General features: G+C 36.6%; 1 long non-coding RNA gene across 1 annotated transcript; it reads right to left on the reverse strand.

The window, feature by feature from the left end:
• Positions 1-39,500: 39,500 nt before the first annotated feature.
• Positions 39,501-42,526, reverse strand: LOC135406914 (uncharacterized). The gene is made up of 3 exons (XR_010426576.1): positions 42,407-42,526; positions 40,869-40,950; positions 39,501-40,104 (listed from the first exon to the last, which is right to left on the reverse strand). It is a non-coding gene; the product is annotated as an uncharacterized LOC135406914 (long non-coding RNA).
• Between the last annotated feature and the right edge of the window lie 29,563 nt (positions 42,527-72,089).

The raw sequence follows: 72,089 nt of genomic DNA on the forward strand, positions 1-72,089 counted from the left end.
CTCCCGCCGGTCCGGGGACCTCAAGCCCGCTCATTCCCCTCCCCCAAATTGGACTGGCAAACCTCTGTGTGCTCCAAAGATCCTCCTTTCCAGTCCCACGAGGATGCGACCCCCGCTGCCGCTGGCAGTGCAGCGCACCTGCCCTAATAATTTATGAAGTGTACAATAAATTTACATGGGTTATCTGTGTTTACATTTTTAATTTAAAGAAATCCCTACTTTATTGCCAGAGTAGTTCTCCTTGCCCTTCCCCTTTTGTTTCCCCTTCCCCTCCCTTTTTGCCTTCTCTCTTTTATTTCAATGATAGAGTGGTCTAGAGCATGGCCATGGGTGAGGTCTCAGTGTGCACTCTCTCTGGCTCCTGCAGGGACAGTCAAAGCTCTGCACTCTTGGGTGACAGGCAGCTCCACTGCCCATTGCATGATTCATTCTGTCAGCATTGCTCATATGGTCACATAACATGGACAATATAACGAAGAGTCTCTGTGTATGATGGTGTCTTTTGGATCAGATGAGCTGATCCCTGACAGAAGGCTGGTTGGACAGTAATGTTCCAGGCAGCCATTTGGTTTTCTGCTGATATTTTTCCCTTCCCTTCAGTATGGCTGTACTTCAGTCACTCGTGATTCAATTTATTAGCACTCTGGAAAATTGCTGGTGTGAGTTAATATTGTTGAACTAAATTATTCTACAGACATGGATGAAATTTACTGCAAAGTTTGTCTGCTCTGTTTCAAATGAGGGATACATATTGTGATTCATGTTAAAATCTCTTTTGCTTACATAAAGTTTTCAAAACCAAAATCTTCATTACTGTTTTATTGCACTTGATAAGTTATATGAAAACAGAAAGCAGAGATAAGTAAAAAATCCTCTAAGACAAAAGGAGTGAAGCATAGACTTTTAAAGCTGAAAGAATTAAAATAAAAAGATATAAAGCAGCTCTGATCACAACCTGATACTACAGGTTCTGTATTGCTAGACGTAAAACAAATGCTTCAACCAGCAGAGAAATTGTAAGCTCCTTGAGAAGAGAATCTCACCTTCCAGAATCTCACCTTCATTTTTCAGTGTCTCTTGCTATAGTTTTGCTGTATGTTGTAGCGGTTGCAAGAGATGAACTCAGTATAGAAGACAATGTTACTTTTGAGGGCAGTGCAGTAGATCACTGACGTATTTAAAGCTCTGTTGCTTGCCATCCACAATAAAGTGACTGTTTAAAAATTAGATGCTCATGGTTAGTCTACACTTGGATTTTTCACATCTGCTTCATGTCACAAAGGCATTCTACCCCTGGTTACACCTGAGTATCCTCATTGAAATCACTGTGACAATTACATGTGTGTAATTGAGAGTAGAATTTGGCCCCTTGTGTTGAAGTTGCTCCTTTGAAAGGTGTTCCACCCCCTTTGGCTTAATCCTGCCCCATTAGGGAAATGTAATCCCACTCTTGTGTAAGTGTAATGTGACTCAAGTTTCAGCCTGCTAACTGGAGGGGGGAACCCAGAAGCACTGTAGCTTAAATTCAAAGCCTCATTATATGTTTCTCCTGTGGAAATTACATGAACAGTTGAGTCAGATAAAGAGCACATTCTCATTTTCCTTTCACATATCCCTTTCATGCTCTTGCAAATCCAGCAGAGGGACTGAGTATCAATACACCATATACATTTTCTTTTTCATGTTCTTTAAATGTTTTATTTTTTTATTTTAGAAAGGAAGAGTAATTTTAGGGGAAAAAAAGATTTTCAAAAATAGAGCAAGAATACCAAAAAGGAGAAAAACTGTATCATTCAAAAGTCATTAATTGAAAGATTGGGAGGGACCCTAGGGGTCACCTGGTCCAACATTCTGTTGAAAGCAGAGCTTTAGACTAGGTTTTCCATGGCTCTGTTAAGCCATGTATTCAATACTTTGTGCATGGGAGTTTCCACCATGTTTTGGGCAATGTTTAGCTGTTCTCACAGTAAGGAATATTTTTCTTATATCCAAAGAGAATTTCTTATGAAGCAAGTCTCCTTGTCTTGTTGGCATGTTCCCTTGTAAAGAGACTACCTCCATCTTCTCCATAAATATACCTAAGGTATTGGTGGAATGTGATTAAGTTCCTCCTTCTAGGTTGAACAAATTTAACTCTGTCAATATTTCTTCATATGTCAAGTTCTCGTTTTGTAACCTCCTTGGTGGCCCTGCACTGGACTTTCTCAATTTTTTTTGATATCTCTACTGAATTTGAGAATGAAAGCTGAACATTTTTTCCAGATGTGGCCTAACAAGTGCTGAGGAGAGTAAAACAATCATATCCCTTGGTCTGGTGTTTCTCTTGCTGATGCAACACAGGATGCTGCATGCCTTCCCTGCTGCCAAGCCCACAGTGGCTCCAGGGCAACTTGCTGTCTCCCAGTTATTAGGTGGGAGACTAATTTTCCAGACCTATTTTCTATATTTTTGAAAAAATACGAATTGTATAAGCTGTGTTTGCCATAGCAGCCATGACATCAGATTTTATTTCGTTGAGATTTTCACCTAATTAGGTGTTTGAATCTGGTGGAGAAAATTAATTCCTTTTTAACCTTGCTTAACCTAAGATTATTGAAACAGATAAATAAAATTATGTTGAAATGAAAAATCACCCTTATAAGGGATTTAACTTTCATGTGATTGAAATGCCTAACTCGTTTCAGTACTGAAGGGTAACCAGAATTAAAACAGGATGAGTGTTCAAACTGGCTGCTTCAGGCCATGCAAGTGAAACTTGCATCCCGATGGGTAGGTTTTCTTATGCACCTGCTTTTTTGCAACTGAAAATTAAATCTCTGTATTTATTTTTGTATACATATTGTTTACAAGCAAATAATTTGATAGAATATTTAAGGCAAAATACACCTGGGTTGATGCCTGGAAAATCTTCCTGAAGTGGCAATGAATCCATAATTAGGGTAGAATACACTATGAATAGGTACAGCATAAAACTGTGAATATGCATAAGACAGCAAAAAATTTTGAATATTCCTTTGTGATGAGAGTGCATGATGGAGAACAGAATGGTTCAGAGGCAGGAACCTAGATCTCACCCCATCTTCCTTCCACTTGCTTTTCCCAGTTGACCCCCTTATAAAGAAACGTTTTGATGGTGAATCAGAGGTGTTTAGGCATGATGCCAATTATTTAATCTGTTTCTTATCCAGTTACTACAGAAATTGCCCTTATTTGCTGTGGGCCACCAAAGTGTTAAGGCTCATGGGAGAACACTTTTGGCCCCTTTTCCTTCTTCTTTTTTTTTTTTTTTTAATTTAGTAAATCCTCTTGAATTAACATCTAAATAAGGTGAGAGTGGAGAATTAGGAAATCTTGGTTATACTTTTGTCATGCCTTTTTCTTCCTGAGTCTGAGACAAATTAAAGAAAGACAGACATATTTGTGAGAAAAGTTAACCAAATAACCATAGATTTTAGAAAAAGTGTGCCCAAGTTATTTGCTGGCTTCAATTTTGCACAGTAGGTGGTTTTGGGGCTTTTTTTTAGATTTTAATTTTATTGGATTAGTGGTTTATTTTCTTCCCCTCCTTTTTTTTTTTTAATTTGAAACAAGCATTTACTTCATACCACAAACCATGAAGACCTTACTGAAAGATGGGATTATAATAGGTTTTCTTAGCAAAGAGTCACAATGTGGAAGATAAGGAACATCTATATTTGCATAAATTTGGAGATATTTCGTCCTTTGATTTCTTTGGTTCCTCTTTTTTTTGGCCTTGCTTTTGTTTTGTTTGGGGGTTTTGTTGTCATTTTTGGTTTTTAAAGGACTTTTTCTTATCCAGTTAAGCTTTTTTTTTTGAAGGAATTTATATCTCTGGGAGATTTGTTCCAGGCGTTACATTTAAACCTTGCACAATGCCAAAGCCAGCTAGGTCTTGCAATTTTCCTTTGCTCGAAATGGAATTTCACCCAAGACTTCAGAAACTGTATATGAAGGATAGTACCCAGAGGTGGCATAAGCAGAGTCTGCAAAATGACCTGAGCTGTGGACTGGAGAATCCACTTTTTCTGTTAGATTTACCCTGACCCAGTTATACCACTGGAGCTCTTTTCAGTCTCTCTGCAGAAGAGAATGTGCTAACTTTCTAAAGTCTGGCATATTTATCATTACTTGATTATCAAAGGACTATTAGCCCAATTTTAATATTTTGTCAGTTTAAAATATTGTCAGTTAGGATCATAAAGTGCAGCACTTAAGTGAATAGAAGTTTTAGGAACTTCAGGGGTGGAGTTTTGTTATCTTACAGTGATATAATGTCTTCCAAGATTCAAGGTTTTTTTCTTAAACCTTCAATTTCTTTATACAATTTCCCTGGAGTATTTATCTGTCAGCTGGTCAATCAGTCAATCAGTTGAGCGCTTTCTTGTAGCTGTAGAAAAAAACCCAACAAAACAAAACATATGATACGGACATTGTTTAATTTAGAAACCAGAAGGTGAACAGAAAGAAACCAACTGTAAAAGTGATTTTTAATGGTAAGCCATGACTTGAGATGCTTAGACTCATGTTTTCTGAAAGTTTGGAATTCAATTAGATTAAACATTAATTGTATCCTGGATTAAATTTAAGATAAATGCACTCCAGAGATTAATATTTTGTGTATCTGAGTTCCTGAGTAATGGCAATATATGCAGAACACACTTCTTGTTTTCTGTGCAGGTGTAACAGTGTTCTCTCCCATGTACCTCTGTCCCTTCCTCTTTGCTTTGTTCATCACAAAGCTCCTGTTAGAAAATGTGTGTAGTTACAAAAGCAAATCTAAAAAAATAAAACAAAAACCAGTTAATTTTTTTTCCCCAAATGTAGCAGAACTGACAGAATTCCTCACAAAATTTCATCTTTGGGAATCTTATATGTTCCTGGTAAAACCTCAAGACCAGAAAGCACAGACAAAAATGTAAGTTTAAAAGTCCAATGAGGTTGTGAAACATCACAGGAGAGATGAAAATAAAGAACTCTGACACTAACTCTCAAGAAGGACTGATTTTTTTTTTTTTTTATTTCCAAAAACAGCCTTCTGATTGCTCTACTGTGTCACCAGGCAGGAGACAATTCTTAGAGCATTCATTGTCTCCTACTGTTCAAATGTTGTTCTGAACAGTGGGACACTCACTCGTTTCCAATGCACACTTTATGGTAAAAAGAAGATTTTGCTTCATTTTTGTATTCGCACTCCCATAATTTTCTTTCATTTGAAAAATGTCTAAGTAAATGTTGGCAAAGGGGTGTTAGTTTTTATAGTGCAGACAAAAAGAGACTAGCTTAGATGGAAATCATTGCAGCTCCTCAGCTTTCTTCCTTCCTGTTATGAAACATGGAGTTGGAAAAAAATCTTCAGTGATGATGGAACACAAAGGAATTAAAGGAGATACAGAGGTGTGTGCACAATATCAGCACATCTGATGCTTTCGCTCGCCAAATTAACAGCTATATTATATGTGAATTATCAGCCCAGGAAGTGAAATGAACTGCTTATTACTGTCTCATGATGTCTGAATTTTAAAACAAAGGAAGGTTAGACTAATTTAGAAGAAACTGTCAGATTCTCCATTTAATGGTTATTCCTTGATTATGGCAGAAATCCAGATCTCTGCAGCTGCTGTGCTTCTTAAGTCAATACCACATGGGGAAATAACTAGCCACTTTTTATAATTCAAGGGCAATAATTTGATTGGGCTCTGCCTTTTTTAATGGATGTATTGCCCCTAGCCTGTGACTAGAGACATATCTGTTTTGTGTTAGTAGTGAGGGCTACCTCACTATCCCTCGCTAGTGACAAATTTGATTATGTGGTGGACATAACACTACACATTTGACAGAAGAAGGATATGTAAACCATTGGAAGCAAAACCAACAGAGGGTGAACACCCAGGACGTGCTGTGAAAGGAGACATCAAGGGGCGAACCTCAGTCTGGATAAACTGGCTGGATTCAGTACAGAATTTAGTAGTTCACCGCTCTGCTATTGGTTTTTGAGATGCAGTTTTGAAAACAGTAAATTCAACTACAATTTATCGCTCCTTTTTTTTTTTTTTAATTTAAAAACCCTTTTGTTTATCTGACGTATATTAAAAAAAAAAAAAGAAAGAAAGGGAAAACTTCTTTTGGGATATTTTCATCTTTTTCTTTCCTGTCCTCTCCTTTTTTTTTCTTTCTGTAATTTTTAGTCTCCTGTTTAAAAAATAAAAATCCCTCAATGTAAAAATTTTTATTTTTTTCAACTCAGAATTTACTCTCACACGACTTTAGGTACAAAAGTAATAGTCATCCAACAATTAGGATGACATTAAAGTGTAATGGTTGTGCCTCAAGGATAGTAAAAACACACTGAAGGCTGGGAAAGTCACATCTCTGTGTCACTGTTTCAGGCTGTCTTCAGACTCAAGTGGCCTTCAATTCCAACAAAGAAGGAATTGCCTCTGCAGTCAAAAGGGCTAGAGATTGTTAGATTTTAGTATGTCAGAAAGTTGGAAAATCCACTGAAACACATGATATGGGTTAGCTGCAGCATATACCTAAACTGCAGTACTCTGGGGTATCAATACTGTTATGAAAGGTAATGAATTCAGCTGGCTCAGTTTTCCATCCATACCAAAGCCTCTGGAGCCTAGAGTAACACTTCTCTTATTGTTGTGACACTTACAAAATTTGCAGTAGAAGTGGGAAGCAATTAGGTCGACTTTAAAAAAATGCAAACCCACAATTAATGATGTGCATACAACTACAACAGAAACAACTTCTGTGATTAACAAAAATGTTTCTAAGCCTGAAGCAATTTTCTTCAAGCTGATCTCATTCAAACTAAATTAAGCAATCCTCAAAACAGGGCTCACAGCTGGATATGGTCATGGTTTGAGAACAAAACTAGAAGATTGAAGGGAGATAGAAATGTGCAACACATGCTGGATGAAAATAATTACTCTAATTATTAGAAGACTGTGTGCTGTTGTCTTTTTAGGAGATAACTGTAGACACAGAGACTCAGGGGAAAGATCCGCATATCTATCGGTCTTGTGGCAGTATGAAGACATCTTGGTTCATGTTTTATTAAGCACTGTGCCACCTTGCTTGTATGTAATAGACATATGAAGTTATAACATTCGGAGTAATTCTCGGAGAACTGGTCTGTATTATTGTTTGAGCAGAAAATAAAAAGAAAACTATAAAAAGCCATTGATACTGAAAACCTCAGGAGCACTCCCTAAATAAAGATACTTGTACTCATAGGAAGGAACACATAAAAGAAAGACTGGAAGAGCCCAGTGATCAGATCTATTTGACCACAGAAAAAAAAACTGAAGAAAAAAAAATCTAAATCTGACCCATATCCCTAGGAGTTGCCTGAATAAGAAGGACACGCAGTGGCATAGAACTGTCATGATTCTGGACTCACACTCTCCTGTACTCTGTTGTAGATGGTCATACAGAAAGAATCAAACTATTCTGTTGCCCCAAACACTTCTACCTGTAAAGCTGCAATTTTCCAACTGGTCACTCCTTTGAAATGAGACAAAGATTATTTAGAGGGGCTGATACGTAAAATTTTGGAGAATTAAAAATCTAGTCCTGCAATACCCTGTTGTAACGCTGTATAGATGAGCCTAAACTGGCTCCCAAATGGAGTGCAAATGCAGATTTTCAGACACAATGTCTCTGTGTTGTGTGTTAAGCTTCGTTCTAGAGAGACCTGTATGCTGGAGCTCAACACAGAAATGAAGAGGCTTATCAAGTACAAAGAATCAGGGAATCATTGGCAGTGATCCACAGGTAAATTAAGAAACATCCAGGAAACAGCACAAAGGAATTGTAAAATATGAATATATAGTATACAAACATGTTCTGAGCCTAAATATTCTTCCCGTATGTTCTACTTCTTAAAACTAATTTCCTTCCTCCCATGAAATATGTGTGTTTGCAGACATTTATTTTTATTGAAGATTTATTTTTACACAGTCAGAATTTGCAGCTTATAGGCTGCTGTGAAAGGCTGTGTACATACTGCAGCCACTGGTTCTGTCAGACATGTTTCTCTCCAGGAACCTTAGAGGATTCCATGTTTGACACTCATGAAATTGATGAGTACCTCCTGATGAAATATTGGTTCATCAAATCCTTTCTCAGGCACTGCTTGAGATCCAGCCATTACTATTTGAAAGCAGTAGTGTTTCATGCTCTGCTGCTGCACAATACTGTGAAATACAATGTTTCTCACAGTTTTGTGTCAAGTCTGCCCAGGCCCTGAGGGAAGATGGTGAGAAAGCCATTGCCAGCATTCCCTTGGTGAGCTTGGGAAAGGTGGGTCGGTCATGCTTTAGAACACCTTCTTTAGGTGGGTCTCAGCTTTACTGTCCTCAACTCGATGCTAAGTAAAGCAGAATTTTTACAAGTCTGAATTTGGAAAAAGAAGAATCATTAATATTCTGGCTGTCACAATATACAATCCTTCATAGTAGAGGTATTTTACTTAATTCCACAGAAGATAATTATGTTTCTGTATACAGAGAACTAAGAAAACCTAAAGAGTTTTAGAACACCCAAGATGAAACAATTAATTTGATGGAGGGATCTGGATAGATTTTTTCTTGAATTGTTAAGCTTCAAGGAAGGATGATCCTATACTTTGCTGAAGACACATTAGCCCTCAAATCTTCAGTACTGTTGGTTTATGGTAGCTCCTTATCCTGCACTGCTCTGGCTGCTAGCACTGATGATCGTTTATATAGATTTTTCAAAAGAAACGGTCTGTGTGCAAGCAAACAGACCCCTGTAGATTTTGTGTCCAGTGGAATACAGAATCACTTTAAGAATCTCTACTTTACATATACAGTAAAGTGGAAATGTTTGTATTTTATTTGGAATAAACATATTTTATTTTATTTTACTTTAAAACAAAGTAAATTTAACATTCTCTAAGTTTAAAAAATGCTATTTTGCCTTCCCAAAGATTCTGGTGTTTACATTTGTGGCAAATAGGATTTAATTGGCTGAACAGAGACATTACAGTATGACGCACCAGAGCTGGCATAGCAGTCTTCTCAGAGAGGTTTCATGTTTTTCCTTGAAATCTGCCATCTTCGTTCCTGCTCCTGGGAACATTTGATGCTCGATGACTTTGGCTTAATTTGTAGCTACCCAAAGACAAAGGGGCCTGTGAAGATTGGTCATGAAGAGTCTGCTATCCCAATATGTTTTACGAGAAAAACTTTCGCTAATTGAAGACATGGGTGTGGAGTAAACCATGTTGTCTTAAAATTGATCCCTCTGGATGGCAGTTTAGAGAGAGGTTTCACTCATTTTCCAGACAATGGGCTTTAGAGGAAAGAGAGAGTGGCCATAACCAGTTGTACTGATGGGGACCACCGAAACCCACTGACTCCTGGTGAACTCCATGTACAGGCAGATAAAGGGCACATGGCAGTGGAGGCTACAGGAGAATCTGGAGGGTGTGTGTCCAGAGGAGTCACCACGGGCTCCAAGGCCTCTCCTGACTGGAAAGAGAGGCACACCCTTGGCAGGTGTGTCCATCAGCCACCAGGTGTCTCTGCCTTATGTTGGACAGCACGGGTGCATCTCCAGCTGGTGAGCAAAGGAGACCGGGTCCGAACACAAGTCTGTGTCCACAAGTTTTGGTCCAAGTTGCTTTAATTTTATATAAAATACTTACTCTTCAGTAATTTCCACTGTACAAATCTCTTTGTAGTAAAGGTGGGTTACAGTTTAGGAAGCAAGGCCAGAAGACTTTCCAAAGCCCAAATAGTCTTGACATTGTTAAAATTGGTTTCTATGCCTTTTTCACTGTAAGTCTTTGTTCAGGATTTTTATTGTGCCAGTCACAGTTTAAAGTGCAAATATTATGTTAAGAGAATTTTTATCTGACTATGCACTGAACATTGAAAATGTATTATTATAAAAGATGAAATATGGTAAATGTCAAAAATTGCTTGCAGGTACTTAAAGTCCTTAAATTTCAAGACTCACAAGTTACTACGAATTTTCTTTCAATTACTTTTGCATAAAATGCTGGCTATAATTTACAGTTCTGGTTTTGAAACATCAATTTTTTTCTTTTTTGTTGGTGTGAAGCCAGCATTGTAGAAGGGATGCAAATTGGCAACAAGCCTAAATACCGGTGGGAATACATTGTCTGTGTTATATTCACATTCTTAAACACTACGTTAAAAGCTCTGTGTAGTGATTATTAAAATAATCTTGAAAATATCAATCAGAAAAGGAGGTAATGATTACTATGCCTCTAAAAGAACATGAACTAATTAGACCAAACTGCAGATTTTGTGTCTGTTTGTGTAATTGATGAAAACACTTTTCAGGGACTTGCCTGGCATGAAAAAGCTGCTTGTTTCTCTTAATAAGCTCCTTGATGGAATACAGAGAGAAAGAGAAAAGCAAAAGCTGAACAAGAGTATTAGTTGTTTACATTTGGAAAGCTATACCTAGCATTGATTTCTTTTATAGGCAGAACACTTTCAGATGCATGCAGCTGTTCTGGAATTTAAGATTGTTCCTTTTACGTCAGTCAGGTTTAAGAGGAAGTCATTCTTGAACGCGTGATTATGAATTATTTCCCCCAAATTTATATTTTCTGCACAGTGTATTCCACTGTTACATAGAACAGTATGTGTAGTTCTCAAGCTAGGTTATATTTTTATCTTACACTTCATCAGAAATAATCTTCCAGTTTTAGTGCCTCAGTCACATCAATACTTTACCTTAGTCTTGGATTGTATATTTGGTGATGTGTATGCAGATACATAAACTTGCCTATAGTTAGAAATGTGGAAAGGAAGGATGATTCAGCTTCTTCTCTGCAGTGCATGCTCTGCAAGGCTAACAGAAGGAAAACACAGTAAGGCTTACATTTTGTTTCTGCCAGCGGCAGGTGTGACTCCAACTAATTATGAACAAAGAACAGATGTGCAGAATGAGGAGGTGTCATTTTTACATCACCACCTTTCAGAAATGAACAGCACTTTCAGAATATTTAAAGACCTGTTGGTAGGAGACTATCCTGGATCTTCCATGTCCTCTGGTTGTTTTGGAAAGAATATTAAAAATAACACCTGGTAAATGTCCTGTGACATCAAAACAGTGAAATTAATTCCTTTTGGCTCATTTTCTGCTGTCAGGCTAGGAGACAGGGCCACACGTGCAGGTGATGTGTAAGTCCATGTAAGTTAAGTTCCTTTGAGGTTACTCAGACTCTCCTTCATTTTTCTGGGCCCAATGGGCCAAAGGCTTGGGTGAATTTTAAATGGGGGGATATAAATAACAAGCTGGCAGTGAGTTCTTGTGCAGGTTGGTTGGAAAGAGTATGCAGAAAATACGCAGATATGTCGTAGAGGAGGCCACAAATCGGATAAGTGCAGATATCTGGACATGCCTGCTCAGCACCTGGATAAATGATACACAGTTTTGAGTTCACGGTTATCTGAACACAGTTTATATACAGTGTTCTAACTTCTGTCCTAAATAGAGTTGCAGCCTCAGATTTTAAGCTATGTAAGTTACTTAAAAGTAATTATTAGTAAAAAGATTGAATAAACAACATGACAAATTAACATGGTGTGTAAAAATTATTCCCTGTTATTGTTTTGTGCAGGTAAATTAAACACAAGGTAACCAATCCAGTTTTGATGTGAAGAAATTTTAGTTATCGGATCGGGTGCAGGTAACATTGTCTCTTTGTGTTTATTGTAAAAAAATATAGGCCAGAAGTAACAAACAGAACAAATCTGTCACTGTTTTACATCTGGGTACTTTTGTACATGCCAGATATTACCAGTCACAGAGCAGTACAGTTAACAGAGTAAACTCACAATTCCTCAAACATAGGATCAGCTGATAGTGTGAAGGCTCAAACAGGTAAGAAACCTGTACTAACATTTCAAACTAGGAACCACATAGTCTTGTATCTGTTTCCCAAAATATTATTTTATGGGAGTATGGAAAAATCATACCCATGAAGAACTGGAGGTAGACTCTTATGAACCCATTTTTGTCAAGTAGTGGTTGACTTATAATACAAAAGCAAAGTACTTATATGTGTTATAATCTTCCTTTTCTTGTGTGGTATAGCAACAGAAATTCTCATTATCCATATAAATGTCTAATCCTGTATGGCTCCTACTTTGATATTTATGTTTTGCAAAAATAGTTTCTTTGAATTCATTCTAATTTATTTACCACACTTTTATATACCTATTGATCATTGTCTACATAATTCACTGTTGAATTATTCGTGAGAAAAAATATGTAGTAATTTCTTCCTATGATGATGTCTGTGTCATCATGCACAAATTATCTATTTCCTCTTCTAGTTCAACAGTCCTAACCTCTGAACATTTCTTCTTATAACAGAATGTTTCTTCATTCCATTTTTGTCAATAAAACTTGAAATCATTCCACTGAATTTTAGGCTCCTAGCTGAAGCCCTTGGTTTAAAACCCCCTAACTGTAGACTCCTATAATATTAGGAGATCTTTGGAGGTACAGTTGTGTATACTCTGACTGTAGAGAAATCATGGAATGAAAAGATTCCTAATCGAGTGTCTCAAATAAGCATCTTAAATTTATGGATATGGTCTTGAAGAGTGAGAAAACATCCACTTTTTTACTAACAGATCAATTTTCAACGATGTTTAATAACCTGTTGCACTAATTTAAGTGTTGCTGTCCCAATAACCAGTGCTGCACTCTGAACAGAATTGCTGCGGAGCAATTTACAGACACCTAACTATGCCAATCAGGAACTCTAGTGCTTACTTTGATCTCTAAGGAAATATATCACTAAATTTTGATGAATAATACATGTTAAAATTTTGAGAAAAACTGCTCAACATACAGGACCCTTAAATTCTGTTAGCTCATTTAGATTTTGGCTCTCCCTAGGCTGCTTTAAAATGCGTGATAACTTTGGTTGGGATGAGTTACACATCTGAGAACAAGTTACCTTTTGCATCTTAATTATAAATAGACATGAATTGAGTTTCCATTAAAACTTAATACCAATTATTTCAGTCTGATTTAACTTAGAATCTTTATTGACACTAGTAGTCTGTTCTTGATATTATTTCTTTTGGTGTTGGTATTACAATGTCAATAATTTGCTCTGTACTGATCAGGGCAAGTTTTTAAAATGAAGGCATAAATACTACTTGTGAGACCTACTTTCTTATAAGCCCGCAGCAGTTCCAACTAAGGAAAATAAATGATGCCAGCTAAGGAACTAGTCCTTAAAAATTAAATATCTGATGAATACAAAGAGAGATCAGGGAGCTGCATCAAGCACTGGAAAAGCAGTGCAAGAAATGGGCATTATATCTGCGTACTTTTTTGTTTTGTTTGTATTTGCACATAAATCCCTTAGGAGGCCAGCAAGTATTTTTTTTGGTTTTAGTGATGCCAGAATATTCAAGCTGAATACAGAAATTTAAGTATTAAAATCTACATGCAAGCACTTGAACAAATATTTTACACCTCAGGAGCATGGAGGTGAAGCCACATGGAGTTCTGAAGAGTTTGGGGAAAATACTCATTATGCATTTAAGCACCTCTCTAGATATTCTGCTTTGAAATTCAAATGTTTCAAAGACAATTTTAAATTAAAACTTTCCTATTTGAGCAATAGGTTTTAATTTTTGATGAATAGTGAAAACTTTTTAGTATCTCTTTGCTGTTTTGATTTTGTTCTTTATTTCATACTCTTTCATGCTTTCACTTGCTTTAGACATATCTGGCATCTAAATTTTAATTATATTTATCCATTTTACCTCTCTCTTTAAACACTTTTCAATCAACATATACTTCCTGTGGAAGAATATTGTGTTCAGATTCTTTTCAATCAATTTTACTGCCAAATCCTGTTTGTCTTAGTCATGCAAGTATTCCTGCAGAAATCAATTGAACTACTTGTATGAGAAAAGCAAGCAGTTCTTGCCTTTATTTGGTAAAGCAACAGACATGAACAAAAGAAGTACTGTACCTGCTATGGGCAGCCAGAAACAATGACGAGCTCCTTGATAAGATTAGATGTAATTTTAAATGCAACTGGGACAAAGAATCCTTTGCACCAACCCCAACTCACAACTCTCTACAGTAATTCCACCACAGCAAAACAGTTGAAGAATTACTGACAAGAGCCAGACTGCCCAGTAAACACCACCTAACAGACACAGAAACATGATCCACATTATTTTTAAGCTTGGCAGTCATTTTATGCTTCTTAAAAAAAAAAAAAAAAAAAAAACACGAAACCAAAAAACAACAAACAAAAAACCAAGAAAACAAAAAAAATTCAAGAAAACAAAAAAACCCAACAAAACAAAAAAAAAAGGCAAAAAAAGAAGGAAAAAAATGCACCAATATTTTAAACCAGGCACAAATAAACCTTATACATTCCTGGTTTTAATGTTACAGGAAGACCTTACATTTTAAGCATCCTTATAAATACACACTGAAAATACTTCTGTGAACCAGCTACTTGTGGCTAATTGTTTCAGAATAAACATATATTCTACATTGTCATCATGTATAAGCAAATAGGTTTAACTTTAAAACAGAAAGGCTCTACCCCGTCCCAAACTAATTATCAAAATTTAACTCACAAAATTTATGCCAGCAAAGCTGACAACTGAGTTTGCAACTATGAAATGGGTGCTGGACTACATGCAATACAGATATTCTGTCTGAATTCCTATTTATCCTTTGAAATAATGTATTTGATTAATTCTGTCATTAACAACCAAGAGAAACCTCCAACGTAATATCTACTTAAGTCTCTATTCACAGCCCTGAGGTAAGCAGTGTGCAAATCCACACACAGTGAGATTCAGACATGATTTTCTTTCCTGCATAAAGTATTTATTAATTCTGGGGGTTTTTTAGCTTTTGTCTATTTAAATATGCTGGTTTATATATGGGTCAAATGTATTCAGTTTGTAACCTTAAGGCTAATAATATATGTTTAGATGACAGTTCAGCAGCTTGATACACAGGCCATTGAAGCCAGTGGAATAATACCCACAGGCTTTGGATCAAACCCAGATGGAGGACAAGAGAGCTAGATTAGGGAATTCAAACAGCATGGGTAGGGTTTCTGAATATCTGACAAAGGAGACAAAGCAGAGCAGGATGGACTGTTATCCAAAGTGTCATCCAACATTTTGCTCAAGAACATAAAGTTATTGTTACTGGAAAAATAAAACATTTTTTCCCTATTCCCTAAGGAATATGAAGAAGTGTCCGCTTCAGGTAGCCTGGGACAATGACTATGTCAGCCTACACAGTACTTTCAGGGGAGCAAGTGGTGAAACATTGAAATTGAACTATCTTGGCTGTTAACTACCTCGCTTCTGGTGAGCTGTTGGCCCCAAGGAGTGGAAGGCAATCCATCCTCCATCACCTTCTGAGAGCACATGTGCTCCAAGGCCACAGCACATGACAGCTTGTTTTACTGACTGAAAGCCAGGAGCTGCTGCATCATTATGTTAGTGGAAATGCCTTTCTATTGCAGTTTTCCAGCATTTCCTAAAAATTTTCAGCCCTTGGATTTATCTGGAAATATGTTATCCTTGACCAAGAAGGCTTTGTCCTTGACTGTCACATACTTTTTTCCTAGACTTTGTGAACTGTGCTGTTCTGAGAAGCAGAAGGGCCTTTACTAGATAGATGGTCTTGGCACACGTCTGTGACACCTTTAACTCAGGTACAGATATGTGAAGGAACTCTGTTCTCAGTTTACCTGGACCTCACTTCTCCGTCTGAATAATGGACATAACACCAATCCTGCCCTACCTCAAAGAGGTAGTGGGAGGATAAAAACCATTTTTGGTTGCTAAGTGGTAAGATATAGTTATGATGAGGGCCATGTAAGTGCCTCTACAGATAACAGGTCTTGAAGATGTTGAAGGAAAATATGACTCCATTTCAGTTGTAACTAATTTTGTTACAATTAATATTTTTTGTCCATTTTATGAAATTTAAGAAATTCACATCATTCTAGATCAATAGAGAGTAAATGTATTAGAACTGAGAATAATAAAAAACTAATAAATAATATTAAGTTAATACAATTTGTAAAGCACTTCATAAGCTCAGTATCCTTACCCTCTTCAAAAGAAAAGTGGAAGCTGAGCAAAGATATTAAGTGGAATGAGCAAGGTCAGAGAATTAGCTGCTAATGCCACTGAAACACATGGGTGAGACTGAAATACAGACCAGAACTGATCTTCTCCCTTTTTGTTTTAAGAAAGCATGTTGATACCAGCTGGGCCATGACAAGAGAATTTTTGTACAGCATGAATGAAAAAGGAGCATCCCAGTTCCCAGATTTTAAACACAGAGCAATTATTTTCTAAGATTTGTTTTTCATAATGTGAATAAGTTTTTGTTGCATAAAAAGCATAATCTAAAATCTGAAAGCAGTATGAAAATTTGATTGTATTGGTTTATGTTTCTTGTCCTGGAAAACTTACTATTAGTATGCAAAGGGCAATTAAGATATATAAATATGCAGTACTGGGTTTTTCTACCTTTATTAGGGTTCTGACAGGAGTAAGTCAGCCTTCCAGTTTTTGAATCATTCATTCTGCTGGCATCTGCCTTTTATCATTGACTGTCCATCAGACAGACTCTTGTCTTCAAAAGAAATAACTGTCCACTAATACAAAACTTGTAAGAACTTTGTATATTAAGGGAGGGCCATTGTGGCCACGTCCAGACACTCAGCTCCTGTGGAATGAGCTGCTTCATTTCAGACTGGAGGAAAAGCAAGAAATTACCTGTAAATAACACAGATGAATCTACCTTCAGTGCCTTCTATAAGGTAAAATGACAGTACACACTGAATGACCGAACAACTCAAATGATGGTATGGATGTAGCCTGACTATCTCAGTGGCATTAATTTATGTGAGGTTTAACTGAATTTATAGAAATATTGAAGGCATTTCAGCATGGCTTTGATTGCCCAATGTCTGATCTTAAGTAGCAAGCTGTTTTGAGAAGTAGGTTGCTCAGCACATGCTGATAGCTAGCACATGCCTTTTTGTGGTAACAAAGCCCAAAGGCACCTAAGAACATGAGTCACTCAGAAAGCATGAACTTGGATCCCTCTTCCCCTGGAGACAGGCAAACCCTTATTTGTGATAAATCTATATTTTACACACAGGCAATCTAGACTGCAGCAGTGACCAAGAGTTAAAACAGGGAGCAAAACCTAGAGTGCCGATGGCTTAAAAGTCTCACATTTCGGAGACATGCCTCGTCCTCCTGTATCATTCTCCGACAGGGTTATCAGAGGAACTTTCTGTGTTCAAAAGAGCTGTGGTTCACAGCTCAGCTAAAGTGACCACAGCACAGTGTGAGGTGACATGTTGCTCCATTGCTTGTTTTTTTCTTTTCCCTTTAAGCCTCCCTGGACCGATTTGAGTTGCCTGTCATCAGCCAAGATCATGGCCCTGCCAGGCACAGCTTCCCAGGATGTGTCAGTGAAGGGGATGCTCCAGGCAAGCCCCTGGACCCATCGGCCACCCGGGTGTGAAGACAAATGCTGAGAGCCCCTAGCACCAGTGTCGCCACAGGCGTCAGTGGGGACCAGACTGCTGGGAATGAATCTTGGTGCTGAAAGGGTGCACTTCAACCTTTCAGTTTGTACACAAGTCTCCCTGTAACAGCATTATCTGGCAATTGGCCTTCTTAGGCCTAATTTTCAATCCACAAGTAGGAGGCAGGTCATTGAGGATATCCTCACTATTAGAGTTATTCAGTTTGCATAAAGGCTCTACTTAGCACTTGAGGAAGGAGTGCTGATTTCCAGAGTGTTGATTTGATCCTCAGTCACTGCTGTGTGCACAGCAAGGCAGTGTGGCACTGGCAGCTGAGGGTTTGCTGATGATCAGCAAAGGCAAGGTCCCTACAGAAATGTCCAGGACGATGGGTAAAATCCCAAAACTTGCATGAACAGCAATATGAAACCTGCCTTGCAACTGAAGATTGTGTTAAGTGCCAAAAACATATTGTCATGATCACAGAAGTCACCAGTTGTAAATGGAGGGGACAAAAGTGCAAATATAGATATTAATTAAAAAAAAATTAAAGAATTAAATTTATCAGATAAAGTTTGGAGTGTGTATATTTACAAGGTACAGTTATGTTTGAAATAAGTGCTCCTTGCACTTTAAAGGTCCTAATATAGTTGTTTTTGAGAGAGCAGTAGTTGATAAAGGGGATCAAGGAAATTATTAGAGCTCTAAAAAGATAGTAATGATGCTGACACTGGAAGCATACAAGCATGTCACTTATTTCATCTGGCTCCCCTTTCATCCTAAGTTACACATCAGTTATCTTAGCCTAAATATGCAAACCTATGAAAAAAATATGTTTAATTTTTGCCACAAAAACATTTTAATTTTTAAAGATATGAGAGCAAGACAAACACTTGAATTTTGTTTGTAGTTGGACTTATGATTTTCAAACTTTCTCAAAGAAAGAAGGAGATGCAGTTCCACTTGGAAAATTCACTGTTACAGAATATGACAGAAGTTTTACTCAGGGAGATCCTGTCTTGAACACAGAAAGGGAACTGCTTCACAGGATTAATGTTAGCAAAAAAAGGGACCAAAAAAACCCTCAATAGTAGAGAATATTTTTTATCCCATATTCAGATCTATATGTTGACCTGATATCTTTCACAGTAACTGAATAAGCTGGACTCCACGCTAAACCTCAGTACTTATCAGCTGTGAAGAAGTTCAGGTCTGTTCCATGTTCAGCTCAGACTTATTGCTAATGGCTAATAGGCAGTCTACTGTTAGCATTGGATTTTTACCTGCCAGAGAATATCTAACTCTGGAATGAGAACAAGCACTGCTACCCTTAAAAGGACACCTTTTGCTTACCTAAAAATAGATGTGGTATAGCTCCTCCACATTTGTGAATTCCTGCTGTTGACTGAAAAAGCTGACATTCAAGAAATAACATGCCCACTTTTCTGCACATTAATAGGCTATTATAAACAAAGATGAGTTTAAATTCTTGAATTACCAGTCTACACAGAGGTCCCTATGTGCAGAAAGAAATCAGTGCTGAAAGTCCTGTAGAATCTTTTTTTTTATTTCATGTTTGCTTCTTTACTCAGAAGATGAACAACTTCAGCATAGGCAAAAAAAGACAAACCCCATCATGTTCTAACACAGAAGGATTTTCAAAACAAAACAGCTGTTATTTATCCTTATTTTTTAAAATAAAAACGATTATGTTTCATTTCTTCAATACGGGTATGGAAGTCTTAATCCAGATCATTCATTTGAGAACAAGAATTCCACCTTAAATAATTTTTTCAAGAACTTTCTGAACAACCAACCATATGAAAGCAAAGGAGGGACTTTTTTATCGTTATTGAATTCTGTAACCTGAAGCAGAGAAATTACAGATTGGTACTAATAACAGGCAACAGTGTTGAGTCTTTCTGAGATGTTTTTGCATTTTCCAGCTATCTAGGAAGTCCACAGTGAGTATCTATGTATAGCAGGTGTATGCCAGGAATACTGCAATGCACTATTTCCAATTGTAGCGTTTCTAATACAGTAAAAAAAATCAGGAAAACTTCTTGATTTTGAACTTTTCCATTTTGGATAAACTAAATTCTTCCATTAAAATACTTAAAATCAATCTCTGCTTTTGATTCTTCAGAATTACTTCATTGGTCACCAGAGATCCTCTAACCATGTAACCAGGAACAGTATATAACCCAGACAAACTGTAAACCTGCTGCCTCACAAACATGGTTAGCCCTGAAATTCCTTTTTCTTTTCTCTATTGTTAGCTGAATCTGTTTTAAGAAGTACATATCTACAGTCTGTAGCAAATTTCAGGCTGTTGATGTATTTTAAACTTTCATTAACAGTAAGGAAAACAATGATGTTTTGACCTTGCCCACACATTTCGTACTTAAGAAAGAAAAACTGCAAAGACTGCATATCTGTTTTGTTGCTCTTTGTTAATCCACCTGTGTGGTTAGCTAAATAACTACATTTGAGTCTAAGCATTGGCCAGATTCAGTCCAATAGCACAACCGATTTGTTACAAGGATAGTTTAAAAGTAATTCTTGGGCTTTTAGTAAAGTCATAAAGCATTAATGTAGCACAAAGTCTTGTTTAGAGATATGTTCTCTTTTGTCAGATAACATTTCTGTTTCCAGCTGATGTTGGAAATTCTGCACTGACTTGTCACCTCCACCCACCAGCAAAGTGTGCCTATCTTTTAGAAATAAGAGGGATGAAGGAGATGAAGTCCCGTTCTGAGACTTTTGACCACAACCACAACAACAGTAGCAATAATGTTTGGCAGAGTGAAAGGCAGGAATGAATTCAGTATTTGAGGACTGCTATTTCAACAGCACTTAGAGAAAATCAAAAGGTTTGCGAAGAATTCTGAACATGTTATGTTTAGTTTTCACTATGAAGTTTGTTCTGAAATTGTTCAGATGAAGTCATTAAAATGTTGCTTCTTGGGTTTTTGGAGAGGATGGGCATTTCTTTTTCTAATATCCTCAAGGAGACTAAAAATTATCCGTAGCTGACCTTGAAATACAGAAAATTTGACTGCCAGGAGCTTCTGAGGAAGCCTGTTGAAGGCTCTACATTTAGTTAAAAAGCCACGGTGGTTGTTGATGAAGCACTACAAAATGCAAACATTTCAGTTTATTTTTATTCTGTAAGGACCTAGTGAAATCTTTTTTTGAATGAATGGAAAGTCCTCAGGTTATTTAATAGATTTTACTACACAGAAATTTTCTATTCTGTGTTTAAAGTCATCATCTGCAGAGTTTGGCAATTGCACAGGCAATTTATCTGTACTGAATCATAGACCAGAGGTTTATAACTGCCACAGTAGGCAAAGGTGCTTTTTTCTCTGAAGTCAATTCAAAATCATAGTTGAATCAACAGTTTTGATAAATGCTCTGCTTTTTGTTAGATTTGTGCCTTAAATTCCATTTGACCTGTTGATATACCATAATAAAAAATACTTTGATCAGTACTTACTTTACTATTATAAATTAATGGAAAGATATAGTTGTGGAAATGGATGTAATATCTGAAGTGTTTTTCACAATAGTGGAAGACTCTAAGGGGATCTAGGATTAAAATCTTCCTGGCACACAGGCCTGTGCATAGTCACAAGAACAGCGACTGTAAAAATAATTTAGTTTCTGACTGCAGTCTTGTTGTTGATGTGTTTCTAATGCTTGGGAATAATATACAGAATTCAACAGAAACTCTTTTCTTGGAAAGCAATTCTTGTTTCTCCAGGCTGTCATCATTTGTAAAGCCTTTAATAGTAGTTGACATCATGTGCCATTATGTGTCAGACTGGTTAGCAAAACCTTTTGATACGTAGACTTATTTGTCAGGTAGCAGATTCCCCATACTCCTTTTCACCTTTAAACTGTTATATCCTTCTTTGGTCAAAAAGATCTGAAAACACTGCTTCAGCATGAATCTTGTCACATGAATTTGGTGTTTTCTTCTTCTTCGTTTTTTTTTATCAAGCAATTTATTTTTAAATACTTGTCATGCTTGGCTTGTTACTGCTGCTCTACTTCACTAGGAAAAAAAAATCACTAGGTGCTTGTAATTCATAGAGTGATGTAGTAACTGGCTCTGGGTTTTTAGGAGGAAATCAACTGCAATGATTGGTTTGTGTTGAAAAATAAATATATGATTTTTTTTTTTCAGTGAAAATGATTGTCAGCTATGGCATATAATTAATTCTTTGCTTTTTCATTTTTATAGAGCTAATAAAGCCTTTGTAAATAAGAACTTGTGAATAAGAACTAATTAATATGGCTAAGCATGATGCAGCACACAAAGTTTAGCCCTATATGCTCATGTTAGAAACTCAAATAATATGTAAAAGATTAATTTCTAAATGCAAATGGTTCAGATTTTTCAATCACAATAGATCAAATAAGCACTTCAGTCCTATGGCCTTATGGTGAATATCCAGAATGTGGACTTGATTTTCCATATGTGGATAATCCCTGTGATTCTCTTGCTGTAATGATGTGGCATGTGTATCAGGCAGAGTTAGCAGGGAGGAAAAGCAGCTCGAGTCTGACAAATTGACTTTTTGTTGCATTGTGCCGTAACTTTGTAAGGTACAACTGTACAGATGTCCTGTCCAAAGAGAAACTAAGTAGTGAGACAGTTTTATTTCTAGTACTAACATCACTCTGTATTTTCCTCAGTGTCTATATTTGGACACAAAAATACTATGTATAATTCTAAAAGTCTAGGCTACTGCCTACAGGTATTTTGTCAACTCTACATGTTTTTAATGTTTATCTCCTGACTGGAACAACATGAGTAGTTTTGTCTTGTTCTATACAAATTTTTATGGCTGCTAGAAATTTTTTTTATTTCAAGAGTACATTATAGCAGCCATTTGCATCCTGGATTTTCTTCAACTTTGACTGTCTTGGGATTTTTTATTTGGAACATACTACTAGCAGCAAAACTAAGAGTAATGAAAATTTTTGAATTCAGGGTTAAATGGTTGATAACAAATCATGAGATACTAAAATAGCAATTTAGTGACACAGAAGTAGGTATCTTCCTGTATTTTAAGATGAAAAAAATCCAAGATTTATTTATTCATTGAGACATAATGTATATAGGAAAGAGAAATGCTTTGTCAACAAAAGCACAAATAAATACGTATCTATGAAAACTCCACTGATCTGAAAGAACTTCATCTGCTAAGCAAGAAACAGATGACTAAAATTAATGTCTTCACTTTTTTCCATGCAGTTTCTATTGTTCACAACAAGAGCCATTTCAGTGACTTAAGAGACTGGCTGGTAAAGGGTTACTAAATCAGAGAAGTTCAGAGACAGATTAGGGTTTCCCAGCGGCACATATCTCTAGCAGCAAGTGTGGAAGCCAACTCAGAAGAAACACGTTTGAAGTGGCAGAACTAATCATGCAGAAGCAATTTGCGATTTTCTCTCTCTCAGCCTAGATAAAGCAGAGCATTATGACATTGGCTGCATGGAACAAGGTCAATTTACTGTGAAAAGGCAGCTATAGTCTCCAACTTCAAATAAACTTTCATCCTGAATGATGAAAAAGAGGATTTTACCCTTTTGCTTATACCATAAAACAGGCAAAACCAAATGAACAATTCAATTAGGACAGCCTAGTTTGCATATTTTTTCCCACCACTGACTCCCTGATTGTTTTAGCCATTCATAATGTAATTATATCTCAAGGTATTTCTCTTGACATAACAGAAAGGGAGCTGCTCAGTTGCTGATAGACTTGACCTCAACTGAAGCTGTGGGCTTTACTGAAAGTAAAAGGATTAAAGTGCAAAATTTCACATGATTACTTCAAAAGAGCTTGGGTTTCTTTTTCATGTTTCAGATTTTTAAAATGTCACCAGAAGTAAACTAGCCAAGACACCATGCAAAACAGTTATTGTATATATTACTTTAATTTTCATTACTTCTCCATTGTGACCTGAAATTTTCATATGCTAAGATCAGCTCTCTGCTTGAGTGATATTGCTGCACACTCAAGTCTCAAAGCTACATCACTTGAACAAGTTGTGATTCTTTCTCTGGGCACTCCCTGCTTTGAGCCAGTGACTGATATCCTTCAGTAGGAATAAGGTTCAGCATACTTTCTGTAATGCATCAACTCAAATCTGCTTCCTAGGACATGGAGAAGCAAAGCCAAAAATTTTAGCCATTTCCCATTTTCTTTACCAATGACTAATCCATAGATGTAGTTTGTTCCTCTCAGCTCCTTCTTAACCCACAAATATATATTTTAAGCAGTACACTTCTTCTAATTCCTCTGCATTGCAGACTTAATATCAGTCATAGCTTATTTCCCAGCACACAGAGAATAGATGCTCACCCCAAAAAGAATATAACCTTACCTATATTGCCTATTTCGTTAGTGAGACTGTCCAGTTATGATGAATAATTTTGGGAGAGAATGGTCAAAAAAGTACTTTTGGTCATGAACTCTGTGACTAAGCACAAAGTATCCTCTATGCAATGGAAAAAACACAAGCAAACCCTCTCTTACCTATTGCTGGCAGGTAGCCAAGGCTGATCATTCTTGGGGAAAAATTAAACAAGGCTTCATTTTATTTAGTTGTCCAGGGATTCAGCCAGCTGTGATGTACTTGTTTTGGTGCATATATGTTTATTAGTTGAATCCAAAAGCCTTCCTCTTTCCTCCCTTGCCCTTCTGCAGTAGTTTGTAGTTATATTGATGGCAATAATTTGGATATAGAGAATTTTGTATGCATTCTGAAATCATAGTTGGAAGGTAAATGAAGATGTGATTGAATGCTGCTACTGCTATAGTTCATGTTAAAAAATGCACAACCAGTCTGAGGGCAGAGAGGCTCAGTGAATTAATGCATTAGTCTATTAGTCTTCCTGTGCCAGACTAGGACTCCAGATTGAGTTCTGGTGAGCGATGAACCTCTATAGGGCTGACATTTGCTCCTGGAAAAGAGTAGAAAACAGTTCATTAACCTTCGCATTGGTATAAAATCAGCTACTGAATGCAGGAGCTGCTGGACAGCTGGGTTCAGTAGAACAGTGAAAGGACAAGTCTGTCCTTTCACTACTAATATAGTTTCAATGAGCGTACCATCAATATGGTTAGTACTTCACAGAAGAAAAAAAAAATAAAACATTCCCTCTAGTTCAAATAACTTTTAATCAAAGGACAAATACCTTCCCCTCCACTCCCATCCTCTGCCCTGCTTATAGTATTTCTGCATAAACTAAACAGAAATTGCAGTTTTCAGTGTTCAGATTTCTGCCTGGTGTTAGACTTTTGCAGAACAATCTTTCCTCATTTTGTGGTCTTGGACAGAAGGGATGTGAGACATAAAGAGATTTATCAGAGAGAAAAGATAAAACTGCCTTTGTCTCCAGTTGTTGTAGTTCCTATGGAATAAGCCTCCAATCTTGATCCCAACAATGAAGTGGAGGAACCTTACCATAGATTCCTTTGGATTCTGCACAAGGAAGAACCTGAGAATGATTGGCCACTGCTGCTCCATCTGAAAACCTGACAAATTCACAGCCCTTGCCAAGAGACTCTTGGCAAGGACTCGGAAGTGAAGTGGGAATGTGCTATAAAGGGCTTCCACCCACATTTTGTGCTCACTGTGCACAGACTCATGGGGACAGGAGCTTCCACATACAAAGAACAGAAGAATATTGAGTCCTGGCTGAAAGCTTGCCCAGGCTATTAGGGTTTCTGAGGATGCTGAGTAAATTTTGACTCACCCCTTAAAAGGTGATATGAAAAATCAAATCTGCATGAAACATACATAACATTACTGAAGTAACAAAAGAATTGCAGTTGTTAAAAAAAGTAAAAGGCAACATCACAGACATGCCCTGGCTTAAGGGGGATTTAAGACTGGGATTTCTTCAGGACTAAGCCTCTCTTTTGACTGCTTTCAAGCATTTTAAATTAACATGAAACACATAAATGTTCTCTTTCAGGGGCTTACTGCAGAGCTTTTACAGCTGTATAGAAATGAGAGGCTACTTTAGATGTGTTGCAGGTTTCTTCAGTTGTTATACCAAGTGCTCTCTTTATGACATGCTCAGAGAGTGCTTTGCCCAGAGCACACTGAAGGATTCAGTAGAGGTGAGCATGCCTCTTCATTACTAGGAATTACGTATTTTTTCATTTGTTCATTGTTTGGAGCTGGAAAACTCTTGCTTGAAAACTGAGGAACTGCTAGGCAGATCTGACTTTTCACCCTAGGGTGCTGACTGCTGGCTCACACCCATTTCTTAACCATGAAGTATTGCTTTGTTCTGTTTCTGGAAATGCAACAAGATATGTCTAGGCTTCCCTTTGAAATGGAAAATTTGTGACAGATTTCTCATACATCCAAACTGTCAAGAATAACTTGTTTGCCCCAGAAACTCCTGTACTATATGGAAGCCATATTAAATTTCTGATAAGTATGTTTCGTACATTCCAGGTGTCACTATTCTTGTCGTAAAACAGATACCACATGATAAATGGGCAGATATGCAGGCAGACATAGATGGATTCATGTATTTTAGGTACAAAAGGAGACTAATGGAGTGTTCTAAAATGAAGTTGCATCAGAGTCTTTACCTTATAATTTTAACTGATTGCTGAGGTCAGTGAGGAGTACCAACTTTCAAAGAATACAGCTTTACAGATAAAACAGAGTTATTGCCAAGTCACTCTTTTTATACATCTGAGAGAGAAAATTGCAAATTTTGAAAAATGCAAGAAAGCTAAAACTCCAGACTTTTACTTTCTGTTATATTCTCAAAGATTTAGGAACTACTGTTGAAACAGCAGACTGGAATGTGAACATGAATCATATGAATGATGCAAATTCATCTTTTTGTTCACAGCAGTTTTGTGCAGTTCCCATTGGCTTAATGGGAGATTATTTTACTCTAATATAATTTCTTACACTGACATACTGGCTTAAACCTGATGTCTCCTGATTTTGACTGTGTCCTTACATTTCGGTTTCTGACTTTGTCAGCAGATCAGTATTAGAGGGCTGAAATTGTTCCTGTCCCAGCTGTTGATGTTCACCCTTTAATGATCCTGTAACACAGTCATCAGAATATGGATCTGCACCCCATTACCACAGCTCGTCTATATGGCATATTTCTGCAAACCCAATGTTGTTACTGCTCTCAACTCCTACCAAGCAAATACAAACAGAGAAGGAAGTGGGAGGCTGTGAGATAGTAGCGTCTTCCGACTGCTCCATTTGGGTTCAGCAAGGCTTCTTTATTAAAACCTGAAGGCCTTCATTCCATTTTCACTTACAGGTGCACTCATCAAACAGTAAATCAGTTTAATAAATACTACTTTGGGTTGTCACTGACAGGTGGTACTGATTGGTGAACTTGTTGTCTATCTCCCCCAGTTTGTGGATACAGAGGGAGCTGTTTGGCTCCCACATGGCTATCGCCGATTACAACACAGTACTTTAAGGTAAAGTTTTGATGATCTATATGTCAGAAATTTTAAGAAAGAAATTGGCTCACCTGCCATGGTGTAGAGTGGGGGCAGACATCTGGGGAAGCCGCCCTAAGGTAAGCCATCTATATGGTCCTCACTTGGTGTAAGTTAAATATCTAGATTGTTTTCATACCAGCTTGCACATGGATACTTGTCCATCAGAAGAAAACAACTCATTTAAAGTTAAGTGTGCAGTTTGATGGAATGAAGCCTTATATTTTTCATCTTAATGAATATTCACGTATGTTTAAAATAACACCACTGCTTTCAGTTCACATTTTTTATTTGCAGTTTGTATGCAGACTTGATCACGTGAGTTTGAATGTTTGCATTGTTTATTTACTTTTTCTTATGTTTTATTTGGTTTCAATATCAAAACCTTACACGTGAACACATTTTTACCTCCAGGAAAAAAATCTCTTCAGGGTCAAGCAGACTCCAAAGCTTTTCCTTGGCTACTTTGGATATTAGACTGGGAAATGGGTGCTGAAGTGCTGATAACAATCTTGCTTTAGTGTCTTTAGCAGTATTCCCAGTCAACTATATTATGGCCTGTGAATAGTCCCAGTAACTGGAGGGGAGTGAGGGTGCATTACTGGTAATAAAGCAGTATAGGCATACTTCAATTTAAACAACTTAGTATCCTTTATTGTTTTGTTGTCCTGAACTGTGTAAATCTAATCTCAATACTCAAGGTTTAGGTTTTACCACCAAAGAAATCTGAAATACAGCATCAGTTGACACCGGAATCAAAACTCTTCAGGACTCACAAAGAAGAGTTTGTAATTGCTGCCTGCTGCTAATCCTATCAGCTCATATTAGTGAAACATGCTATAGTGCTGTAGGGAAGTTGTCAGGATCTGGTTGCAAGACTCAGCCTTTAGGAGAGGATTCAGGCTAAGCTTAGGCTGTACATCGCCACCCATGAGTCAAAGTACTTCTATTCTATTGAGTGACAGACCTCTGAGGGAGAACAATGTGCATGAAAAAGAAAATGCCTCTTTCACTTCAGTGCTATTGTTACTTTGGTTTAACTTTTTAACCTCCTTCCTATTAAATCTTCTTTCAGTCATAAAAAGATACCCGTAGCTGTTTTTTAAATGTGTTCTCAAAAAATGCATGAAATAATGCTTTATTCCAGGTGATATGATGAAGAATGAATTCTTTATCTTTGCTTTTAGACTTTTAGACTTATTTATACTAGGTCCTTTTTTTAAAGTTTTATTTAGGCTTGTTCTGAAAGTAAGTGAATGATGAAAATGAATTAGTCTTCTAACTTAATCACACTAAAAAATATGTTAATTAGATTTTGGTAACACCTCTAGCAGTTACAAATGATCATTTTGCATATGTAATAAAGAAGAGTGCTTAATCTTTCAGTTACTTTGTGATTTACAAATTTTCTTTATTACTTTTTCCGTTTGGACCTAATAATGAAAATGTTTGTTCATCTGGGTGCTGAAGTAGACTTAGTCTTAACTTGGAGCATGACAGTATTGTCTTAAGTAGAATTAAGCCTTTTTTATGAAGTTCAGATATTTGCTATAAGGGAAAAATTTCACGCATTTGCTAATCAGCAGAGTTCTCTGATTGTGGGCATGGTCACGAGTTTAATAAATTCCCATCTGAGCTAGGCTCTGTGTATAAAGCCACAATTTTATTTTTATGGTTGATGTCTTAAGAAATATTCTTATATATATTAATAATGTAATTTTTTCCTTTATTTCCTTTATTATTTCCTTTATAATTACAGCATGTATCGTATGGGATTCCTTTCTATCTTCCAATCCTTGCTGCCTTTCAAATTGTCATGAGAAGCTACTAAATGTCACTGAGTCCAAGACTAAATACTTGAGGCAATGCAAATATGTGAGATTAACATAACATCCTTATATTAATTTATCTCTCAGACTATGCTCTATAAAGTCCATTTGTTCTGTGTTCCATCAAAGAAATGGCCAGTCCTACAATAAGCTGCTGTTCAATTGCTGTCTGAATTTGGGTGGAGGGATCTGGTGATTCTAGCATACATATGGCCTGCATAGGAAGGGTCCTCAGAGGGCTTCAGGGATTTTGGAAGGAGATTATAAACCACATCCTGAACTTGTTGATTTGTTTTTCAATGTAAATATCTTTTTAATATCCTTTTTTCTTGTAAATTGTGTAATCTCACTTTGAATGGTATGAAACCAGTTTGCAGGGCTTCAAAAGAATAAGTAACTCATTGGAAAAATAAACAACTGTGCATTTTGGAAGTCTTTTTAAAAATGAAACCACTCCACTAGAGAAGTTTTATTTTAAGTTTTCCTAATTTATGTCCATGTTTCCCTTCAGTAAAGGAACAGAGTTTTTGTTATATGTTTCCATTAACGTTGAGACCGAGGCTTGGCATTTTTAATTTAGTTTCATGAACATGAAAATGATATTTTGAAGCACTAGCTAGAGCCAGCGTGAGTGCTGGCAAAGATTAACCAAGCTTCTTAAAACACTTCTACAGCACCTTGGCCATGACCTCCGATACCCAAGTGAATCCAGACCTGCATCTATTTAGAGTTGAAAGTGGAGATAGAGACAAATTATAAGATGCATTTTGCAACAAGCCTTATTTATGGGCTACTTAAAAACTGGAATTTAGATTTTAAAGCTTGGACTATGGTTTTTTCCTGGTCTTCCTTTTCAGATTGATACAGCATACCTCTTGCAGTTTAGATTTGAATTAATGTACTCGTACTGCTACAGAAAGATATCTGACTGTAATATCAAAGGCAACTAGAAAATACTACTTTTCTCCAAAATATTTTTCAAGCTATAGATAATAAAAAATCACGATTGCAGAAGATTATGTGTGTGCTTAAATTTAGGTATGCAAACTGCACCACTGCAAACAATGGACCTAATCACATGCTTGAAAGTAAGCATGTGCACAAATCTTTACAGGGTCGTGACCCAGTTCTCTATTGCTCCAGTTCACAGGAGGCCAACCTCCTTGACCTTGCAAGCCAAAATCCTCTTGTCATTGAGAGTTGTGTGATGCATAGCTCACCCCTCTGAGAGCTGATGTGTACATGCCCCCACCCAGCTCCTTTGATGGCAGTTAGTGTGGGCTGGACAAACTGCTGGTGTCTGTGAGTGAAAATGGTCTTCTACTAATCTGCACATCAGTGCAGCGTGAACATTGTCATGTTCAAGGGAGTAAGTCTTTGCCAGCTCAAATGTACCCACAGTCATCTAATATTCCCAGTAATACCTACCTGCTAGTCAGTCTTGAAAGCAGTCAGGAGTTTAGTAATTCCACACGTCTAGATGAAGTTAAGCAGCTGCTTAACCTGAGACTCCACAAAGTACCTCTGGCCCATATTTGGGATGGACCCTACTTTTTACGACATCACCAGAATAAATCTCTCTGTGTTCCTTTGTTAGATGGGAACAAGGGATTTTTAGTGAAAAAACGAATCAGACCATCATAACTTAAATATTTCTACTAAAGCAAGTAAATGCCTTATATATATATTTTATTTATCCATTTTCCTAAAATAACCACCATGTATTTACTTTCTACATTATATGCTTAAATATTTTGTTTGATGGAAGCTTACATACTTCTAAAATGAGGGTTTCATTTTACTTAGATCACATAGCTGTTTTGACAATTATAAGTTATTTCTTACTGTTGTACTGAAAGGACTCAGTGACAACGAAAAGACCAGATACTAAAAGGGCAATCCCCCCCACCTTTTCTTTTTAATAACATGAGTTCTGTGCTGGAAAATAAAGCAAGTTTTGCTTATATTGGGCATATTGGTATGTCCTCAAGTAACAGTCCTTTAGATTGTAAGTATTTTTGCTGATCAATAAGCTAAATCCAAATGCTTAACAAGAGCACACATATGTGTGCAAAGCTTCGAAGTGTGATGATGTTAAAAGTATACATCAAGGACATCATATAATGCAGCTGGGTATTTTAGTTGTTTTTCCTAATTAGTATAACACTGACAAAGAAATAGATTAATAAACAAAATTGCACTCACAAATAAAAAAATAAGTTATAATCATATTCATATAAACATGCACACTTCCATAAGTATTGGAAATAAAATACTTACAATATTTGAGCATAAATGTTGTACAAATGTGTTTTCAACCAGAAATATGGTAGTCAGCTTTATTGTACATATTTCTAAAAATAACAACAAATGATATCAGCAGAGTCCAGTACTGAGGCAGATGCACCAGCTTCCATTTCATGTCTCCCATGTACAGTTTGTATTTCTGCAGTGTAGTTTTTATTTGAATGGAGTAAACACAGTATAAAAAAATGAATGAAAAACCAGACTGATTTTTTAGGTACCAGGGAAAAAATCTCCAGAAATATGTAATTGAAACATGCAGACCCAGATTCTCCTGCTTTATATGGGTGTAGATCCAGAGAAAGGAAAAACAGTGATATTAGTTTGGCTTTGCTCATGCAGCTTAGAACTGAATCTGGCCCATAAAATTTAACAAGCTGCATTTTGCATCAGATGGCATTATATACAGGCAAGTACTTCATGGTTTGTAAATAGCATACATATTGTAAAAGGTGATGCAAATATGGCATTTCATGTTTTTACTACTCACATTATTACCATATCCATAGTAATATTAAAGCCACTTAAACAGCTATCTTTAAGTATACACCTTTTTTAGATGCCTTTTTTATTTACTTTCATTGAAGAGCTCATTCAAGATACAATGAAATAGCTGATAAAGGCTGTGCTGGAGGAGAGACCAGTAGGGAAGGATAACGAACTCACTTTTATGGGTAAAGTCTGCAATCTTTCAGTCCAGAGAGTATGCAGTTTTTCAGAATCAAGAGAGAAAAGCAAAAGATCTCTGAAAGCCAGGCTGCACTGACTCTCTGTGCCTCAGCCATCAGTTATACACTGAAAAGTACAGAGCTCCTTTCAGACCACAATGCTCTGCAGCCTCATCTGGTCCAGCTGCTGAGAGCAGGGACCTTTGGTTTTCCTTCTGCTACTCACTCACTAGCTTGTATTCAAGGATCTATGTTTAATCCATAAATCCCTCCATGGAGCTGGTCAGAGATCCTCCCTGCAACTCTCTGGGCAGTTTTCCACAGCCCAGGTTGTTGCCTCCCTCATCTCCTCCCCATGGCTACTGATGCCAAGAGCAAAGCAAAGAGGAGGTAGAGAAAACAAGCCCAAGAAGAAAGGAAGAAACTGAGAAGAGGAATTCAAAGGAATAGTGAAGAGGGGAAGAGGATGGAACTCTTATTATAATTTGCAATAATATATTAATAAATATAATATAATTTATATATTAGTATAATGAATAATAGTGACAGTGACAACAGGATGAACCTCCAACAAATGGCTCCTGTCCTTTTACCATTGCATCAGAAGCTATGCTGAAGGGTGTCTGAAATGAAAGCAATAGACAAAGACAGTGTATGCTTACACCTGCATTATTTTGCACTTGAAATATTTAAAACTATTAAAAAAGATAATATTAATTAGCCACAGTAGACTTGCTAATTGACAGTCCCTGGTATGAAAATCATCATTTTCATAATTGGCTGTTCTCTTGCTATTTTTTTCATATTCCAATTGAAACCCATAATGCTCCTTTTGTGCTGCCCCAGACTCTAGTGACTGTGGAAATATCTGCATTTATAAATTTTCATACAAAATTCACATCTGAAGTCCATGGATCTTTTCCCCAAAGTCTGTGTAAAAAAAACCCATATAATTTGACCCTACAAGACAGGTCAAAGTTAGCTAACCATGTCTTAAATGAAGTTCCTTTTTGAAACAACCACGCTGGTGATTGCAGGCAGTTAAACATTTATATAGTTTCAGTGTCTCACCTCTTCTTTCTCAATTTTACACTGCATTCATTAGATTATTGATACTTTAATACTGAAATATAGCTCCACATAGAGTGCATATATTGATCCAGTGTAGTCTGTCCCAAATACAACCCTACAATGGATGTATACCATTGTATGGATATGCCATGATCACCTCAGACTCTCAGTGTTCAGATAAAAATAGTAAAGTCGCAGTACAAATCACTGTGGTTTCAGGTATTTTTGTATGTGCTTAGATAGTTAATGTGACTTTCTATTTCAGAATCACCTGGATTAACATTCTGTCCATTTATTTGGGTTTGGTTTTTAAGCATAAATCATGCAAACAGCAAAAAAATCAAACACAAGGTGTATAACAAGCTCTTCCATTTTTGGTCATCGATCTCCTTAAATTAGGAAGCAACCAGTTGTGTTGAAATTGGAGATTGGAATATTTCTTAGTCTCAACAGTTTTAGGCAAAAACTTGTGCAAAGGATGTGGAACTCAGAATAAAGAAAACAAAAAACCAAAATAGTACTAAATAGACAATGGCATAGATTTCTCTTTTTTTTTTTTTTTTCCCCATTAGTCTGGTCTTTGGGGCTGGAACAGAAGCTTGACATTTTTCAGGATGGCAACAGTGGCAAATGTAGGAAAACGGACTAGACCCAATGTCTACAGCTTCATTTACCTGAGCTGCTGGGTCATTGCTGTAATGTTAAAGCTGCAATTGACACAGATGAAAAGTCATTCCTCAGACCTCAGTGTTTTTGTGGTGAAAATATGCCCATACAAAAAGTGTATCAGTGCAGACAAAGGGTTGCATTTCCAGTGTTTCCAACTCATAATTTTGTTTCTAGTCATAAAGTAATCAGTATTCTATAAAAACCTCCCACAATTAGTACAGAGCATTAGGATCTGCTCTGTCATCTCTGTCATTTACTGCTGGGAAGAAAAGGAAGGGAATGAAAAATAGTGCCCTTCAAAGGCTCAGAAATTACAAGGCAAACACACAAAAAAACTTCAAAAAAGACAAAGAAAGGAATAAGAAAACAAAATCAAACCAAACAAGTAGTGATTTTAAAGAGTTTTTTATGATCAGGAGAGGAAACTCACAATTTTTCTCAGAAGTTCTACACACTTTTTTCAGTAAACATGAACTAGAGTCCCTAATGGGACTGATACTATAATAATAAAGCTCTCATATGGTCATATCAGTAAAAAATACATACATGGTGATTTACTAATGGGAAAAACTGCAATAAAAGAATACTTAATGAAAAAGAAATATCTGCTTAAATTGTAGTATTACGTATTTAAACTTAAAGGTACCTTATTTAGAACTTCTAGGATGATTTTCTTTCTATAATTTTCAGTAGCTCCTCTTTTTAATAGTGCACATTTCACAGGACAGCCAAGTGACAGAAACTATTCTGAAATTTGGATCATACTTATAAACAGTTTGAGTTAAAGAGAGGAAGTAAAGGAAAAGGATTTAGGAAATACCAAATATGAAATGCTTTAAAAATTAATTTTCTTTTTTGAAAGGAAAAGGATTCAGAAAATACTGACTGTGAAATGCCTTAAAAAACAATTTGCTTTTTCAAACAGCCATTTTTAATGCAAAACTGCCAACACTAGTGAATACAGATAATGTAGAAAATTAAAAAATTAATCAAATAAAAGATTTCTTTTTGAAACAACAAAGCAGTTTGTTTAACCTGGGGCTATGTATTATTTTTTTTTCCTCTTCCATTTTACACCCATTTTGCCTGGAAACATTTTGCTTTCCTGATTAGGCAGGCAGCCTGAGAAAACAGTTATTCCTTTAATGACTGTTTTCTTCGAGCTACAATCTTTTTGATGAAAATACAGTACACTATGTGCCTGTCTTTGCTGTGGATTGAGCATGGATTGATACCTCCGAAGGCAGTACATTGGGTTGGATTCAGGAGAGGGACTGCTGCAGCAGGAACAACTGACTGAGTTACCATACCCTGCTGACTGGGAGAAAACATAGCCTTGGAGGTGGCATCAAGCTTGCAGGGAATGCTGCTTCCTGACCTATTTGTTTGTTACAGTAACACCACATTTTTATGCCTCCAGCTCCTGGCTTGGGTAAGAGTGAGCTTGTACTTTTACATACATGTGCTGTCTTCTTGGATCTACCTTTTGTCTCTTCACTGCATATTATAGATACATTTTTGTGGCACACCTTGGAATATTAGCCTCTAGATATATACCTTTTGTCTTCTTTGGAGGAAGTTATTTAATTGGATTTGATGTTCTGAACTCAATTCCAATTTAATACAACTCATAGCAGATCACTCTTTGAGAAAGCAGAACAGTTTATATTGCATGAATGAGCAGATTGTTCCAAGACTCTGCCAGGGTCTGTGCACACCTCAGCCTTTTATGTGAAAGCTAGAAAATCTTCTGCAAATGCTTACATCCCTGGTTGGGTTTTAACTGAGAATAGTTAGTCAGAGAATTCTTCTCTCTTCTTCTCTTAAACAAGCCCAGAAGAAGGTATTAATATCTGTTGGTGTCATTCTGTTGCTACTACAGTCTAGTCTAATATTTCAAACTATATCTGCCTTGCATACAGCTGTGTTAAACAGCTCCAAATGCACATGACATGCAAAAGAGATGATTCAGGAGCATGGAGGAATCAACGTGTTGCTCTGTTGGACTAAAGAAGCTGATTCCTTCAGAAAGCCAGAACAGTAGCATTGCTGCAGATAATAATAATGCCACTGCAGAGAGCAGCATTAATCCAACAAATGCAATTTTTAGTAGCAGAGCATATGGCATGTGCACGGCTTGCAGTTTTGCCATCCTGTGTACTGTGCTACTTTACATATCCATTACCTGCTGGTTGCCACACCTGAATGGGATGACAGGAGGTGTGGGCTTATCCCTGTGCCTGGGGCTGCATCATCACAAGCACATCTTCTCTTAAGAAAAGACATTAAGTGTAAATGAGTATTATCTCATTACCTCTATGTTTATTGGTCTCTGCCTTTCCTCAGAAAAGAAAAACAAGAAGCCTCTTTCTGACAAATGTCCTGTAATTAGAATGCTTATTATTAATACCAAAACACATTTAGGTTGAAGAACATTTATCACGTATACATTTATATATACAGAATTTCTAAACAGAAAAGTAGCTCTATGGTCACTTTGCCAAAACTTTTCCAATTGAGTTGGAATCAAATGTTTAGTTTCAGGCGAGGCTGCTGAAAGGTTGTAATTTGGTTTCAGTTTGATGCCTGGTGCTGTATCTTCTTGGGCTGGGAACCCTGTTTCTTGCTGGAGTACCAGGGTCAGACCCATGCTGCTGCACAGCCTCAGTGCTTTGCAGAACGGAAAGCAGCTGCCTCCTGGGAACTCCAACAACACACACAGCCACTTGTACTGTGTGTAGCCAGAACTAAGGAATAAAGACCAGTTTATGCCTCCTATTCCCCTTTATAGATATGTGAGGTCAGGTCTGTAAAGAATTACTTTAAAAAATTCATTTAGCAAAATAGGAACTTAAAGTCTGAATATACCAATAATGAAGCTGAGTGTACATGTCAATACAGACTGTGTATCTGTGGAGAGACAGATAAAGACATGAAAGAAAATGGGAAAACTCACATACAGTTTACAGCTACCCCAGGTGCTCAGCACTCAGCTATGGTGTTGAAAAGAAAGGCAAAATTGCTAAGGTTTAATAATAAAATATTGTCATTGCTTTTTTTTTTTTCTTCATCAGAACAGCTTTCAGTGATTTATAAGCAAGAGAATGATAAAATATTTATTATAGCAGAGTACAGAATACCAGGAAATACTTTATATCAACACTAGGAAATTTTTAATATTTTATACATTTAAATGAAATGAAACTCTTCAAATGGTAGATTGCATATTTTTCAAGAAGTCTGAATCTGAAAATTGAAGAAGATAATAATCTGGTCTCAAATACAAGGAAATTTTTTCCTTGCAGCAGCTAAGAGGAAGAGAAAGAGATATAATGATGCAATTGATTTTAAAGTATTTTTAAATTAAAAATAAAACAAACAAACCAAACATAAAACTCCTACTAATTCCCCATAGTATTTTAATACAGATATGGTGATATTCACCAAGAACGATTGAGACCATGGTGAAAGATAACCAATCCTCCTGATCTGTGGGGTTATATACCAACATGTTTCAGAGCCAGAAGCCGTCACACCCCAGAGTGCTGAGAAACCGATGAGTAGTTCTTATGTAATCAGGTCTTTTCCAACCTTAACGATTCTATGATTATATGTTTCTGCTATATGATGAACAGCGCTGGCCTGGGCAGCTGAATCTGATGTAATGGGGCAGTGTTGGGTGCAGAAACTCTTGCTGACTTCCACTATCCTGTCAGGAGCTTTCCTGTGCTGGTCCAGGGTTGGTGGGATGTAGAGGAGCATGTGAATTGTTTAAGAGCTGTGGACAACTCAGAGCCAAAAGCTAACCATCTTCACTAACATTTTCTCCAGTCTCAACAGTCAGCAGTAAAGGAAGAGGGTATCTGCTACACTGGCAATACCAAGCTGAGTCCTCATTGTGTACAGCTCTCATCGCTGTTTCACCACGCACTCTGGGCATTCCTGAAGCACAGAAAGAAACAGACTTGTTCTTGCTGTAAATGATTGATCTCCTTGACCTCTTGAAATGTTTTATTTCTAGGAGAGGGAGAGAATTTTCTGACAGAGAATGCTGTTTAATTTTACATTTTAATATTTTTCAACATTTGTTTGAGTTATTTCTTTTGCTCCAGCTTTCTAATTTCATTTCCTGTTAGCACTGTTTTAATGTTAAGTTCTCTTTTAAAATATTATTTGTGTACATGGTATATCAAGATTGTATTCAGAAATGACAATTTTTCAGGATACTGTCACTGAGAAGCCTTTTAGTGAGGCTAAATTCAGACAAATTTAGTGTGATTTTCCTTGCACAAAAAAGTATAAAAGTTTGGGCATTCTGTCAATTTATTAACTGCTGTTAGTGGTGAAAGTGTCTAAGCAGGAAAGGAAAGAGAAGAATCATTTACTGATAAATTAGTGGCATAAGTGAGGAATAAAGTTTTCTGAAAACCCTTTTTATGATAAATTCAGGAACTAACTGTGGCTTTTACAGCTGATTCTACCAAGGCAAATTGGATTATGCCTCAGCTTGGCCTTGTATTTGGGGTAAATTAATTTCTCTCCAGAAATTGGAATGTTAAATGTAGAAAAAATTTTTATCAATGCAGCTATGCTACCAAATTGATAAACGTTATTTTAGCTTATGAGAACATGGTAGCTGATCCTTACATTGCTATTTATAGCTGATGCAAGGAACTTATGTTTTTCTGTATGTATCAAAGGCTGTCATAAGTAATAAAGTTATGGAACAAAAATGTTAAAAAAAAAAAATGTTGAAATATAAATATAAAACAAAATAAAATATAAAACCAAAACAAAATATAAACCAAATATTTGTTAAAATATAAAATTCTAAGTCCCCCATGGAAGGAAAACCGAGAATAATAATAAAAAAGTATTGTAGTATGCAAAAGAAGATGGAATGAAATACAGCCACACACAGTTAAAAAGGGTTTAGAAGTTTTCACGGGACTTGCTGGAGAATATACATTGCTTCTGTGAGAAGATTTGGTTTATTAGTAATAGTCTGGGTAAAATTTCAGGGTTTAAGAGAATACTAATAAAGCGAAGATGGACATTAACCAGACCATGCTATAAATACCACACAAAGAGACCAAACAAGCTCTCTACTGAGAGACGTGCTTGATGTTCTGCTTCACTGCTAGCCTGTAACAATAGGAAGAAACCTGTTGTCTTTGTAGAATTAGTTCAGTTAAATAAACTGCTCGAAATGCTATTGTTTAGGTCTGACAGTAGCTGCTTACTGTGGTTCCTCTTTATGCGCGATCAGCTGATGCAGCTCAGAGTCTGCTGCAGTGTGCCTGTAGCACACGTACATTTTTAACTGTGCCATTTGGCGTATAGAGCCAGTCCATGCTACTCTGCATAAATTCCTCCTGTTTTTGTTCTCATGAAGTGTTAACCATAGCTCAAGATGCTATACAATACAAGTTGCTCATTTAAGGGGGACATTTTCAGAAATTCCCTTCTATGAAGGTGAATTGGTTTATACCTGCAATTTAGTGACAGGTAACTTTTGGAGCAATTACGTGTTTTGTATTTGACTGCAAATGTAAACCTGAGTTCAGATTGCAGCATAAAATCTATACTAAAAAAATAAAATCAATTATTTTCTGAGTATCAGTAGGAAGGCATGTTTTATTTTTTTTTTTTCTGAGTGGCAGACACAAAGATTAGGAGCAAAATTCTCTAAGAATATATTATTTTTACAATGAGACTGAGTTTCACTCTGACAAGGAATATGTCTACTGTTAATAAGTGTTCATTTTTTAAATTAACAAGACAAGTTACATTTCTGAAAGCTCTCTGCTCTAGACATCGAATAATGTAGTCACATACAAGTGTTTCATTTAGCAGTTGGTTTGTCTTTTACTACCATAGTGGTGGACATTCAAGTCTGGTAGATAACACAGCTATTGTTACATATGTTGACTATATGATTTAGGTGAAGTCATTCAGCCATTTCAGAACTGTGACCTATAATATTTTACTAATACAAACTTTGTGCTCACTGGTAATCACGAGATAATAATTCACTAAACAGTTTAGCTAGAAGAGAGCTCAGCTCAAGCTCCACACAGACATATGTCAGAAACAGATTATAGGGTAAGAGGCAGAGAAAATTAAATTTTAACTCCCTCCCCTCATACATAAACTCAAAAGACTCTCCAAAACAAACAAACATATCCTCAGCTGTGAGGAAGGATAGAAATCAGTACTGAAAACTGGATTAACGTGTTGGTTTCATGGGGAGAGCAGGGACCAGAAAGCAAACTTCCTATTAGCAGCTGACTTTCACTGAAAGCATGATCTTCTAATCTGATGCAGAAAAAGCTTTAGCTGAAGTCAACAAGGCTGGACCCTTTAAAGTTCCTGAAGAGTTCACAATTCATGTTAGATGAATAACTGAATAACTGAAAATTAATACCAGCATTTAGGCTGTTCTCTCTAGAATAAAAGAAAGAAAATGTGAGATGAAATTCACAGACACCCTTATGTCTTCCAAATTATGCTAAGACATGGAAATCTATCTTCTTAACTCTAACATGTATTTATGAGTTTAGTAGCAGGAAATTGCAATAAATGTCATATTATTATGCAGAATGTATTCGTAGCTCATTTACATGCTTATAGTAAATTTGAGGCACAAGAATCAGGATTTAAAGACTAACAGTTTTTATGAATAAAGACTGATGAATCAGGTTCTAAACTCTAAAAACTGACACAAAATAAAAGCAGCTTTTAGGTAGGTTTTCAGACTAGTATAGATGAGATTCACAAACTGAGGAATTATATAAGTTATCTAGGAGAATAACAAATGTCAGTGTTTCCTTCTTAGATTAACAAAAATAACATTTATGGTGCCACAAGTCCTTTGTGATTTATCAAGCAATACTATTTTTGGGGATGAAGTGAATGCCACATTTGGTGCTTTTGAATCTGAAAATAGGTTGTTTTTTTTTGTTTTAGTTTATTTTTTTTCTTTAATTCAAAGATAACCCATAGTCTTCAACTGACAATAAAATGTTTCACTTAACATCAAATTAACATCAACATGCTATTCAGTAGCACAAGATATTCAGAATAAATTCTTAGTGTGATTAAAGTATTCACATTCTGAACATGACATTTAGTTGAATTTAAATTCATTAAAATACAATTAAAAGGCCAGACAGTTGAAATACCAAATCAAGAAAATTTAATAGCTTTACTCTGTTTATTTGCATTCTTCTTTAAGTACTGGGTAAGATGACTGCATGTATTTGAGGATTTTTTGAATGAGATTGTTTACACCTGTAAATAAGAATATAAAATATAAGTATAAATCAGAATATCCCTCAGAATTGTATTGCACCAGCATGCACTATTAGAAACAAGAGATCTCAAAGAAATTTACCAAAGAGGCTGGAGTATTAAGTCAGCTAAGGCATTATAAGGCATAGGAAAGTAGTTTAACCAATGTTCTCAAGTAAACGATCTGTAATTGCAGGATGTAGTATAGCTTGCTTTTTTCCAGCTGCTACCAAAACACACAAAGCATTACTGCCTTTCTTCTGGACTGGGGAGAATTCATCCAGAACAAGGCCAAATTCTTATCAAGATAATCTCCATGAGCTTAGAGCAAGGAGGTTTTGGTCTATGTTTAATTAAAGCTGCATTACAGTACTTAGACATCTGTTACATTTGTACATTGTAGGTCAAGGGCTCAGCTCAAGCCTCTCTTCTGAGATTTCTATGGCCATTGCTGAGCCTTTTTTTCTGCTCCAATATTTTTCATGGCTAAGTCACCACTTCCATGTCCAAGGACACTTTCTCTCATCAGGGAAAAGCATGTGATTTAGTCCTTAACTTGTAGCATTTTGAAATTTTAAGAAGAACATTTTCAGAGAAACCTCCTAAAAACTCCAAAGAAGTCTGATGAACCATACTGTGCAAGCAGTAATACAGATAGATGCAAACTTCATCTTTAAGATCACTCTCAGAGTGATAAGGTGGGTACCTAAGCATTGCAGTTAGGTACATCATTGTAGCATCTTTAACTGAACACCTGCAAACAGTGGTTTTCCTATATTTACATAATTCTTTGCTATTTCTATCTTTTACTTTCTATCATAGGTTTGGGCACTTTCTTTCATTCCTTTCCTGCGCCCATCCAAAACAACCTTATGCAATAAATTCAGCCTTCTTTATGATCCCTTAGTTTCAATCAATTAAACTAATCACATGACTAAAGATTTGGACATATACTTCCTTAACAAATACCTATGACAGTTTAAGATTGCCCTCTTTCCCCCTCTTAAATTACTTCTGTCATGGTTTTATTAATAGGAGAGAATATCTGAGTGCCCTGCAGGCACCTCAGGGAAAAGTCCTGCAGCTTGTACAGGAATATTTTGCTTTAGACCCATATAAAAATTGTATATGTAATGTTATGGTTAACTAGCTCCTTTCTGACAAATTTATTAGAGTTTCTGTGACTGAATCTCTTCCCTTCCACTAAGTGGAAGACTGTCACAAGTAGCTGCTTAGATCTGGAAAAATTTTAAGGAAAGATGCAGTATTCATCCTTCCACCATCTACAGAAGGTCTGGCTAAGGGCTCACCACCACTCCAGCAAGGGGGCAGCATAAGCCTCTTGAATGTAGATAGGTCTTTGGAGCTAGATGGAGCTAGTTGGGGGTTCAGGTATGCAAAAGCTCATGTTATTTACTATCTGTGCCCCAAATCATCTTCTTCTAGTTTACATTACCTCATGTTATGTCTCAGTCAGGAATGGTGGCTATTTCCTGCTGTCAGTCCTTTTAGAAAAGAAAATATGTGTATGAATAAACATATGTTTGAATATGTGTGTGTATATGTGTATGTATATATCTATCTCTCTCTATATATATAGATAGGTAATAAATGATATTGTGTGAACACAATTTTGTTAGGAAAGAAGAAGTTGTTTATCATCAAATCTTTAAGTTTTAGACCTGGTTTATTCCAAAAAAAATAATGAAAAATGAATTTCTTTTGGGTATATATCAATGAAACTAATTTTCCATCTATTGCTTACACATATATGAGCTTCAAGTGATCCGACAATGCATTTTGATACTTGTGTCCTCATTGCCCCCTGAGAAAAAGAAAAATTTCCATTCCCATTTTGGGAAATGCTTCATCTATGGTAAAGAATCCTTCAAAATAACAAGCAATGAAGGCACACCTATGCATATAAATAACTTTTCTTATAAGCAACTTCATCTGTAAAGTTTTGGGTCTTTTGATCTAATCTGAAGGAGGACCAAACTCTATATAATGACAGAACTGCTAGGAATACTCTTCAGCAGCTTTTCCCATGATTTTAGGAAAGTGGTATGTTCTGGCTCAGTGAAGACAGAGTCTGAAAATTTTGTAGTGTAAGGGTTTATATTCTAGAAGGATATAAACCCAAAGATATATAACCTAATCAGTTTGCTGAACAGCAAGTGTATTTCTTTCAAAGTAAATAGCTTCTGCAAAATATTATTTATATAGTTCTTGCAAATTGGTTTGAAGTGTTGTTTAGACAATCTTATTATGTATAAAGATAAAAACTTCCATCAAGAAATTATGCAAAAGAAAATGGACACACCAGCTGGATAAATCTATCATACATCGGCAAAAAGCAACAAGCACTTTTAATTAGCTGAGTGAATGTAGTTTGCTGAATGTTGAAAGCACAGACTCACTCATATTAAAATGTGCCTAATTTTCTGTGAAAAAGTCCCATCTGAACAGCCCTGACCATAGTCAATCATACTAAAAGCCACTGGTGCTTTATTTGATTTACCAATATAAAATGCAAATGAGGTGATTAAGTGGAGTGGCAGACATAGTAGGGCCTCTTTTAAACCATCAAGTTAAATGCAAGCAGACAGCAAACTGGCTGTGCAAGGAAAATTTTAGCATATTCGTTTGATTAGTGCTACAAAAATTTAATTAGGTTGGCTAATTACTTGACAAATTACTCTACACTAGAGAAAAGGCAGAACATGTTTTATTCCTGCAAAAACTCTGTGTGTATTTTAGCCCAAATGCTATCTGCCAATTTGCAAAAGCATTATTAAATGAAAGAAAGATGGTACAACAGTCTCCAACAATGGCAAATTGTATAATGCATATAATTAGAGAAGGTGCACACCACTATATCCATATGTCCATGATCCCTCATGTCTAAAATATTTAACACAATATTTTCTAGGAAAATACTGTCAAAACAGATTATTACAAGGTTATCAGTTCTTCATAAGAAGCAATATATAGAAAATACTCATTAGTGGAAAACACAGCTCATCCAAAGCAGAGCCTCTTCACCCAAATGAACTCTATCAAATGCAGTAACAGGGATGCACTTTATCCACACATTGCTGAAAGGAAATAATGTACACTGTTCAGTTAAAGGCTGTATCTCTCTATTTATTGCTAAGCAGTGCCAAGAATATTAGTTACGTGGCAAAGAAAAAAAAAGGCAAACTTGGAGGAATTTAAAATTTCACAATTTTATTGGTGTGAATGGGCCATATAAGAAGAACATCAGGACTTTAGGTAGAGTAATACATGTCTCTTCTTGTTTGTCGATTTGCATTCACATGCCACAAAAGCTGCCAATTTTTATTCAGGAGACTGCATTTGCTTTTGGCATTCAATGTAACTAATCAGCCTCTACAGACTCAAACATCATGATAATATAAATAGATACTCACTTTATCTGCTCAAGTGGAAAAAATAAGTATCATATTATATAAACATAATGCATTGCAATTGACAATTAGATACTGCATTTAACTCAGGCTAAAACAATGTTTTAAGAAACCAAGGAATATATGAGATCTGTTTTAACAATTACCATACCTGTACATGCACAAATAAAATAGTATTTCTTGCAATTAGCAGTTCTCAACTCTGTTCTACCATACTAATATATTTGTAAATGTACAGGCTTAGCAAAACATCAAAAAATTTAAATCAAGTGTAAATTCATGTTACCTCAGTGTAAGTATTATTGTGTGTGGTTGGGTTTGTTTCCAATATATTATATGTTAAAACCATTCTGAGCCCCTTACCATTTTGTTTGAATAATTGCTAAGATCAATTCAATAAGAAGACACACAGGTTTTCTAATGATTTTTAAAAGAAAGTAGCCCAACATGGTATTTCAGTCTTTGTTTATGTTCTGATACTTCAAAATTCCAGATTTTCAGAGGATGATGCTCATTACTGCATTTGCACTTCTTGTATCAAAAATTAAAAGATCTGAAATCCCTTTGCATTTAGAAAAGATCCTCAGTTTATACTGAAATAATCCACAAAGAAGATAACAATTGGTAGGTTTTGAAACTAGTCAGATGAGGATAGAAAAAAATACACTCAGCTACACTACTACAGTCCTCTTTCACAGAAGCAGAGGAAAGGCAATGCATGAACTAGGCTCAGAAAGCACTCCAGCATCAAAGCAATTAGCTTTGACATATCCAGATATTCAGTAGAGCCATCTGTATTGAGGTAAAAGTTAATATTGCTTGGACATTGAGAGAGAGATGCCACAAATTAATTATCTAAGACAGATTCTTAAAAATACTAAATAGAAGGGGGAAAAGATAAGCTTAACTTCAATCTTGTTTTGTCATGTTCACTATAGGTATGAAAAACTCTTCAGTGAAGCAAGTTTTTTGTGAGATGCTTCAATAAACTGGATTTTTTTAAGGAAGACTAGACTGAAAAATCTCCATTTTTTTGCGGGTAAATATTTAACCAGCTGTTGAAAGCAGAGATTGAACAAGCAATCTTGAAGGTTCCTTGAATGTGTCAATGACAACTTCCTTATACAAGGGATTGAGGAGCCAACAATGAAAGGTGCGAGGCTGGACTGTGCTCACCAACAGGGAGGAGCTGTGGGGCAATATAATCCTCTAAGGCAGGATTTGTTGGCACTTTACCTTGTGCAGTTCAAAGCCAGGTTGGATAAGGCCCTGAGCAATCTGGTCTAGTGGGGGGTGTCCCTACCCATGGCAGGTGGAGTTGGAACTAGATGTTCCTTAAGGTTCATTCCAACTCTTAACATCCTGTGATTCTGTGATCCTATGATTTTAACTACTATTTTCTTTTGGCCTTTAACATGCCATAGCCACTACACATTAACGAAAATGGACAGAAGGGAACATCTTCAAATGCAATAAAAGAGAAGAATCGTAGAATGTGCTGAGTTGGAAGGGATCCACAAGGATCACTGAGTCCAGCTTTTAACCCTGCACAGGACTATTCCTAAGACTTTCATCAGGTACCTGAGAGTATCATCCAAACTCTTCTTGAACTCTGTCAGGCTTGGTGCTGTGACCACTTCCCTGGGGAGCCTCTTCCAGTGTCCAAACAGCTTTTGGGGAAGAACATTTTTCTAATATGCAACCTAAACCTTCCCTGACACAACTTCAGGCCATTCCCTTGGGTCCTGTCACTAGTCACCACAGAGAGGAGATCAGTGTCTGCCCCTCCTCTTCCCCTAATGAGAAATTATGGTTTCTCAGGAAACTCCAACCTAACATCAGTGTGGTAAGGAACACAAGCTAAATAAACCACCTACTTGATTTTTCCTCCATGTTTTGTGAGAAGCAAGGAGCAATTTGTTTAGAAGTATTTCAAATAGATATGCAGAGATGAATATCTATATATGGAACAAATATATGTATAACTATGTATCAAATAGCTAGATAGGGAACACAGCACAATACAGAAAAACTTTATTAGAACATGGTCCAGAGACTATAGCTCTTCCTACAGCCATTGTAGAAAGGAGTATCTTAAGGATCTTGTCAATATAGCATAACAATTCTCAACCTTCTTTTTAAGACTTTTTTTTCATCATAATTTAAGTCCTTCTGCCAACAGGTGAATATGGTCACAGTCTCTAGCCAGCACCAATCCTCTAAATTTCAAACTCTCACTTTTCAGCTTTCATAAAGTGCAACTATTTGTCCTCTTCTCACATCCTCAAATCCCTGGACTCCCTAACTGCCCTGATGACTTTTTAACTGACCCAGGTACACTGAATCAGAGCAAATGAAGCACCTTTCCTTAAGAGGAACTTCTATGAGAAAATTGGGAGACGGGGCAGAAAAATGTCAGGAATGGCACATGTATGAGAAACAGAGGTCAGAAGGGATTTTTGAAGTCTGACCTCATCTCTGAGGATGCATGCACCAAACTGAGAACAATGCAATTCCCTTGGGATACCCTGAACAGGCCACGAAAATGAGAGCATCCTCATCCCTGGAGCCAGCAGCAGAGGCATCAGGGACAGGACTGTGTATGAGGAAAGCTTGAAAGCTTTCATTTTCAGCTTTTTGCTTTGGACTTTACTAGCTGAGGACATGCGCAGAACAGTGCTTATCCTTATGCCAAAGTGACAAATGTGGCAGCACAAAACAAAAATCTGACAAGTACAGAGCTTCTTGTCTGCCCGATTTACTTCTTATTGCTGCCTTTCTCTGTGTGAAACAGCAGAACAAACAAACAAGAAAATAGGAGCCTAAATGTTTGAAAAGACATTTGCCACAGCAGAATTGAACATAAAGGATAACAGGCAGTTTTCCTATTCTGAAAAAAAGAAACACTTCTTAAACAAAGACACAGTTAAACAAAGAATCCAGTTACTACTTACATCAGACAATTAGAAGCTGGACCTTGCTCAAGACAAAATAGCTATTCATTTTAGTTAGTTTGTTAGGGAGACACAGCCCTGGAATTGACATTAATGAGATTAAGAAAAGCTTTGGTTTACATGCAGATTACATAGCTGATGCAAGATTTATACCTTACTGTTTTTTAAAACTCTCAGTTTAGAAAAGGACTATATTTTAAAAAATTGTTGCATTACTGGATAATTTACAATTTATTCCTTGCTATAGCAAAAAGTTGTTAGACTTGATTTGGACTTGATTGTAATTTCACATAGTCACTTGACTTTTTTTACAATTTTTGTGGTTTATACTCCTCATTGTTGTCTGCTTGTCCTGCAGACAAGACACTAGACTAAGCTGCTATGTCATTCCATTCTTGTGTATATAACAAGATGATAAGACTTAGGTAAAAAGGTTGAAAAAAAACTCCACTTTGTTTCCTGTAGGTCCTGATCAGTGAAGGATATTGCTTTGACTTTGAGGGACTGTCACTGTTTAGCTATGCATAGTTAAAATTTACTGACTAACATTAGATTTTAGCTATGGGTTTCTAGAATCAAATTTTGAGTGGCTACATGACACTGAACAGACTTCTTAACTTTTCAAAGAAAAGATTATTAGCATTATTTATTTGCATTAAGACTCACACAAATTAGTATTTTAATCATCTCACTGTGCATCATTCTAGAAAAAAGGTGATATGTGGGAAAATAAGTGTACTAGTATGACAATAATTAAATCAGAATATTTCCTCTCTTGAGCCACTTTTCTAATCCCTTCTGTTTCTGCTCTTTTCTGACAGTTATGGTTTGCATATTATTTTTTTCCTTACTGATGGTGTGCACTGATGGTATTAAATAATGGTGTTTACTTCTGAAAAGTTATTTCAGTGCACTCTGAAATCATGGCAACAAAATCTGGTTCTAGACACACTTGTGTTACCTTTCTGAGAGAGCTAAGACATTAGGAAAGGGTCATGATAGCAAAGGACCACCTGTATTGAGAATCTGAAGGGAAACAGTGAAATTTAATGCTATCATCATAAATAGCATACTCTAATCAGTCTCTCCTTTCATGTGAATTTGAAAATCCTTCAACCCTAGTACTTGCTAAAGGCAATTATGCAAGAACAAATCCACAGTGCTACTGGTGAAAACTGCCAGTAGATTCTGAAGTGTTTCAAACAAGGATATATTAAATTGCCTATGCACTTGTAAATTATAATAGCAGAGGACAGCAGGCTGATGAGAATAAACAGAAAGCTTCCCGGGCAATGCATCTAATAAAACACAATCATAAGTTAATTTTTCAGTGATGGGCTTTAGTCTGTGCTTATGCCTGAGAAAAATGCCTGTTTTCTTTTGTTTCTTAATATTCCTCAAGTATTAAGGAATGAAAAAAATTCAGAATTTTTCATGATCATAGAAGGATTTCTTTTCCACTTCTGAATATATTTCAGCAGTTAAATTCAAATCTTTGATGTTTAGATTGACCTTTTGCCCACCTTTATCAACAAAGAATTCTACTTTACATGTGAGCAGAAGAGAATTGTATTCTATGAAATGGTCTGGTTTTACATTTTGGACACTGTGATAGCAGGCAGAAGCACGTGAACAAGCTCTGAATATTAAATTATGAGCCACAGATTTTTTCCCCTTTAATTAACACATCTGATTAACTTTGATGAATGCTATATGTTTATTCCCGGTTCAGTGTAATGCAGCTGAAAACAAAACTTTAACTTCATACAACTATTTTTTTAACCTTGGTGCTGATATTGTATAACCTTGAAGTTGATATATATAACATAACTAATATATATGTTACAGATGATGCAGCAAACACAAGTGACTTTCTTTCCTTGTAGGAATTGAGTCCTTGGAAACTTTGCAAGTACTTGTTTGTGATAAACCTAGTCTTCATATGTGCTATCTTACTAATTATAAGTAATAATTAGAAAGTATTACTAGTATTTTCATTAAAACCTTGCTTCTCTCTAAAGCCAGACAAATGTCCTGGAATGAATAAGCCACACCATGACTACATTTGTGAGTTAGGTCATGACATTTAGTTCTCCTTGACAGACTCATGTTAAAGTACTGATGATTCTACCTGTCTTATGTTCAGGCCGGTAACACCACTTCAAACTTTAGCTTACTTTAGCTTCAGATGAAAGCTCATTATTCTGGTTATTTTTTCCCAACTTGACCTTCTCGATCTGAGAAGGTGAGATCTGATTGGATTTTAACCTATTACAATGCTGCCATGGAATAGAAAGGGTTTTTTCCGCTTTCTGTTCTTAATCACAATATTCCATGTTAGACAACATTCAGAATAAACTTCTTTTAAGTTTATGACTAAATTCAAAAACAGATTTTAAAGAAAGGAATGTTGATACCTCTACTTTAATAGCAATGCAGACATTCAGATCCAGTGATAGATCATTAACAGTCATTGCAGTTTAGCTAAAAACCACAGGGATCAACAAAGTCAGTAGATGCCCAAGGCTTCCAGAACCCACAAAGTTCTGCTTCTGCACACACCCAAATATCTGAGTTATGACAGTGCTGAGCAGCCAAGAGAAAGATCTAAAATGATATTTATCAACTTGAAATCCTGAATCATTTACTGAAAATATATTGAATGCCAAATTACTATGAAATGTGTTTCTTTTATGAATGAAGACACTGTATATAGGATGTATGTAAGGTATCGAAGTACACGAAAGACAATAAATGAAACGAGTATTTAAAAATTTGTTGAGCTTATCTCAAAGAAGGTATGTACATGTGTGTGTGTGTGTGTGTGTGTGTGTGTGTGTGTGTGTGTATGAGTGTGTATGAGTGTGTGTGATAACAGTGTGTATGTGTGCTTTCTGCCAAAATAAAGTGATGGATTTGAAATATAACAATTTGGTACATTAGTGTGATGTTTTTTGCTTTTTTTTTGAAGATACTCAGAAGACTAAAGAACTCTTACATTTTCTTTCATCTATTAGAAGATGATAGGTGCAAGACTCCTAAACTGGGATGTAGTAAAACAAACTGAAAATGAAAATAGTTTTTGTGGGAGCATAGTTCAGTCACTGACAGAGTTAAACCAAAGAGATGGTGAGAATCAGAAGAGTCATCTGCTTGTAAAACTGAGAAGGGAATTGTGGTAGAATAAGGAAAATAACAACATTCTTGAACCGTTCATTATGTTGCTTTGCTTCTTGTGTAGCTTCTATTCTTCTCTTCCCTCCCCTTGTCTTTCCTGACATAATGATCAGTTTAATCAGAGAAGTGGTACGATGTAGAGAGGAAAGGAGATAGGTCCATATCCTTCATATCATACTGCCTGCTGTTGATAACAGTGTCTTGAGAAGTAGGAAACTGTACGGAAAGGTGTTGACAACAATGGGCTACAATGGTGGCCTCTGAGGGAAGAGGCTGAGGCTGTCCCATGCTGATGCAAATGGATCCACCTAGCTCCAAAGAACCACCACAGGAAACAGCTGAGCCCCACTCTCATGCCTCTGGGAAAACATACTTAAGAAAGGGCAAAAATGGCAGAGAGGCAGAGAAATAAGGAGAAAAAGGGTGTGAAACAGCCCTGAGAACAGCAAAGTCATTGATAGAGGGAGAGACAGTGCTACAGACAGCAGTGCAGATAGTGCCCTGCAGCACCACACTGGAGCAGGGGAAAGGTGTGAGGAGGAAGGAACACCAGACAGGAGCTGTGAACAAGCTAGCCCCTTGGGAATGAGGGAGTGAAGTTGAGCCTGTGAAGAGGGGTTGGAGTGGAAGGAAGGTGGTTTTTAATTTGTGCCCTGATTTCTCACCATCCAGATCTATTTTAGTTGATAATAAATTAAATTCATTTTCCCCCAGTTGAGTCTGTTTTGCCCATGGTGGTAGTTGGTACATGATCTCTCTGATTTTATCTTAACCATGAGCTTTTTTTCTTATTTTCTTCACTGACCTACTGGGGAGGAGGGGCAGTGGGAGAGCACCTCGGTGGGTGTTTGGCCATTAGCCAGTGCTAACCCACCTTAGAGATACAAGTGTACACCCACTGAGGCAGGTGAGGACATCAGATGACATTATGACTGCTCTTGGTTGAAAACAAGGCTGTAAAATGGAAAGTTAACTGCAGGATATTAAACTGAAGACATTAAAATGAATGAATTTAGCAAAATGCTTTTGGCTGGATTTGGTCAACTCAGCACACAAACACTCTGTAGAAAATTTGAAGCCCTGCAAAAAATATATGTATCTGTAAAGGTAAATTCAGAATTTACCCAGATTTAGTCTTCTACATTCCACCTACATGTCACCTAAATAGTGAGCTGAATGGATGTCCTCCAACACTGCACAGTCTCTACTGCCCTGAAAAAGTTGATTAAAAGCATCCTGTGCTGTGGCAAGCAGGGCAAAGGATATGCAGGAGGGGCTGGAGCTCCTCAGTGCTCTCAGGCACACACAGGTCCCCACTGCCAAACTTCCTGTAGGTCACAGCTTTGACTGCTGCTGTCCACTGCCCTCTCCCTCCTGCACTGCTGGTATGGTAGCTTTGCTGCCTATACTACAGCGTCTGTTGCACAGATGAGTGGCACAAGGCAGTGAAATTATTTGTAAATGTGTTTTATTCCTCTCTAGCTAAATCACTAACCTGTTTTTCTCCAGAATAGACTGGAACTAACATCATGATTTTGTGCTATAAGAAACCTGGCAAGTGCCAGGCATTTTGTTGTTCATCCCATGCCTTGCTTTCTTGGGTAAAAGAACTGGGAATGCTTCCCTGCAGACCTGATGCATCTGACAATAAAAAAAGTTTTTCCTGTCTTTCCCTCCCTCCCAGAGAGAGATCACTTCATGTTCAGTAATACCTTGCTATTACAAATACTAATTGATATAAACTAGGTTCTGTAATTAAAATAGAAATTTGAAAAGTAATGTCCTGAGTGTTTTTTTTGGTTGTTTTGTTTTTTTTTTTTTTTTTTTTTTTTTTTTTGTTTGTTTGTTTTGTTTGGTTTTTTTTTAGTTTAAAAGAAATAGCTTACATACCTGGAGAAGAAGCAAAAAAAAGGTTAGCCTTATCCTGCTGTTTAAGTGATTCTTGAGTACTGACTGCAGGCCTCTGTCTATTAAATTATAGTTTGAAATTTAAAATCTGTATGACGTGACATTTCTATTATAACTACACACGCAGTGAAAAGATGCAGTAAAGCTTTGTTCATTCCACCTTTGTACTCTAAGTGAAAGCATCTTATCCCTAATACTGACATTCGGTGTGGGTGGTGTAATTCTACTCAAGACTCTTTGAGGACTCCAAAGGTAGAAATGGCACCTTTGACATCATAGTCTTGCATTTCTGAACTACTAATGAATGGCTGAACCTATGTCTTAGTTTTGATTTGGCTCCCCACCAAGTCCCCAGGACCCAGTGAAAAGGCTCCTTCCCCCTACCCCTTCTCTGGCAAAGAGTGAGAGGAAAAAAACTATGAAAAACCTGAAATAGCAGAACTATAGCAAAATATATATATTTACATGTATCACAGTTATATACAGTTACAATACTATGTACATATAAAAGAGAACCCCAAACACCCCCCAAAGGGAAAAGGGAAAAAGGGACAAAAACTAAAAGAACCAAAACAGGTATGCACAATCAATAAAGAACTAGCAAAAGAAAATCTTAATACTCCCCTTGAGAAAGCAGAATTGCACCAAACGCCGCCACCACCCTCCGCCTCCTGGATCAGCAGAAACAACAGGCCCCGTAGGCCCAACCAGGCCTCAGCTCCCCCACACGAGTGAGATCGGCCGCGGGAATCTGCTGTCTCCAAACCTTGCCAGAAGAGAAGAGAGACTCAATCTCTCCTCCCCTCATATATATATATATATATATATATATATATATATATATGCATAAAGGAGTAGGATGGAATACTTCCTTGGTTCCAACTTGGTTGCCAGGAAGGAAGGTCTAGACTCAAAACCACTACAACCTACTTCAAAGATGCTAACTATGTATTAAAGCACTGAGGCCAATTTCATCTGTATCAGTCTGAAAAGCGTTTTGGCTCTGAAATTGTTATGAGGCTGGCAGAAGGTACCGGACTGACAGCTTCTGATATGAGCAGAAATGAACTTCCATCTGACTAGTCATCATTGAAGAGAGACTGAAAGCACCTTGCTGATTAAATATAACTTAGTAATGATTTTACCAGCCAGTGCTTATTCTAGCAAATATGGTCACTCCTGTTGTGTTTTCATTTTAAGTAGGAAAATCATAACCACTTGCTGTTGCATACGGACCTGGATATGGCTTCTAGTCTGGAGGAAGAACACAAAAGGTCTTATTCTGATAAAAAGGGTCATAGTATTCTTTCTGGGCAGTGACAAAGAGAACAGGAGTCAGCTCCACTTCTCCTGGAGCAGCAGGCACCTCCAGCCAGAAATACACTCTTGAAGGAGTGTCCATATATTGCATGTGAACACACTACTTCAAGTACAAAAACCACTGGTATAATCACAAACACAATTGGATGTTTAGCACAGGCACCCTATTTTGCTGCTTGACTAAGACTTTTAAAACCTGATGTCACTCATTTTCCATTCTTCAGCTTGATCAGAGCTGAAGCACATGAACCACGAGTTTTTTACGCAACAATGTGTAAGCAAATTCAGAAACACTATTTTCACCCATTATGTAACCACTTCCTTCTGAGAAGCAGATTCTTGCATCAGTCTACACTCTCTATAGTATGACTGATGAAGTACTAACATCCTGAATCATAATGGCTGGAAGCAATTGAACAAATTTCTCTTGGGAGAGGCAGTCTATCCAAAAGTCAAACCTGGGGAAATAGTTTAATTCTAGTTGTCCTGATAGCTGATCAGATTATAGTTGAATTATGAAAAATGAGTATTTCTAGTTTGGAAAACTGAAAGGTATCAAAGTTGCTTGTTTCATCTCACATACAAAGACCATATTTGTTTGCAGCTTTACCAAAAATACTATTTATTTGGGTAATTTTTCATTGTGGAGAAAATGCATTTTCAATTGAAACAAAAGCTGGTAATATAAGAAACTTTATTCTTCAACTGGAAAACAAGTATCTACATATTAATTTTCTAACTCTATATCTGTTATATATCCTATGCCCACAAAGATCTTGAAGTTGTTCACAAACACGTTAACCTTTGAACCCTGTATTTTTCTGATGGCACATTGCATCTCCCAATAGAATTGGAAGAGAAAACCAGATACCTTTGTGAGGTGACTTTGATTTCATAGAACATAGATTCACAGAATGGTTGAGTTTGGAAAAGACTCCCAAGATCATTGAGTCCAAAAGACTCCCAAGATCATTGAGTCCAACCTTTGATTGAACACCACCACATAAACTATACCATAGCACTCAGTGCCATGTTGAGTAATTTCTTGAATACTTTCAGGGATGGTGACTACACCACCTCCCTGGGCAGTCTGTTCCAATGCCTGACAACCCTTTCCATGAAGAAATTCTTCCTGATGTCCAAGCGTAACTACCCCTGGCACAGCTTGAGGTCAGTTCCTCTTATCCTATCGTTTGTTGCCTGAGAGAGGAGACCAACCCTCACTTGACTACAGCCTCCTTTCAGGCACTTGTAGAGAGTGATGAGGTCTCCCCTGAACCTCCCTTTCTCCAGGCTAAACAACCCCAGCTCCCTCAGCCTCTCCTGATAGGATTTGTTTTCTAGACACTTCATCACCTCCATTGTTGCCCTTCTCTGGACACGCTCCAGCATCTCAATGTCTTTCTTGAAGTCAGGGGCCCAGACCTGGTCACAGGATTTGAGGTGTGACCTCACCAGTGCCCAGGACAGGGGGATGATCATTGCCCTGATCTTACTGGCCACACTATGGCTGATAAAAACCAGAACTTCATTGGCCTTCTTGGCCACCTGGGCACACTGCTGGCTCATGTTCAGCTGCTGTTGACCAGCACACCCAGGTCTTTTCCTCCAGGCAGCTTTCCAACCACTCTGCCCCCAGCCTCTGATGCTGCATGAGGTTGTTGTGATCCAAGGATATAACCCAGCACCTGGCCTTGCTGAAAGTCATAACACTGTCCTAAGCTCATCAATCCAGCCTGTCCAGATCCTTTTGTAAAGACTTCCTACCCTCCAGCAGATCAACACTTCTGCAAACAAGACTGGGCCCAACACTGAACACTGGGGAACCCCACCAGTGACCAGCCACCAACTGGATGCAGCCCCATTCACCACCACTTTCTGGGCCTGGCCATCAGCCAGTTCCTAACCCAGCAAAGAGTGCCCCTGTCCAAGCCGTGGGCTGACAGCTTTTTCAGGAGAACACCCTGGGACATGGTATCAAAGGCGTTATTGAAGTCCAGGTAGACCACATCCACAGCATTCCCCTCATGCTTTAGGTGGGTCACTTGATCACAGATAGAGATCGGGTCAGTCAGGCAGGACCTGCCCTTCCTAAACCTGTGCTGGCTGGGCCTGATCCCCTGTTTGTCCTGTATGTGCCATGTGGTCACACTCAAGATAATCTGTTTCGTAACCTTCCCAGGCACTGAGCCCCTGACAGGCCTGTAGTTCCCTGGATCCTTTTTTTTAGGTGACTTAAGTTGCTTTTGAATTGACTATCTCTTTCCATTGACTCCAAAGACGACCAATCATAAGGCATACAAAGCTAATTGGAACAAGCCCACAATCATATCCCATTAATTTATCCCCATTTTTTCAGTTGCTTAACTGAGGAAAAGAAGAAATGCTTCCATACCTGTTAGCTTCTCCTAAGACGTATCAATCATCATGGCTCAGAGGATTCATACTGTAAGGATTTCAAAATTTCCAGTGCAGAAATTTTGTGATTTCAATTTTCTTTCATAGTATCAAGAAATAAAATGACCTTTAGATATAATTAAATTCCCATAGATATGTTTAGATAATTTTCTAAAAGCTGTTTGACCAAATATTTAGATGGTGTGACAGACTGGCTTTTAATGCTGAATACTTTATAAGTGCATCTGCACTTTTAAAGATCTTTATTAAAATATGTCTTTAACCAAATTCTCTGATTTAAAAAAATATATGTAACTGAAATATTTTCTTTTTTTCTTCTGACAGTTATTTTTCTAGGGGGCACAAGGCTGAAAAAATCTCTGACAGGAGCAGTACTTTCTTTGTTGAGGTAATCCTAACAGATTAATTTATTTGGCCATGAAGGTTGTTCTTTTTATAAGACTCTGAAAGCATAAGCAGAGCAGAGAATGCTTGAAAGAGCCTGAAATTTGATTTACATTTTTAGAACAAAGAAACAAATGAAAATGTGACTATTGTCTTTATCTTCAGTGTTATTGTATGTAGTATCCTTCTATAATCTTCTCTTGTAATGATACTTAATAGCTGCCTTTGAGATATTAATGGAAATTGTCACAGGCAAGAGAGATATTACTGCATCTAATGAAGCAAAGGAGGACTGAAAGGAAAAAAGAACAATAAGTGAAATCTGAACAAATAAAAGAATTTAGCTTATTTCTGAAATTTAACCCTTTACATGGTTAATTGTTGTAAAATCTAAGTGAATGTAGTTACAACTCAATACATTAGTACACTTCATGAAAACTTACAGAGCAGTTACAGTACATAGATTTGGATGTAAGAATTTAAGTGTATATGATTATAACAATACCACTAGAAAATATGTCCAATTTTTCATATACTATACTAAGTGAATTCCTGCTGACTGGAAATTTTGTTTGCTTCAAGTAATTCATAACTAGGAGGATAAATAAAAACATTTTATAAGCAAAAATATTATCTGGGTAGAAAATACAACTCTTCAAGTGTCAATATATAAATATGGGCATTAAACATATTTCCCACTATCTCTCCACCCATCTGAAGTCTAGAAACATTACTATTGCATCTCAAGCATTTGCCCTGGTCAGCTAAACAAGAAGCGTATAAGAGGAAGCTATAAAACATAAATTAATATCCTAACAAATGTATTAGCATTTTGTAGCAAATTTTCAACTATGTTCATATTTTGATAATGGAATGTTCAGTGAAAGACAAACAGAAAATACCACCCAAATAGAAGCTATGTGACTTGACAACAGTTTGCTCAGTATTTGTTTGTCTGACACAGAGAAAGACAAAATTTTAAAAAATTAACTGTTCAGTTTTTGTTAGAATGTATTTTATTAAAACTACATTTTTAAATAAACCTGAATAAATTCAGTTAAAAAAATAAATAAAGAAAAATTACATTAAATCTGCATTAAGCTCTAAATTTCTTGCAATTGACTTGAATAATTTCAATTAAGGGAAAAATACATTGAATATGTTGAATAGCCTACATTGGGCCATAGTTTTGGAGAAAGTTAGATCATGGAATTGATAACAGTTATTGATTTAATCCCTGAGAAAACATTTGTTGAAATGATTAATCTGAAAACAATTGTCATTTCTGCAGAGAAAAATAATTCTTTTTACTATATTCAGCGTATGCAATTAAATAGTTCAGGATTGTATGGAAGGTCAAAAAAAGAATCAAAACCCATAAACCAAGGAAAGCTGGGGTTTTTTTGTTGGTTGGTTGTGGGTTTTGTTGTTATTGTTGTTTTTGTTTGTTTTTGTTGGGGTTTTTGTTTGGTTGGTTGGTTTTTTTGGGTTTTGTTTGTTGTTTTTTTGGTTTGTTTTTTTTTTGTTTGTTTTTGGTTTTTTTTAATCTGTGAAATGGCTATGGAACAATGAGATTTACTATATCTATAACTTGAAATTACACTGATTAGAAAAAATAGGTGGAACTTCATTAAAACTTGTTCCTTTGTTTTATATCCAAACAGAAAAACATGCCTGCAAACCCAAGAATCTGATGTCTGTGATGTGTGTGTAATGTTATTTTATACATATAAAAATGTCAGAAAAGATGATGTTTGTGTATTTTAATTGAATTATAATTTTCACCCAGCTGGAATTTTAACATATAAGAAATCATTACTTAGCCACTTTAAAAAGAAGATTATCATGTGCCTTTCTGACAAGAAAAATGAAATTACTGAATATTATTTATGGAATTTACTGCCTGTTCAGATGCATATATTTAAACATAATATATCCATCTGTAGTTAAAGGAATGCCAAACTTTTTGTGAAGGCTATGATTATGAGACTTATCAGCTGATAACATCAAGCAATAGAAATAAATCCAAAGAACAAAGGATCTGATATCACGCAATAAACAGCTATATATGCCTGCTGCTGCCACATTTATACATATGAACATAAAAGCAACTTTCAGAAGCAAATGAGAATGCAATTGGTTAGGCATGATCAGAAAGAACAAAAGATTAAGAAAATAAAGCAAGATGAGAAAGACTAAAACAATATAAGTTTCTAGATTCTCAGATTATTTATTCAAAATACTCATACTAAAATTATTGGCTAAAGTCACTCTGATTTAAATATACAGTCAGCAATGCAACCACTGGAATACTTCTGCACCTAGATCTAGGATTGAAATGGTTAAAATAACACTTTTTCCAGGATATTCACTTTTTGATAGGTTCTCAGACAAAAGCACAGAGTTTGGCCAATCATATGCAGTGCTCTTAGAAAAATTGTGCCATATGTTGCTATACAGAAGTCTGAAGTTTCTGTGAGAAATCTTTAGGTATATGTATGAAGTGTGAACAAGAAAACTTTAGGGGGTATTTATTATATCCAGAATATTCATGCACAGGTTTTAATGAAAAATGAAAATCCCAATTGTTTACAAAATTCTAAAAAAGAAAGAGCAAAACAGATTCTAAGCAATCACAATTTTTGTGGCTACTTTATTTTTTCAATTTTTTCCTGACTTTGAGTCAGGACATTGTCTGCAATTGTTTCCTAGATAATGTTTTAAAGGAAATAAATTTTGAAAAACAAAGATATCCCAAGCCTGTACTCAGAAGATTCCTAAGCCATTCTAGCAAACATGCATTATAATTTGTACCTGAAATTTGGAGCAGGCTACAAAGATGTACCCTTGATGACTTGTGAACCTGAAACCAGTGTTCCAGTTAAATAACCTGTGCTTTCACAGAAGAAAGAAAAATATACATTTTCCAAGGCTTTGGAGGGAGGTATTTATTGATTCTAAAATAAGTTACAGAACATTCCCTTCATTTCCAGACTGTTAATGCTTATCCCTGGCTTAAGTAAGAATACTTACTTTTCAATTGTGAACATTACAAACAGAGATTAGTGGTCTTTCACTTCAGAGCTGTCAGAGTTAAAGTGACACGAAGCTATTAACATTCTGTTGCAAGTGGCCAGAAGCTTCCTCTGAGCTTCCTCTGGTTTTTGGTGTTTGTTTTCTTTCTTCTTTTCTTTTTTTTTCCCCAAAAGACCACTAAACCCCTTAGTCATACAACACGCCTGTTGGATTTATACTTCACTACCTCAAGAGCTCAGCAAAAATACCCTCTGAGTGCGCATCTCTCTAAATATGCAAAGAATTCAAACACTAAGAGAAAAAATGGGCAGGAATCTGGAGAAAGATCAAGGAAGGATACATATGTTGTGTTTATTCTTCTGTATTTTATTACTTTCCCCTGCCAGTGCTACATGTTCTCATAGCTGTTGTATGATCCCTGAGAAAATGAAGTCATCTTTTATTTACAGGGTTTTTCAGTACAGCTTTCAGAATCTTTGGATAAGATTTAACCTGTTTGAAAATTTGTCCATTTTATAGTGAACACAAACAACTACTCATATGTTATAGAGGCTTAGAGCAAATGACCTTCACCATGACTGGAATTGAAAAGATTTTCCACTGTGAAAACTCTGACAGGGAGCATTTTCACTGTTGTGAAGACATGTAGCAAAACTTTTGGCTCACTGAATACACTGGAAGTTTTGATAACAACTTTAGGAAGTACCTCACCAAGTTTTATGAGTTGCATATTAAAGATCTCTTCCTGTAGATATAAACCTGAAGGTTCCTATCATTTGCCCACCGTTCTGCACTGTTTTACTTCTTGTTCCACTCTGATATTTCCACCTTCGAATAAGATTTCTTCTTCTTTTCTTAAAATTTTATAACAAGTGTTTCAATGTAGCTATGTTTATTTAACAACTCTCATAAATGCTGTTAAAGCTGTAATGTTTCTACTTGCAGTAGAGCTTAAGTTTGCGCTTCTAAAACTGGTAAAAATTTTCAGCTTCAATAACTTCACGTATTAATTTGTACATAATGTTACTATGAGAACATAGTGACATTTGAATAGCAGTCCTAGTGAGAAAATAGAGAAAACGTTCTTATTTCTTGTTAAAAACTAAATGGCGCTTTTCAAATTGCAGAGCAGCATTTCACATCCCTTGACCATTTAGGAAATTATGGTTGTGGTTATTTGCAGGTACCAGATTTTAGTGACCTTGAGCTAAAATTCTTGACCTTGATCAGAACTTTGATTTTCCAATGTCTTCTGATACTGGATATATCAGTAACCATTTTATTACTTTTAACTTGCCCTTAAAAAAATAGACAAAGCCTGAAAAATCTTTCTAAAATACAAGTACAAAATTGAAGGCTTGTCTCTAAAATTTAAAACTCTTTAAATGCAAAAAAATTGACTGTTACATGCAGAAATAATAGGAGTTGTTCTCCATGCACTTTTTTAAAAAGCTGGAAAAATCAATTCAACTGAGTTTAAAACAGATAGACAAATCTATTCTAGCTAGTTAATTCATATAAACCTCTAAGAAGGTGCTATCACACTTACTCTATAGATGAGGAGAGAGAGATGGAGATGAAAACCTAACATAAAAAGAGATTAAAACTCAACCCTTAACATAATAGACCCCACTGATGAATGGATTTGGATGTTGCAAAGTAATACCTTAACGTATTTGTGAAATAAAAAACTAAATCAAATTGTAAGTTGAAATAGGATCTGGAAAAGCAAACCCAGCAACCCACTTACTAAGAAATATATATTTGTATAAATGCAGAAACTACTTTTATAGTTTTGAACTATCTCTATAGATAATTTCTTTGACACTGGGATAAAGTTTGAAAATTATTTTAAATGAGTTGATATTCTAAACTTAAAACTCTTCAAATAAAAATAAAGAGCCCACCTCCCACAAATTCTTGGGTTGGTTTAATTGAAGCAGAAGAGGTATCCAGGTGCAGCCGAACATGATTCACATGAAACCTCAAGAGTCAGAAACAGAATTACATTCTTTCCTTCTAAAAGTGTAGGGAAAGAAAGAAAAACAACAGCCCTTTCTGTAAATTATCATCTCTGATTACAGAAAAAAATAAAAAAGGAAAGCCCAAAGCATGTTGCAGTGTAACGAGCACTACCTGAGAGCTGTACTTCCCTGCACATGCCCTCATTTTGTACATAGTGAAATCAGTAACAAGGGTTCTTCTTGACTTGAGTGGATTCAAGATTCAGTTTACTGGCGCTGTGCCCAAGAGGCATCATTGAAACTGTAAGAGCAAGGCCAGAGACTGCAGTGGGAATCCATGCATTGACTGAAGAATGTCCTTAAGCAGATATCTGAGTTCCATAACGTCAGCAGATTTAAATACGTACTTTAAACTGAGAACATGCTTTGCTGAATCTTGGCCTTTAGGAATTATTTGAGACATCAAGTTTTACTTACTGTACAACTAAGCTGCTAACACATTTGGGGAAAAAAACAAAAATGCCAGTGAAAATTTTAATTATGTTTTTACACAAAAAAAAAGAATTCCTGAAAGTGTTAATTATTAATGAATTGACAAAGGCATACTTAGTTTTGTTGTACTACAGATTTGTTCTTGTCATTCCTGGAAGCATTGCTATATCACGTAAATTCAAAACTGTTATTAAACAAATACAACCCCAAAAAAACTAAGAAGAAAACAAGCTTGAACAAGCTTTACAGATATAAATTGGCCTAGCTCATAAAGCTATTATTCTAGAGATCCCTATTCTGGAACAGATGAAGAATATCCTCACAGACTCTTACAGAAATCTGAAAAGATGTGGACTTAGTTTTGCAGAAAATGGAGCAGCAATGTTACCACTTTATAAATGTTTAAAATTAACTGCATTTGCTAGATGTTCACAATATTAGAAAACCAGAATATTTCTCAAGATGAATTGCAGTGATTCAAGAACTTCATTTTTAGTACTCATTTTAAAAGGGTTTAAACAGGCATATGTGTAGAGACATGCAGATGTCTATTTACATGTAGATGCAGACAGATACTGGTTTTTTTGTTTGTTTCATTTTAGGTATGATTTAGAAAGAGATAACAGTCCTTACTTTGGTACAACTGGTTGAATTCTTAGTTCTCAATTTACTTTTATATACTTTATACGTTCTTTTCCCAATCACTTGTGAACTTCAGTTCCATTGTGTTTGATGACTGTGAAAACTGAATAATGTTTATTTTTCAACATATTTCATAGCTAAAAATTTGAACTAAACTGAATTATGAACTAATCCTCACTGTTACAGGAAAAATTAATCTCAATTATTTTTTTAAGATGCGTAAATATAGATATAAATAATCATTTGTTCTTATTTTTGAACTGATTTAACAAATACTTTTCAAAACTCCCCTGGCTTCATAAGATACAAATTTCCTTATTTACAGAAAATTACTTCTGGTCATTCTTTTTTAAAAATTACATGCATTTTCAAATTTTTCCATGGAATTTCTAGGAACATAAGTTGCTTGATAAGGTGAAAACAAAAACATTTTATTTTTCTTTGTTTCGGTGTTCTTCCTTTGCTAAGCAATGCTGCTTATTGTCCCCAGGAAGGGACATAATGATTTGCTTAAAAAAAGAACATACACTAATCCCTTTTCCTACAATATCCTTAAGTAATTTATAAGTGCTTATTTCAAACTGAGGAGTTTGACAGTGCCCCTAGTGAATCTTGATATACATGTCTTACAATTCATACACAAATGATACTGCATGAAATATTCATTAGAAATACTCTAAATTATGTACCAAACAACAAGGGTACTGTCATTGTCACACTTTTCATCTGGTAAATATCCCAGTGGACACAATGAATTCACTTATATCTCACAAAGAGTTTCCCAACATGTTTCAATTATTTATCTTATGGCTAAGATCTTCCATGTGCACATGCATGTTTTTGTTTTTTCAGACTTTTTTGAAACATACTCCCATCTTCAACACTGTAAAATACATAAAGGCTATAAACGAAGGCATTAGCTTGTATTTCAGTTTAGTTAAGTATATTTCAAAGCACTTTGTGTGTTTAGACTGCTTCGATACCTGGTCACAGCATAAACAGAAAGGACTTCAAGGAGAACCAGTTATGTGTTTTTAAAACCTCCAGAAGATTTCCCTGTTAATTTAAAGTGAAACACACAAGCAAGAGAATGCGGGAAAACGGATCTCTACCACATTTAGAACAGGTAGGCATCACATAATGACAAGAAGCAACAGGTCTGTCATGTGATCAGATGAACGGTATCATTTGTAACTTCTTGGAAGGCAGATGAAGAGCATATGGTACTTCCTTGACACATGATGCCAAAAGACACTTATCACTTAAACAGCTAGAAATTTCAGACATAATAGATCCATTTGTAAAGTGCACAGCATGATGCTAACTTCTTACAAATATTTAACATCTTCTGATATGCCACATTTCATTATTCAATATTATAAACTAATGTAAACTTGATTTTTAAAGCAAATTTATTACAAACTTAAATTCTTCTGCCCACAATTTTCAGTGCCTCAAGCCATTTTAAACTAGAGATAGACTACTGAGACACTGAAGATCCTGTATAATGGAAGAAAAAAGATCTAAGCTGTGTAGATGCAGTAAGAAGCAGCTTTTCTACTGTACATTTTTCTTAACCCAATGCTTTGGTTATACACAAATAACATGTAGGTAAACAGGAGGCCAGGTTTGAACTTGCCTGGGCTGATGACTGCACTGAGGGTAGAATACAGACTTATGACACTACAACACTAGCAAAATAATTCCATTTTAATTTTCTGGTTTACCAATGTTCCAGGGGAAATGCTGGCTTAAATGGTCCCTGCACCAATCTGGTTAGGCACCTCTACTACTGCTGCATAGCTGCTTCTCCTCACAGTTTATTGATTCAACGTTGAGGATGCTGTGAAACCACATTAGGGTTTTAAAGAAACTTGTTGATTTTTAGTAAAGGAGAGGGGCAGAACTAACCAGGAGCATCTTCCCGGTGGAACATCCAGAATGACTCAGGCAAAGACAGTAAAGTGGGAGGTGGGTTTCACTGCCAAGCTTGCACAGAGACTGCATTCAGAGTTTATGTAATTGTCTGATTTTTGCTCAAACTCATTATTTCCTGCTAGCAACAGGAGCATCAGTTTGAAAGAGTATAGACTTCTAGATTTTATATAGTCACAGGTATTAGCATTAAATTTTGACAATTTTGGAGAAAACCACACTTTTCAAAGTGATGAAAAATAAATCTCTTACATAATTTATCCTTCTGTGTTCTGATAGCACAGCAGAGTAGATTTTCTTTGATATATGAAAACTTCCTCCATGTAAAAAGACCTTAATTCTTGTGTTTTTAAGAACATTGTTGGAGCCCGAAAATTCGGATACCAGAAAAAGACACAGTTGGGTTTAAACAGAAACCTTGGGCTACAAAAGCTGGGGAAAAAACCTGCATTTGAGGACCAGACAGGATGTCACCTGTCTGGAATGTCCTGTCAAGATAAGAGAAACTGTGCTATGATGTTATCAAGTCTCTGCATAAAGTCCATTGTTGTTTTCCCTCTCTCTGTGTATCCTGTGTATTCTGTAAACATTGAATATCTCTCCCCCATGTAAATCCTCAAAAATATAATCCTAAAATAAGTGTCCCCATGATGTAAGTGCTAAACCCAAAAGCTGTAACTTGGGTTCTTCCCTTACCTCAGTCTTGTAAAACCCCCTGTTTATAATAGCCTGGCCCCCCTATGAATATGTAGACTAGAGACCCTTAAAATATCAGTTTGTATGTCCAATAAAGGACTCCAGTTTTTTGCCCCCACCTGGGATCGTCTTAGCATTATTGACCTGCTATAGAACATGATTCTTACTTCTCCTTTTCTGAATATGCTACAAGGAGAAAAAAAGTCTCAATATTATATTTTTATTTTCTTTATTGCAACTACTAGTGATCAAAACTGTGCTCTAGTATAAAAAATTCAACAATTTAATTTTATCACTGTTGCCAACAATTAATTTAATTTTAAAAGCACTTGTCACAAATAGAACACTATTGAACAGTGTGTTGTAGAAAGATGTAACAAAAATAATATTTATAAAAAATGCCTAATGTAGTCTATTTAAAAAAAAATCTAAATATAAATTATAGTAGTATATCTGTGTGACTGTTAATCTTTTCTGATTTGTAGATTCTTGAAAACTTACATCTCCCTAAAGAAAATCACATGTACAAACTTCTTAGTCACCTCTTGTGGACCTTTTGAAGTAATATATTCATAGAGAAGAAAAGACAACACAGAAAGAATTGTGCCTTGCAGAATACACCATTTAAGGAGTCTTTCTGCTATGCCTTTTGCCACTGGTCATGCCTATCTCGTATTGGCCTTTTTAGCCACCAACGCGCTTTCAACAAACATGGGTAGAGCCCTCCCCAAATCTTCATTCTCGAAGCCCAGCCATGATTCATAGAGAAAAAAGCTGAAAACTGTGATTTTAGCAATACTGGCATTTTCATTTAAAAAGACACAGTTCTGACCTTTTTGCAAATAGAGGACAGAAGAAATATAATTGTTTCTAAGAGACACTTAGAACAATAAAACATTTTATTAAAAAACTGTTTGGATTTACAGATTTTGTCTTTCAAATGCTACTTCTACTCTCATTCTTTACCCCTATTAAGAAGACAAGATACCTCGAAAAGGTGAGTGATACATAAAAGGTTTTGCTGTCTCTTTCTTTTTCTGTATCCCCCTTTTTAAAACTAATTACTCCCTCTCATAGCATGCTGGGCAAAGCACCTTGGCATTATATTTTCACTAGAAAGAAGGGGAAAAAAATCCAACAGCTATCAATACATGCTATTAAATTTCAGGTGGGCCAGAATGCTCCCTTTTATCTAACACTTCACTGCTTAACAGGTATTATGGCTATTGACCTGTCTGTCTAAGTTTAAGGTAAAGGTTGTGCTATAGCATGGCACTTTTTCTCTTACAAAACTATTTACTAGACTAACAAAAGTTGCAAAAATAAGAATGTAAAGCCGATGGTGTTTTTCCTAGGTAAAAAGATGGGAAGAATAAAATTATTTAATGTTAGATGGGATTTGTGAGTATGTGCATATAAAACTATTTATAGACCCTCTGTTATAAACTCCACTGACTTGCAGCAGCAGAAGACAAAGAATTCAGACTTTGGAGCTCTGTAACCAGTTCTGTCACTAATTTCTTATGAAACTTTGTGGAAGTGAACAGGTTGAGATGTCAAGGGTTTAAATCAGCATTCAGTCCAGTGACTGGTGCTTTTTTCCTGTGGCAGAGATGACAGCCTATACAGAGCTGATTTGTAGCCCTTTGAGGAGTCCTAAAGAGCAGGTATGTGGTTAACTTCTGGTTGGTCCTACTTCAGTTTGGTGACAATGTCAGCTTAGGTAGTGCCTGATGCCATTCATTTCTGCTCCCAACTTGCCCCTCATTTCCTCATGAAAAATGTTTGCATATTTACACAGCAGATTGTCAGACTGGTTCTGTTTTTGATTTTGGTTTCTGTTTCTCTAGTTTCCCAATGGTCTTCTCCACTAACACAGTGCAGCCATTGCCACTCAGAAGTACAGTGAGTTGTGGTTCTCTGGGTAACTGCTGAATGATTGGAGTAGTTAAGTGCCAAATTTCTATTTTAGTTGAAAATTATTCTATCTCTACTTTGTTACCGGACGCATCAGGGGACATGAGACTAGAGATGACAAATAATTGATCTATTTTTAGTATCCATTTAGTAGAATAATAGAATGGTTTGTGTTGGAAGGGACCTTAAAGATCATCTAGTTCCAGTGCCTCTGCCTTTGGTAGGTATGCCATTTACTAGATCAGGTTGCTCAGGGCCCCAGGCAACCTGGGCTTGAACACTTCCAGGAACGGAAGTGTAACTTCTCTGGGCAACCTCTTCCAGTGCCTCACCACCCTCTGAGTAAAGAATTTCTTCCTAACATCTAATCTAGACCTCCCCTCTTTCAGTTTAAAATCATTTCCCCTTGTCCTACCACTATCACTATCTACCTGCACAAAAAGTCCCTCTCCCTCTTTTTTTTATAAGACCCTTTAAGGCAGTGAAAGGCCACAATGAGGTCTCCCTGCAGCCTTCTCTTCTGTGGACTGAACAACCCCAACTTTCTCAGTGTGTCTTCACAGGAGAGGCACTCCAGCCTTATGATCATCTCTGTGGTCCTTCTCTGGATCTGCTCTGACAGCTCCTTGTCTTCCTTATGTTGAGGACCACAGAGCTGGATGTAGCAGTCCAGGTGGGGCCTCACAAGGACAGAGTAGAGAATGAGAATCACCTCCCTCGACCTACTGGCTGCACCTGTTATGAATGTGGTGGGTCTTCTGGGCTGCAACTGCACATGGCCAGGACATGTCCAGCTTTTCATCCATGAAAACCCCCAAGTCCTTCTCAGCAGTTCCCTTCTCAGGGTTCCTTTCAATGTACTTATAGAATCCCTTCTTGTTCTTCATTTTCACAGTTTGAGGAGCAGATCTTTGCTCAGCCACGGTGGTTTCTGGCCTGCCTTGCTCAATTGCCTATACACCTATACATTTCCACATAAGCATATTTTGTAAGTTGGAACTTATTTTGTTTTGTTTTATTTTATTTTTGGAACAATGAAGTTTAAGAACTGTGAAAATACCTACAATCAAAAGTTCTAGGAAAAACAACCTGCTACTATCATGCATATTTGGGCCCAGTCTTGCATTTTGTACTGGAATGAAATTCCCCATAGCATAGGACAAAACTCTCTAATGTCAATAAAATTAATCTGCTCAACATTTTTTCAGACAAAATGTCTGGCTTCTCAAAAATCAACTGATTTCAGTTCTTAAACAAAACAACTGCTTCCTTCACCTGATTTCAAGAGGAACTTTGCCAGCAAAAAACCTGCAAAAGTGGCCCCATTGTGTCTACTCACCCTTGAATGATTGCTGCTTAGCAGTTTTTCTTAAGAAAACTGTGCATAATCAAAGTTAGACAATAGGAAAAACAATGAATATGAATGACTCTGGGATCTCTGAGAGCCTTTGTTACACTGCCACCAATGTACACAAGAAAGGAGCTATAAATGGGATCATATGAGGTGATCAAAATATTAGCCAGACATTCTAACTGTTTTTCAATATTCTCAGCTCCTAGTGTGTATTTGAAATAAATGTGCTGCTTGGAGCAAAGCCATTTTTTAGTGTGTGTGTCCTTTGTTTACTCATGACTGTAGTGGTGACAGTAGTGCTGATGCCGGTCTCAGAAGCAGCACTAGACATACCTCCCTCTCCCTTCCTTGCATTCAAAGCTAATCCAGAGCTCTCTGAAAGAAAGATGCATACTACTATAGCAGCTTGCTTCTACAGAAACTAGCACTGAAATGCATAACTTTATGGTTGGCTTTCCTAAAAATACACTTTAAATGATACACTTTAAATGATAAAAATACACTTTAAATATTTGAGGGCCAGGTTGCGATACTGTTCCTTGTGACGTGACAGACAGCGCAGCCGAGGCTGAGCGTGTCCTGCTCCTGTGGGGCATGACAGTGCCTGGGCTCCCCTGGGATGGACCACCACTGGGTGGTAGCCCAGCCCCAAGGGGTTGCAGTCCCTTGCTGTGCCCCTCTGGGGTGCTTCACTTTTCTTGAGCTCTCTGAGCATATCATAAGATGAACTGTAAACTCACTCACCCTGTCTGAACTGCAGACCTACTTACTCCTGGATGCTGCAGGCAACTTGAAGGTTGAGCCCATGTACAGCCAAAGGTACTGCCCCATCTCGAGGCTGTGTGTATCACTGTTTCCATTGGGAGACTCATTGTATTTCATGTATCTTAAACTCCCAGTTCCTATGAGCCAACTTATTTACAGGGTGATATTTATTTCCAGCTGTTTCACGAAATATAATACACCACAAAGCGTAGTTGTATTTGTGTGCATGTGTGCCTGTCTGCTTGCATACACATACAAATCAGAGTATTAAACCCATATCTGCCAAGTATGTGAGATTATTTTCGATCCATTAACTGAATCTGGAATACCTGTGAAATTAAATAATGTTTTTCTGTAAGGAAAATTACTGAGTCGGTAATTGTTGGAGGCATACTACACAATGTACTTGGTGATATCTGAGTCAGGTTTATTAAGAATGTTATTTGCTAGTCAGTCTTTATAAACAGAGTATGTTTTAGTTGCTGACCTACTAACTGCTAGGTCATGTATCTAGTTTCTAGTCAGGATGATTTTCTTTCTGGTGATCTGTACAAAGCAGCTGTTTCTGAGATCTAAGAAAAAACATTATGGAATAACTTTAAATCAGAAAATAATGTATATCACCATGCCGTATGGCTACTTTGAGGTACTGCTTTCAAAAACGTGGTAACATAAATTATTGAATGATACTACTAAATTTGTAGTAATACAGCTGTTACTACTACAGCTTGGTAATATTACTATCAAGTAGTAATACTACAGTATTACAGTAATACTACAGTATTACTACTACTACTGGTAATGATAATGATAGTGATACTGATCTGAAGCCCAGCTTACTGTGTGTACTAAGTCACAGTTTCATCGTTTATAGAGGTAGTTTCTGGCATAATTTGACAAAGGTTACAAGATAAATCCAATGAGAATTTTTCCTTCCAGTATCTCGTCATAACTACCTCTTACTGAAGTCTCAAGTATTGCCTGACAGTAGCCTCTGCATATAATGGAAACAGAGTGAAGAACTTTTAAAACTGAAGTAACAATTTCATTTGTGAAATGTGTACTTAGTTCATTAAAAGTGAAGGCCCCCATCACAGCAGTTACAAAAATGAAGTACAGTGTAAGCAGAATTTTCTCTAAATTACTGTATGTGTGTGACAGAAACATGGCAATTAAACCCAGGGATTGGGGACTACTGGCACAGCTGTTTGCATAGCCAGGTGCCAGTAAGCAGAAAACCCACAGGAATACTTGTATGTCTTTCTACCTGGCTCCAAATTGAAAGGACTGTGGAAAAGTGTGGTTGTGAGCAAATCTATACATTTTTATGACCTTCAGTGGCACAACATCTAAGAACTTCTCAGTGAATTGTTATGTCTCAATTTATTTTTCCTCACAGCACTCTTATGATACTAAGTTTTAGGAGGAGCAACTGTGCATATTGAGATATATTTAAACTGATGCAGTACATGCAAGGCACTCAATAACTTTTCAGTCATGGCAGAAGCCTGTGCACCACGCCAGGCATGCAGTCTCTCTGCTCGGCACAGAGAAACACAGCATCCAAGAACTATGGCCACCTTTGCCTGTTTCCCTTTTCTCACTCACTCACAAAACCGACATATTAGATCACATTCCATAGTCCCTTCTTGGATTTTGGTGCAAAGCCTCTCCTTTTTACACCATGAGCACCATGAGCATAGGCAGAGAGAAACTAGCAGCAAGAAAATAGAATAGAGACTAGGGCAGAAAAGTCAATCCATTCTTTAAAAAGAAGGCTAGGGAAAGACACAGGGCCACACACTCAAAATATTATCTTAAGCAATTGAAATAAACTTTTCAGTCAAATTATTCAGATATATGGCATTCATTGTAATATGACAACTTGCTACTGAGTATAGACATTATCCAAACTTTATTCATTTATATCCTAATTTTACTTTGCTAATCCGATTGTATCAATATGCCAGGTAGGCATAAAGCACCACATTGATATCAGAAGGAAAACATACCATTTTGTTATGGGATCTCATAGCAAAGATGGTGCAAATGAAAGAATAAATAGAAAATTAACAGGATCTTGTAGCCCATACGCTGTGAATTTAATTGATAGAGCTATTTCAGGAGTGACCTACATTTCAAGACACGTACAGTTCTAAAAGCTTCCACCTAATCTCTAACACAGCCAGAGAAATTGGAATTTTAGAACAGTTACTACATGGTATTATTGGCAGCAGTTCTACAAGCAGCACTTATTAGACTAATTACCATTAAACTATATCAGTTTCTGTTGATTTCCTGGCTAAAAGTTCAGAAGATCTTACCTTTTTCCATGTGATGTGCTTGCCAGGTTTTGCAGAATTCTCAGGACTTCCTAAGTAATATAACACCTGGTGTGATGTAATTTCAATACAGCAATTGTTTATCACAGAAATGATCCTCAACCTGGCTCTGATCCAAGAATCATTTGTGAATGCCACTTTGCCCTTGCCCACCTGTTTCATGTTTCTCCTCCTCCCCTTATCTATCTTTTCCACACAACAAGACAATCCAAAGTGTGGGCCATTGAAGTATCACCAGGTCTGCAAGGCTCGAAAAGCTCTGCCAGTTAACATAAAACAAAATCACTGTTGGTTCCATGGAATCGCATTTCTCCACCACAAAGAAAGATGAGAGGAGAGGAAAGGTAGCTTTCGAGTGGGGGTTTGAATGAGGACACTTTGTGAATGTGAATGGAAACTCTACA

Source organism: Pseudopipra pipra, chromosome Z, assembly GCF_036250125.1.
Source record: "Pseudopipra pipra isolate bDixPip1 chromosome Z, bDixPip1.hap1, whole genome shotgun sequence".
NCBI lineage: Eukaryota > Metazoa > Chordata > Aves > Passeriformes > Pipridae > Pseudopipra > Pseudopipra pipra.